The sequence below is a fragment of the Mercenaria mercenaria genome, chromosome 3 (assembly GCF_021730395.1).
Source record: "Mercenaria mercenaria strain notata chromosome 3, MADL_Memer_1, whole genome shotgun sequence".
Lineage (NCBI taxonomy): Eukaryota > Metazoa > Mollusca > Bivalvia > Venerida > Veneridae > Mercenaria > Mercenaria mercenaria.
This window is the reverse complement of record NC_069363.1, coordinates 66885509-66946456: the sequence shown is the minus strand read 5'-3', so window position 1 is coordinate 66946456 and position 60948 is coordinate 66885509. Positions and strand designations below refer to the sequence as shown.

At 35.4% G+C, this 60948-nt stretch overlaps 1 protein-coding gene across 6 annotated transcripts; it reads right to left on the bottom strand.

Annotated features, from left to right (window-relative positions):
* Nucleotides 1–4764: 4764 nt before the first annotated feature.
* LOC123524489 (putative ferric-chelate reductase 1 homolog) lies at nt 4765–55898 on the bottom strand. 6 transcript variants are annotated; one of them, XM_045302732.2, is made up of 16 exons: nt 55746–55898; nt 37286–37569; nt 34042–34196; nt 29698–29795; nt 26728–26830; nt 20542–20751; nt 16884–16991; nt 16303–16456; nt 14354–14476; nt 11448–11563; nt 10826–10912; nt 10442–10510; nt 10124–10223; nt 9448–9594; nt 8984–9054; nt 4765–6283 (listed from the first exon to the last, which is right to left on the bottom strand). In XM_045302732.2, exons 2-16 carry the CDS (start codon nt 37497–37499, stop codon nt 6191–6193), a joined length of 1848 nt encoding a protein of 615 aa, XP_045158667.2. In that variant the 5' UTR covers nt 37500–37569; nt 55746–55898; the 3' UTR covers nt 4765–6190. The 6 variants fall into 6 exon arrangements, with proteins under 6 accessions (XP_045158667.2, XP_045158670.2, XP_045158669.2 ...); XM_045302735.2 differs by lacking the exon at nt 55746–55898 and adding an exon at nt 45263–45376; XM_045302734.2 differs by lacking the exon at nt 55746–55898 and adding an exon at nt 44910–45217.
* Nucleotides 55899–60948: the final 5050 nt, after the last annotated feature.

Below are 60948 nucleotides of genomic sequence, written 5' to 3'. Positions count from 1 at the left end.
CATAATTTGTATTAAATCAACCATGAGTTATCTTACTTGGTTATTTAAGTTGGTTTCAGAGATACACCTCTAGAAAGGATTTAAAGAGGAGATAACTGACAGTAGACATGGACATGTGTGACTACAGTATATATCTGTGTGTGTGTGCGTGTGGCGCTTGAGGGGGGGATTAATTTCACACTAACACAGTTATAGTCGTATGTCAGTTTTCTGCCTTTTCACAATGGATAAAAACCAAGCATTTTTTTTTCAGGCACAGCTGGGCACCTAGGTAGGACCACCTACCTTCTACAAGCTGGTTGGATAGCTGTCTCTAGTTAACAGCAACACATTACAACGACATGAAGTACATGACCACAATTTCTTTCTTGTTTTGTTTTATACAACATTGTTCACAAGTTTCTTAGCTTTCATTGGTACCCTTCTTCTACAGATCCAAGGTATGCCTACCTTAATACGTCAGAATAGGTTTCTAGCAAGTTTGAAATTGAAATGTAGTACGTTTGACTGCGGTAATAAAGATTGTTGACTTTACAATAATAGATATGTCAAAATAATAAGAACAAAGGAGTTGAATACCAAAATACATTTATTTCATGATATACAATTACATCATGATGTTAACCCATGTATAAAATACAAACACAGCTGATGAAACGACTAAAGTCATGATGGGTAAAATATAAGTTTTTAATTTACAGTGTAAGTGCAGAAATTATGTTTAATGTTTTTTACTACAAAAAAAAAAATTAAAAAAAGAACCATTTAACAATAAATATGATCAGAGTGAACGGTTTAAACAGGGAACTTTACAACCTACAAAGTCAAATGACATTTTGCAAAATGACTAAATTAGTGTAGCTTAGTTTTGTTTAAATGTGTCCAATTAAGCCTCTAGAGTTGGGAAATGTTAAGTAAAAAATATTTTTTTTATTCTGATATACATATAGAAAAAAGGCCCTTCAGCCAGTTTCAAGTTCATCAACTGTTTCTTTTTCTGTTTTTCATTAAATGTCTTTTTTAAATTCTTTACCTTGTCCTCTATGATATCAACTATCTGCAAAATTGAAAATGTAATTACGCTGTATTTACCTGTTGCTATTATTTTGTTAAGTCAGCCGTTTAGGACTACTATACAAAGAGGTACCAGCTTTTGTTCACACCACTTCTTTCTAAATTTCTTCAAGGTCAAACCTAAACCATTGTCTGTTTTGAAATTTTACATTTGATCAGCTACAATAAAATATTGGATGAAGAATGGATTAAGCGAGGGGTTACAACACTTTCAACAGTATAATAACTTGCAATAGTCAATGTATAAACAGCTCTATAATACAGTATAGATATAACAATCAGCTCTAGTAACAGTACAAAGTCTATAAATATCTAAACATATGAAAAATCTACACCAGTTTTTGATTTGTTTGCTAACAGTATTAATTTACAGCTTGAAAAGCAAAGCAAGTGATCTATAAAAGCAACTAAATAAGAAAACATTTACTGTATTTTCTCTAATTTTTACCCTTACTCCTCAACATTTCAAATCTCTTCATTTCACCAAGTTATGCCATATATCATATCAAAAGGATTCAAATAAACACTGCTAAAAATACAACTGCTGTAATCACTTAAGACGATTTATTAACCTAGAGAAGGATTCATCTCAAACTTTTCCTTCAGAATGATCGCAATAACTTCAAAGCAATATCACTTTGAGATAAATTTGTGACATTAAGAATTAGATTCTGGCCATTTGCTTTCAAATATACAAGACTAACATTGTTGTGAATGTTGGAAAAATATAGTAAATTTAAATACAAAACAAAAGAAAAAAAAATAATAACAAGTACAAGAGAAAATGCATAAAAAATGACTCTTTCATTCAAAAAAGTCAAAACAGAATTAAACACCTTTTAACATATGTGGGTAAATTATATAAAATCTAACATATCTACAGAAATACCTATAAAATACTTTGAAATATCTAAAGCTCAACACAGCAACTTCTATATACAAAGGTCATAATATACAAATGTAAACCTTTAAACCTTGAATGATCTACAGTTTTGCACATACATAGAAGAAAGTAAAACTGTTTATGAGCGATGATGAGGTGGAATCTCACAACTGTATATTCTTTACATTTTACAACTCCAGCATACAGACTGTTCCATTAATGACTTATATTGTTTTATGTCCACACATTTATATTGCTGAGAAATATAAAAGAAACACATGGTCTTCATTGTCATTGGACTACACATTTTTCTTCCTGAATTCTGAATTTAACAGCTATATCTACATGTGATTCTGTTTATCCAGCAAGCCTGAGATTTGTGTAAGATACAAAGTTTTAACTAACAAGAAGTGGGATACAAAATATATGTAAATTTCAGCTGAAGTATGATGGAGATTATCTAAAATTAATACAATATATAAAACAAAGCCACTTTTATACCAGTTGCATAAGCAATATTTAAAGGCACATAAATACACACTTCACAGACTTATTCTGTACAGACAAACAGTAGTATAAGCAAGTATACAATTTAAAATATATCATCAATGTATCAAAGGTTCCAAACCTGGTAATCAAATAAATATGTAACATTATGAACATTACTAATTAACATAAAAACCCTATTGACCGAGCTGTTTGCTGAGAGAAACTTGTCTCTATGTGCAACTAATACAAACTATAGCTACATGTCCACTCTATCCACGTTATCCACTTTTACTGGCTGGTTCTTGGTAAAATTCTTTCAGACAGTACTAGTTAACAGAAAAGATAACATCAAAATAGAAAAAACGCAAATTTAAATGTTATTATGTTTTTTATGCTATCAATTACTTTCATGTTGTCTAATCAAATTAAAAATGTATGAGTTTTACAAAGAATATTTCAATTTGGTCTGCCAGAGTTTATCACTTCACAAATATTTCTGCAGCCATATCTTTCCATACTGCAAAATAATTACAGGTGAACAAGATTGTATCCCTGGGAACACAGCTGTAAAACCTGGATTTAATCATTATAAATCAGGCATTTACGAGACATTTTTATTAAAACACCAATTAATGACATACAACAAGTGAAGCATAGGTCTGCAGTCAGAAATATCCTTGTTTAATGAAGAGAAATGCAAAATATAGTACTGAAATATATGTAATACATACCTTTAATCAACAATAGATTTATTTTAAGAGAAATTGCAGCAACACGGCCGTGAGTCATAGAACAAACATGATTTCATAGTTATTAACAGAACAATGCAACTTATTTCTGTTTTTCTTACACTAGTTTTCCCTTAACTTGAGTCAAAGAATCTTAAAACAGACAAGATAATAAAAAAAATTACAAAGGAAGAACAGATACCTAGATAAATAATAAACATTGACCATCTGGTTGGACTGTATATATGGAAGAGTTGACATATCTGCACTAATGTTGCATATTCTTACAGACAGTTCTCTACAGCACACTACCCTGATTTACCAATTAAAAACTCATTAGGTGCCTCATATTAAAGGTGGCCAAACACATTTAGGCAATATTTTAAGACAAATGTCATTTTTGGTTGCAGGTTTATCCCGCTACCAAAGTTAAAGTGTATTTCTGACAATCATAGCATCTTTATTTGATTCCAAATCACATCCAAAGGATGTTCATGTGCTACACAAAATAGTCCCATTCATGAACAATGTGGATGTATTATCAATGAACAAGCAGTTCTTATTCAACCTGTATCCACTCGCACTGACCATTTTTTTTAGATTATATAAGATCTATCAATGATAAGGTATTCCAGCCCATGGTTAAATCACAAGCTGGGTCAGGCAAAGTTCATCTTAGATATGAGGCACATTAAATTTGTATTTGTTTCTCATTCATGTATATTCATTTGGCATTTAAACAGAAATAAATCTACCAAAAACCCGCAACCATCAGCCATTTCAAGGCTTTGATTTTACATGTTATTTCTGAAACAAAGTATCGTGGTAAGGCATTCATGATAGGAAAAATCAAATTTTAAAAATTCCTCTAGTAAAAATATAACATGTACCTTGAATGCTCAGCATACGTAAATAAGTGTAAATGATTGAATGTTAATGTTTCAAACAACTCCATTACAAGACCAAAATCTGATTAACCACCTTCAAAGGCCAAACAAATCACTCTAAATATACACCCAAGAACATACGCAACATCTTAAATACATAACAATTAAAAACAATGTAAGAGATTCTTTGGAGAATGCACTTTTTCATACATGAATTTAAAAAAACAACAACTAAAAATGAACATTTTTTCACAAGTCGAGGCAAGGCTATAGTGAAATGTCTCTGAATGCAGTTTAACCAGTTTCAATTTTTCACTCTATTACATCGTCTTTGAATAGCATGTGTTCAGATAATTCTCATTTTCTAAAGTGTTAATTTCTACCCATTTTTTCGCACAGCTGAATAACTTAGCTTTGACACAAAATAGCAAATTTATCAAATTGACTCTGTTATGAGTATATGATGATGTTCAATGCAGAAGTAAGTGTATTCCTTTATCAAAAACAGTTGTCAAAATCAGGAACAATGTATACAATTTTTCCTTTTATAGTAATGTCTCTGTCAAAACTCATAATGAAAACTTGTTAAAATAGAAAACTCACTGAGAACAACCATTTGTTAAACAACTGCTAACAAGCCTTTTAAAAATATAAAGCAACAGGCTGATCAACACTTTCCACTGAAAAAACAACAACAGTACAATATATAGCACACTGTTTACATAACATAAATCCAGCATATCACATTAACAATTCAAAAAGATGGGGCTCGAGTAATTCTGGTGAAAATAAAACCACTTAATAGTAGAGATAATTTTTTCTAAGTTTTCTATCCACTGAAATATGTACCAGACTGTATAATCTAAAATCTTTGTATGATAATGGTCGGAGCTAACCTTCCCTTGAAATATGATTTCAGAAATGTCCTGACTTTGAGCCTAAGAACTAGAATGAATAATGACAGATATATTCTAGCACCATTTATAACATGCTATTTCAAAACAAAAAAAAAACATATCTATAGATTACTCTTAAAAACAAGATGGCCACGATGGCACGGTATTCACTCACCAGAGTACCCCAGATGACCCAGTTTCAATCCTGACAAAATTTCAAAAAGATGTTCTCACTTGGTTTCATGTAGAACAGTTAGAAAATGTAACCTTTAGAGTATTAACTTCTTTGACCCACTGACCTAGTTTCTGAACACAGATAACAAAGTATCTGTCTTGACCTAGATTTCATTAAGACAAATAAATGAATGAGAAGGAATACATGATATCAAGGGCATTAACACATCTTTCTGGTCTGACCTAGTTTTTGACCCAAGATGACACAATATTTAACTTATCAGAGACTCCATTGACACAAACATTCTGACCAAGTTCCATTAAGACTGACCTAAAAATGTAAAACTGTTGACAATGACACCAAACAAACACAAGGAGATCACAATAGCTCAACCTGAACACTCTGCACTCAGGCCAGCTAATAATTAACAAAATTTAAAATTTATGTAAACTGAAGCTGCATTTTACAGCCTCTGACATTTGGGAGAATACTCAGCACTTTGGCATGGCTAAAAAAAATATTTTCAACATTTTTTGTTCGAAATAAGACCAAACTTGAAACATGAAACCTTGTCTTTAAAAGGATATCCACTGTAGTCATTGAGGCAATAGAAAAAATAAACAATATTTAACATTATGAATTATCATAAATACATAATGACTGAAATAACCTCGACTGTTGTTTCAAGCATACAGCGTAGATGAATGAAGGTAATAAGCACCACTATTGCAAAGCATAATTCACATAAGCACTAACTGCGGTACATGCAAGTTTAGTCGCATTTTCTTGTATTCCATCAAAAACTGGTAAATATCTCTACGCAATATTTTTATCCATCTTTTTTTCTAAATCAAATATTTGCTTATATCCAAACTTTCATGAAATTCTTGTTAGAAATATACAATATTCCAATCACACTTTCTTTATTCCACATCAATTTGTGTATTTCGGTTAAAAAACAACTTTTGCAGCATTTATGGACTCTCAGTTGCTATGGCGATGTTGATAATCTCAGACTGGCACACAGGTTGCATACATTTCTAGACTGGCGTACCATCCTAGTATACAGCTACAACAATGACAGAAATGATGACCACTATCAGGCACACTATGAAGTGAGTTAAGAGTACATTGCGCTTGAAATTCCTTCCCTGAAAACAGAAAATATAAAGCAACATTAGATACAATGTAACAAAAACTTACTAGGTCAGTATAAAATTAGGTAATAGATTCAAGTACTTTCTGTATTTCAATTAAATGAAACACCTACATGAATGGTGTACCCCATAAATCAAACAAGAAACGCGGCAATGCCACGAAACCAGGTTTTCAACACTTTTCATAAGAATAAACAAGAGTGCCAGAATGTCACAATATACGCCCGTCACAGCAAATTTCTTTACTCTAGCACCTGTATTTGCAGATGTAATTTTAATTTTGTGGTTGTTTAGTAATCACTGTAATTCTTTTGTTTTTCTAAGTCCACAAAAAAACTCCTTACCAGGTAGAGATACCTTAAAATTCACCTAAAATTAGAAAGTAACAACTATGTTGTACCACAGAAAAGTGGTCTTGGTTTTTCCCTACGGTCAATTATAAAAAAAGTTACAATATAAGTTATTTATAGTAAGAACTAAGGGAAGTTAATCTTAAAAAAAAAAAAAAAAAAAAAAAAAAAAAATACAAAAAAAATAATTTTAAGTCCACACAGAAATCCTTACCAGGTAGAGATTGGTCAAAATACACCTCAAAATTGGATGTAACATGCATGTTGTACTACAGAAAAGTGGTCTCGATTTTTCCCTACGTCTAGTAATGAAAAAGTTACAATATAAGCTATTTATAGTAACAACAAAGGGAAGTAATTCTAAAGAATGGAACTGCGCAAGACACTTCGTCTCATGATGGTGTATAATTGTGCCAAGTTACATCAAAATCCCTCTATGCATGAAGAAAATATGCTCCGGACAAACTTTTCATTCTTGTATCCTTTGACCTCTAAGTGTGACCTTGACCTTAGACCTAGGGACCCGGTTCTTGCGCATGACACTCCGTCTCATGATGGTGAACAATTGTGCCAACTTTCATCAAAATCCCTCCATGCATGTAGAAGATATGCTAACCCTAACCCTAACCTAACCCTAACCCTATTTTTAGTAACAATGACCTTGACCTTGATCCCAGAAACCCCAAAATCAATCCCAAGCTACAACTTTATATAAGTTTGCTATACACCAAGTTTCATCACGATAGCTCATTCCTAAGTTAAGTTATTGACCGGCCACCCTTTTTCTATTTTAAGTAACAGTGACCTTGACCTTGACCCCAGAAACCCCAAAATCAATCCCAGCCTTTGTCTTGATATAAGCTACATACATACCAAGTTTTATTCAAATATCTTTACTGAAACAAAAGTTATTGACCGGAAACCTTTTTTCTATTTTAAGTAACAGTGACCTTGACCTTGACCCCAGAAACCCCAAAATCAATCCCAGCCTTTGTCTTGATATAAGCTACATACATACCAAGTTTTATTCAAATATCTTTACCGAAACAAAAGCTTTTGACCGGAAACCCTTTTTCTATTTTAAGTAACAGTGACCTTGACCTTGACCCCAGAAACCCCAAAATCAATCCCAGCCTTTGTCTTGATATAAGCTACATACATACCAAGTTTTATTCAAATATCTTTACTGAAACAAAAGTTATTGACCGGAAACCTTTTTTCTATTTTAAGTAACAGTGACCTTGACCTTGACCCCAGAAACCCCAAAATCAATCCCAGCCTTTGTCTTGATATAAGCTACATACATACCAAGTTTTATTCAAATATCTTTACTGAAACAAAAGTTATTGACCGGAAACCCTTTTTCTATTTTAAGTAACAGTGACCTTGACCTTGTCCCCAGAAACCCCAAAATCAATCCCAGCCTTTGTCTTGATATAAGCTACATATGTACCAAGTTTTATTCAAATATCTTTACCGAAACAAAAGTTATTGACCGGAAACCTTTTTTCTATTTTAAGTAACAGTGACCTTGACCTTGACCCCAGAAACCCCAAAATCAATCCCAGCCTTTGTCTTGATATAAGCTACATACATACCAAGTTTTATTCAAATATCTTTACCGAAACTAAAGTTATTGACCGGAAACACCAGTTTGACGCCGCCGCCGCCGCTGCCACCGCCGCCGCCGCCGCCGCCCGCCCGCCAGACCGACATCTACCCCAATCTAATAACTAAGGTTTTCGTTGAAAACCTGGTTAAATATAATACTGCAATGACACTGTTTGTTTGTAAGCTTATTCATAGTCATCATCAAAAACCCACCATGGGTGACTCCTCCAGAAGACTGGTAGTACGGTAATTTTAGTGTGAAAATTGTGCAAGATACAGATATGCCTCAATTACATAAGCTTCCCTGGTTCTGTTGTGTGCCAAGTGTAAAGCATCCATGCACGCAGGATTATCCCCATGCCAGTAATTTTAGTTGGCAGAGAGGGGACTCCAAGGCACAATGCACAATCCCTGGTCTCATGGACAGTGTTATTATTGGACCACTGCATTTGCTCTTTAATGGAACAGTCCTTTGTTAAAGGATTTAAAGTTTTTCCTTTTAACCATTGAAATGTCACCTTCTTCTTTAAACATTTATTTGGCTATATTATAGCAGTATTCAAGTACTCCACTATTTCTAACTACAACAATGAAAACATTCTTCCGCAGCAAATGTCTCATTTTGATTATATTATCAGCTCCTGTATCAACTATTACTCACTACTAGTCTGGAAGTTTTACAGAATAAGTAGGTATTTAATGTGAAGGCAAGTAAAGATATAACACTACATACAACAGGCCATGGCTCGGGAATGTGGGCATTTGGATTCTCTTTCTTTTGCAGCTCCCACTTTTTCCTTCGCTCTGAAAATATCAAACATTATCTTTTCTAATGATTTTTATATATTATAATACCATAAATAGACATGACAACAAAAAGTATGCTTCATTTTAGAAGAGATGTGTATTTCGTCATGTATTTCATGTATCCCTTACAGCAAAGATATGTTTTTCCTACAGCATTAATGTGTATTTCATGTATCCCTTACAGCAAAGATATGTTTTTCCTACAGCATTAATGTGTATTTCATGTATCCCTTACAGCAAAGGTGTGTATTTTGTGTATTCCTAGTCCAACCAATAAGAACTGGACCTTTTCCTATTTGTTTCTATTTGCCTCCATTCAGATTTAAGATTCATCAAGATATTAAAAACATTTTTCAATCATATATAGTTAACAATTAAAATGTATTATACCTTTGTTTCTCTTGTGAGTGCAGCACTGGTGTACTTCAAGGATCACCTCGCAGATGAAGTTAAACAGGAAGAATATACAGAGGATCCAGGTCAACCACCACGGTACCATGGCCTTACCAAACTCCATACCAATAAATATGTTTGGGACTGAAATCAAGTAAAAGAAAATATGTAGTGTATGTCAATCATATATATATATATATGAACATGGCCATAACCTGGCAAAATTTGAAAACCTTTGAGTGGTCATTGATAATCTGAAGATCTGTAAAAAATAAAAGGTAAGGGCAGATTTCCAAAAAGCATAGAGCACCCAAAACACAACCAGATAGCCATGCATTGTAAAGTAGGCAATTCAAATCTAGCCCGGATCTTATTTCATAATACGACAAAACAGGAGCATTATTCCTGTCAAAACTTCGAGATTTATGACCAGTTATGTTTTTGGATGCACATTAATTTTCATACTCGTTTTAAATTTGTAACTTGCAAAATAGAAGCAAGAAGAAATCCATCATGATAACTGCCCAATGCATATTTTAAAAATTAACAGATGTGTAAGAGAATTGTTTTGATGACAGTTTTTGACATACTAAAATAGTTCCAAGTGAAATGACTAATGTAACATAAAATATTTAGAAATGAATGTGCTGTTATATTGCTGGCTGGTACTTACTGGCAAGACAGAAAGCAATGGTCCAGAATAACCAGTAGAACCAGTTGCCTACAGGTCGGCAGGTGTGAGTCTCGGGACATCGTATTATAGCTATGATAGGCTGAAATATAATAATGACATAATAAATAGATAGATAGATAATAACATAATGTTGATCAACACAATTAACTGCATTACATCAATCAAAAACTTTGGTTATGCCTGTTAAATGAAATGTAGGGTAATAATAGGATTATTATTTTTTCTTTTCTTGTGTTATATGTGAGTTAAATCTGGTATATCTTGATAAAATTAGGTATGCAGAGTTATCTTACTTACAATAACAAGCACACTGATGAAGACGATGATTCCCAATATAGGATGTGCTTTCTGGGGCAGGTCTGGAAACTGTAATAAAAATATGTTCTTTAACAGTTGAAGAAACAAAGGGACATGTTATCTTGACAATTAAGTTCTCTGGCTTCGATTATTTGTATTTATGAAAGAATTCTCTCATAATGATTTGATAGATTCATTATTGTAAGATAAACTGCTGATAATTATATTTTAAGACTTCTGTTTGAAATGTATCTTCAGTTCTGGTTTGATATAACCTCTTGAAAATTCGTTATGTTAAGATTTCCTATCTTTCTGACACTAAGTCTGAGGACTCTGTTTGAATATATCACTACTGCATAGAAAATGTGTATACATGACTGGTACCTTGCTCCAACCACCTGCTTCTACAAAGATGAGTATTACACCAATAAGAACCAGCAATACTACCCAAAATGTACAGTTAGCATGTGCCTGAAACATAATATATACTGACTCATTATATTGTTACAATAAATCCACCTTATATTCATTTCATTATTTTAATAAATTCACTTGTGACTGGAACTCCCTGGTACCATGTGGTCCCCAGTCTATTTCAGTATATAACTTATATTACAATAGCTCAAAAACCTCGATAATTCAAGCAATTTGTTCATCCCCTTGTAAACTGGAGGGATCAGTATTTTACTTTTGTGATTTCAATAGATTTAAAACGTTCATTTGAAACATAAAATTATATTAAAAACTTACTGAATGGCCTACCAGTCAATAGTGTAAACAATTGTCCAAGGAATGAAAGACTGCAGGCCAATAGTTTCGAATATTTACTGGCAATCCATTCTATTTTCAACTTGTTGACTGTCTTCGTAAGCATGAGCAGAATATACACCGGTCATATAGCTCTAACTATAATGGACTTGCAGTTTATATAAGGCGTCATGTCATAACAAGTAATATCAGACTGTGATTATAACATCAGTTGAGGAGACAGAAGGCAGTAACTTACCACAAACCAGTATTTTTCTCCGAGGAACCTGCTGTTTGGCCACATTGTTGTGTAGTATTTCATCCAGATCAAACCAATTGGGGCAAAGAAAACCCAGGCCAGCAACATCAAACATGCTGTAACATGAACAATACGAGATAGATCAGAATAGTTCTCTTTTTTTTTTTCTTTTGAGGGTAAAAACATTTATTTTTTATCATTATTTCTGTTATATAATTATGTTAGTCTGTTAACATTACAAGTGCTCCTTCCTGCTATTTTCTTTATCTGTTTCAACTTCAACCCAATTATATATTATTAGCTGTATATTACAACATATGCACATACGCTGCAGATATATTGTGCAACTTTAGTAGCAAAGTTCCACAAAAAAATGAGGGAATATTTCTCTATGTAAACGTAATAAATCTTTTTTATCACATATGCAACTTACCTAATTATAGTAGTTATACAAAAACATCTCCTACTTTTGCCAAAGAAAATTATTTATCTTAGAACAGGCAAGTATACACTCATATTAAACGATGAGTTCTTCAATTGAAATATATCAGTATGTAAAAATTTAAAAATACTGGCATGTTTGACTACCATTTTCATTGCTGTGCAGTGGCTAACATATCCAATTCTGATTTGCTATTAAAAGTAATTGGGATTTTCCTTTGTTCTACTGTTCTACTTTTGGTTAAAAAGAATCAGTTCACTGTGAAATGTTTGTCTGGAGGACAGTTTTCTGTCTAGTTTGTGAATATGCTTGCACATGTAAGCATATTCACAAACTAGACTGGTGTGAAAATGCTCAATGGGAAATTTTGTACATGGTCACCTAATAGGTATATTTTGCAATTAATAATGATACCTGCTAGGGCTAGTTTTATATGGTCGCTGGTTGTGTAATAGAAAAGTCGTTTTATAGAATGCATTTATGTAGTAAAACCTTAGGGCGGGATATAAAGTGGTTATTTAATAAAGATGTCACTTAAAACAGGTGGTTGCATGTGCAATGTCTACTGTAATCCTGCTGACTATTTTTTTTTAAACAAATAAATAATTTGCGTAAGGTTTTTTCATGGAACATTTGAAAGTTCTAACACATGCACCTGTTGTAAATAACTTTTGACAATGTGTCAAATCATATTTCTAAAAATAGAAACTCTTGTTCTATTTTTAGAAACACTTGTTAAAAAAGTGTACCGTCTTTTTGTACACTTCAGTGATGATATTTTTGTTCTTGTTACAACTGATGAAGGTACTGTAAACCTAGAAATGTTTGCGGATACTATGTTTCGCGTTTTTCAGAACGTGGACATTTTCGCAGATACAAATATTCGCGGAATCATATCCATCGCGAATCCCACGAAAAAGAGAAGTAGCAAGTGAACGTATTTAGTATGCTAAGGCAATAGTTGCATTTATAGTATTCTCGAAAACGTTCAGTATTTTGTACCCTTTAATTATAAATGTACCCCAATCCTTTTCATCAATATCAACGGTTATTCACACACCCGATTATTGACAGTCAGTAAATTGCTGTTATTACACTATCATTTGTTTGCCATTTAAAGCTGTATCATTTGTTAGGGGATTAAACAACACTTAGCAGAAATAGACACAATATTTTACTTTATATTATTATTATACCAGATTTATATAGCGCCCTTTTCATGATCAATTTCACGTTCAAAGGCGCTTTACATAGTTCAAATGCAGCCACACAGGGCGCATAATTCATCCTCTACTAGTACAGACACAGAGCGATCTGACCAGAGGGACAGAGTGAGACAAAGCCCCCACGACAGAGAGATCAGAAATCAGATACAGGCTTGTCCGGCTAACTTAGCCTAGCTCGTTGCGAATAGACAGCCTGGTTCTTTAACGTGCCCAGTGTATAGCACTGATACACGCAAGGATACTTACAAATAATACATGTGTATTGGTATATCGCATTGGCTGCCAACTACAAACTGCATTATATGTCATTCGATAGATGCCTATTTTTTCTGTTTTTATCCCCTGTTTGCCTGACAGATCGATATTGAAAAGGCTGTTACATCATAGAGAAATAACTTGTCAGTCAATTGAGTTAATGTGGATTTGTGCACTCATTTTGTATTATGGTACTAGAAATTTAGCTATTAATATCCAGGTATGTGTAAGTACAGAACCATTTTATAGCTGCCGACTGTAAATTACATGATATGTCGTTCGACAGATGCATACTGCTTTTGTTTTTATCCCCTGTTTGCCTGAGGGATTGATATTGAAAATGCTGTTGCTTCATAAATAACTTGTCAATCAGTTGAAATAATATGGATTTGTGCACTCGTGTAATGCAATTATGGTACTAGAATATTAATTATTAATATCCAGATATGTGTAAGCACAGAACCATTTTATAGCCATCTATTTAAGCTGAAACTAAAATCTTTTGCGTTTTTGTTTTTCCTGGCTATTTAATTTCTCGGAAACATACTACCCCCGAAAGGCGCTAATTTAAAAAGAGCGAAAACATTTCTAGTTTTACAGTATTCTAAACACCGAAACTGGTAGTTATATTAAATATTAGTCTTAAACTTTTCTGGTGTTTGGATGTGTTGTTCTCCCCTCCCACCCTTTTACTATAGAGAGAGAAAACATGCATCATGACAGTAGATGTTGCAGCACAGAAAATATAACTGTCATTGTTCATAAATATATATAATATCACCATAATATTGAATCAAGTTTATCAAAATAGTACACGACTATAGTAACTGAACGAAAAATTTCATTTCAGTGACATACTCTAAGAGTCAGCATTTCTGAGACATATAGCACATATCCTACAATATGTACACAACTTCTGCATCCACTTAAACTGTATAGTCCAAGATGTGGAGCTTTTGAGAACGTAACTGGTGGAAACTGACCGTGAGCTTTGACAAGATGATATCTCGCTCTGCCAGATATATCACCATATACAAGTATATCTACTTCGTCCGGGGATGCAGCTGGTAGATGACCCACAGTCAAACCATGGCGCTTAAGGTGGCCTGCAATAAATCATTGACAACTGTAAAAATACCTGAACTTTGTAACTTGATATCAACAAATATATGTACCTTACTGAAATACCTGTTTTTGCTGAAAACATGAAAATCAATGCCAACAAATTAAGTAATTTCTCAGCATCTTTTGGTAAAAATGTAATTGTGTCTTCTGGTAAAAATATAACTATTTCTTGCCTACCTAGCGGGGAAAGTATATATTTATCCGAGCACGCGCCTGGGATAGATATTCCTGTCTTTCCCTAGGGAAAAACCTTGTCTAAAATAGCGTGCACTAAGGTGACGTCACATAGTACTGGTACCATTGTGACGTCATAAACTTTATAAATAATGTCAGGAAATACCCAAACCTATTTGTCTCCACGATCTATTTTGAACATGATAGGCAAGAGCTAGAAATGTGTCCATGGGACACAGATGCCCCCACTACATGACCAATGACATAAATTTTTTCCTAGGTCAGGGGCCATAACTCCTACAATACTGAATGAATCCAGACACAAAACCTCAGGTGCACAACCGCAAATGCTGACCAACATTCCTTTAAACTTTGGTGACTCTAGGTCAAATACTTTTGGAGCTATGCGCGACAAAACATTAAAATGACCAATTTTTAACTAAGTCAGGGGCCATAACTCCTACACGACTGAATGAATCCAGACGCGAAACCCCAGGTGCACAACCGCACATGCTGACCAACATTCCTGTAAACTTTGGTGACTCTAGGTCAAATACTTTTGGAGCTACGTGCGACACAACATTAAAATGATCAATTTTTAACTAAGTAAGGGGCCATAACTCCTACATGACTGAGTGAATCCGGACGCGAAACCCCAGGTGCACAACTGCACATGCTGACCAACATTCCTATAAACTTTAGTGACTCTAGGTCAAATACTTCTGGAGCTACGTGCGACACAACATTAAAATGACCAATTTTTTACTAAGTCAGGGGCCATAACTACTACACAACTGAATAAATCCGGACGCGAAACCCCAGGTGCACAACTACACTACACATGCTGACCAACATTCCTGTAAAGTTTTGTGACTCTATGTCAAATACTTTTGGAGCTAGGCGCAACACAACATTAGAATGACCAAATTTTACAAAGTCAGGGGCCATAACTCCTACACGACTGAATGAATCCGGACGCAAAACCCCAGGTGCACAACTACACATGCTGACCAACATTCCTGTAAAGTTTTGTGACTCTATGTCAAATACTTTTGGAGCTACGCGCGACACAACATTCTCGGAAGGAACTGACGGATGGAGGGCGGATAGACGGAAGAACGGACAAGGGCAGATCTATATGACCCGCCCCCAAAAGTGGGGGCATAAAAATGATCTAACATGTCTGCCTGTGTAAGACAGCTGTTTTCCCTACCCTCAGGACAGCATGGATAAAAAACCTCGCTAACGCTCGGTTTTTCTATTCCACACTGTCCCTCGGGTAGGGAAAACCCCGTCTTACACAGGCAGGCATGTAAGATCCTTATAGTCTATTCTATTTTCTTTTCCTGTATGTGTCTTACTTATAATTTTTAATATACATTCATGTTCAGTTTCAAGGAAGAAATTAAACTATGTAGTATCTAATCATAAACAAAAACATGCCTGGTGTCACTGTGCCACATTTAAAGGCTTCCTAAGCTTTTCCCAGGAGTTTGCCCCTGTTATGAATGAACAGTACTTGACCAGAAAAAACTTATGCTTATTTCTACAAATCACAAAATAATGTACTTGAAGATTTTTAAGGACAGACACATCCTGAAACAAATGTACTGGAAATTTTTCTTGATCTTACCATTAGAGGAGGGACCTCTAGCCATGAGCAAATGATAAGTCCCTTCAGTCAAATCAAAATCTTCTGCTTCAACCACCCTCTTTGTTTTGTGAAATCTACATCTCAGACGACCACTGTTGTAAGAACCCTCTTCAAATTTTATACCAGACTTCGGCTAGAAAATATAATATGGTCAATGTTAATTATTAGTGACTATTTTTACCAGTATTTTAGATAGAGAATAACAGGCTACTGTCTTTTGATATTAATGTTATCAAGCAAAGCTGATATGGAATTGAACGGGTGAGATTTACTGAACCCCTTCTGCTCATGTCAAGCCTGATATTACTGATATCAAAAGACAGTAGGCTGTTATTCTATTTATATTAAAACTCATATAACCTGCCTAGAACAACTTATTTTCTTATCTTATTTCGTAAAAGCTGATTACTAAAGTCTTGGACTATTTCCTTTGAATTGCTTGAAAACCCATGATAACTCAAGCATTTATCTCATCCCCTTATAACTTTGGTTGACAGGTGATTTTCTGAAGAATTTAAAAATAATGCCATAAACAAGATTCTATAATTCTGTACCCTTACTTTGGTAAGTCGAATATTTTTGTTGTCATTTTCCTGGTTGTATGATTGGAAAACCTCAACTTTTTCACTTGTGCTATTGTGAACACACTCAAACACCATATCTTTGCCCTGAAATGTATTTACCACAAACCAGTTATAGTGTGAAGCAAACTTAAAGTAGTCAAATCTGAGTAAAATTAGCTAGTCACTTTCTAGGGTTTTTTTTCTTCATTTTTTTCACCTACCTGTGCTATATTTGTGGATTTCAAAACTGCACATTTCTTCTTTACCTACGACCAGACACGATGGATATGCAAGAATTTTGGTTGGTTTCCAACTTGGTTTAATTATTTTTGTAACAATAAGCTTATCTATGTGTTACCTATCAAAGAGTGCATATTCATGTTTGTTTGACATATCTCACGACTGCTACCGATATGCATAATAATTTGTTGTGCAAACAGAAGTGCTTTCTCTTAACATTTTCTAGTAGAAGGTGAACAAAGCTGACTGTTTCAAAAATTTAGTTACAGTCTCTTGTTTCAATACTCAACTTAACAAGAGGACCATGATGGTCCTGAATCGCTCACCTCTTCCCACATGATCCAGTTTTGAGTATGACGTCGTTTTTTCTATTATTTGACATAGTGACCTAGTTTTTGAGCTCATGTGACCCAGTTTTGAACTTGACCTAGATATTATCAAGATAAAAATTCTGACCAATTTTCAAGAAGATCCATTGAAAAATATGGTCTCTAGAGAGGTCACAAGGTTTTTCTATTATTTGACCTATTGACCCAGTTTTCGAAGGTACGTGACCCTGTTTTGAATTTTACCTAGATATCGACCAATTTTTATGGAGATCCATTCACAAGTATGGCCTCTAGAGAGGTCACAAGGTTTTTCTATTTTTAGACCTACTGACCTAGTTTTTGACCGCACATAACCCTGTTTCGAACATGACCTAGATATCATCAAGGTGAACATTCAGACCAACTTTCATACAGATCCGATGAAAACTATGGCCTTTAGAGAGGTCACAAGGTTTTTCTATTATTTGACCTACTGACCTAGTTTTTGATGGCACGTGACCCACTTTCGAACATGACCTAGATATCATCAAGATGAACATTCAGACCAACTTTCATACAGATCCCATGAAAAATATGGCCTCTAGAGAGGTCACAAGTTTTTCTATTATTTGACCTACTGTCCTAGTTATTGAAGGCACGTGACCCAGTTTCGAACTTGATCTAGATATCATCAAGGTGAACATTCTGACCAACTTTCATGAAGATCTCATGAAATATATGGCCTCTAGAGAGGTCACAAGGTTTTTCTATTTTTATACCTACTGACCTAGTTTTTGACCGCACGTGACCAAGTTTCGAACTTGACTAGATATCATCAAGATGAACGTTCTGACCAATTTTCATGAAGATCTTGTGAAATATATGGCCTCTGGAGATGTCACAAGGTTTTTCTATTTTTAGAACTACTGACCTAATTTTTGACGGCACGTGACCCTGTTTCGAACTTGACCTAGATATCATCAAGGTGAACATTCTGACCAATTTTCATGAAGATCTTTGAAATATATGGCCTCTAGAGAGGTCACAAGGTTTTTCTATTTTTAGATCTACTGACCTAGTTTTTGAAGGCACGTGACCCAGTTTCGAACTTGACCTAGATATCATCAAGATGAACATTCTGACCAACTTTCATAAAGATCCCATGAAAAATGTGACCTCTAGAGTGGTCACAAGCAAAAGTTTATGGACGGACGGACGGACGGACGGAGGACACCGCGTGATCACAAAAGCTCACCTTGTCACTTTGTGACAGGTGAGCTAAAAATCGTTTCCAGTCATTGTGTGTGGCCATCTTTGATACTTGACATCTGAGATCAAAGTTAATTTCAAACAACCCTAAGGTCTACATATCAAAAGGATTATACTTTGTCTGAATCATGATAATAAAGAGGTACATTTGTAAACCCCTGTATCATAAGCAATTCAAATCAAGTTTTAACATGGAATGTTTATACTTACCTGTGCAAAAGACAGTTACACAATCAAGTGCATTAGCTGGCAGATGAACTTCAAGAACAAAAAAATAAGTGACACAGAAATACTTCAAGTGATACAGGAAAATGTAATCTGACATTGTTATTGTATATCAAGACAGCTGCAAAAAGATAAACTGACATTGTATTTTTGTACTGTTGGCAGGTATCTACACGAATATCATCAGGTGCTGGCTTTCTTATTCAGTTTAAAGTTTTTTGACTTATATGGCTATTCTCTATAGATTTTAAAAGAGCCTTTTTCAGGATAAAAATTCAGTTTTTATGATAAAAAAGTTAATACGTATCATACATTTAAGAAATAATTTATAGCAAATCAGTGCTTTATCACTATTTATACACGATGGGCGGTTATACGTCTGGCGTAATAATTTCATGAGGGCGCAGCCCGAGTGAAATTATTTCGGACGACGTATAACCGCCCGAGTGTATAAATAGTGATAAAGCACTGTTTTGCTATAAATTATTTCGATTCTAATATGTTCTTTATTGTAAAATTTATATCAAATATGATGGAACTGTTTCTTCGCGCAAGCATGGCATCAATAATAGGTATTTGTTAAAACATGCCAGGACCGGAAACAGTAATACGTCTTGCGGCAGAATTCAGTTCGAGTGAAAATTACTACGAATTATTCAGCAAATCGAATAACTAATTCAGTATGTGTATAAATTAATCAAAACATTTGTGCAATGTGACATTTCATTTAAAACATGTTATCAAGTAAAATATTTTAAGAAATTTGAAAGCGCTATTTCTTGATGCTTACATGGCGCTAAATATCACGTTGACGTGACGTCAACATAACATCATTGTGATGATTAAAGCATTGTTAGCCATATTCTAATATCAATTTCTTATGAATCTGAATAAACTACATAAGCAATTTTTAATTTTGAAGGCCTTATGTCAGAGGGCTTTTACTGACAAAAATGCCTTTTACCTGTAATTTACTATATTTATGTATGAAAGCTATGTATTATATAACAAAGTACCAGAAAGATATGACCTTCTGGAGGTATGAACATGGTAAATTAGTGGGAGTACCAACTTTACTCTTTTACTTATAACTTCATTAATTTGAAAACAGGATTTAGGTGTAAAACATACCTGGAAAGGTAATTTTCTTTCCTAAGTATGCTGCCACTTTGTTAGAGGTCAGTTGCAGACTATTAATGATCATGACAAGAAGCATGATAATAAATAGCCCAGATTCTCCAAATAAAGATCATACACCATTAACAACTCAACTTACTATGACCTTGACCTCTGACCTCCAAATCAACAGGGGTCATCTCCGATAACAGGTAACTGTCTTATGAAATTTCACAAATGCAGGCCAAAGTGTTTTCTAATTAATGAATCCAAGTAATGTACCAAGCACGAGTAAATAATATCCCTTCATTCAGCAAAGGTAGGGTGGGGGTGGGGATGGTGGGAATGTGGAGTCATTCATATCCAGCAGATAACACTACCATGTAAAATTCTTCAAAGCAACTGATAGAGAAGCATTTACTATTAAATTTCAAACAGCATGGTATCTTCCCCAGTAATTATGTATACACAATTTCAACACAGGACACTTAACTTACCATATAAATATCATCAGAAAAGCCGACAGCAAAGTATCTATCATTAAATCCATCAGTAAGTGCGCTCATCTCAAACACCATATACGACCCCTTATCTTGCCAGGTGAAGATATATTCACATTCAATCTCGAGACAATCCTCGGGGACCCTGTAACAGCCCTTAGTAGATCCACAGCCAGTGATATCTATGCCAGCAATAGGGGGGAGGATCTGAAAACAACAATTTGTGATAAATTCAGGGTGTTACACAACATTCTAATATGACACAATCTGTTATCCTATTAAAGACTGAAAGGGTGACATAATCATGCAATAAATCACTTGTTTGTTGGCAAACATTTGGCATATGTTATCAAGGAAATATTATCTTTGATACAGTGTTAGAATCACAACATTATATCTAAAATAATGATTTTCTTTCTGATAGAATCATTTTCATTCAGATGAATATTAAAATATCTGTGCACTCATGAACAAATTTTCAAATCTGACCTCCAGACAGTGATTTTATTCGATGATAAAATCACTGTCTGAGATACTAGTATAATATTTCTCACATATGATCTAACCTTTGTCATAACTAGAGTTGTTACAGGAGTGACGAATTATACCCCAACAATATGGCCTTGTCACAGAACTAAGCCAATGTCAAAGCCGAACTTGCTTGACCTTTGACCTACTGACCTCAAAATCAATAGAGGTCATCTGCTGATCAACCTCCCTAAGAAGTTTCAAGATCCTAGGCCCAAGCGTTCTCAAGTTATTGTCCGGACAAGGTTTAAATATTCCAGGTCACTCTGACCTTTGGAACTCCAAATCAATAGGTGTCATCTGCTAGTCATGACCAACCTCCCTATTAAGTTTCATGATCCTAGTCCCAAGTGTTCTGAAGTTATTGTCCGAAAACTGTTTAAATGTTCCAGGTCACTGTGACCTTGACCTGTGACCTACTGACCTCAAAATCATTACGGGTCATCTGCATCATAACCAACCTCCATTTCAATTTTCATTATCCTAGGCCCAAGCGTTCTCAAGTTATCATCCAGAAACCGTTTAACTGTTTCGTGTTATTGTGACCTTGACCTTTGACTTACTAACCTCAAAGTTGAACTTGACCTGTATGTTACCATGTTACACTTGTGTACAAAAATTTATGATCTTAGACCCAATCGTTCTCAAGTTATCATCCGGAAACTGTTAAACTGTTCCGAGTCACTGTGACCTTGACCTATGACCTCAGTCAACTTGACCTGTATTTTATGATGTTACACATGTGTACCAAAATTTATGATCCTTGGCCCAAGTGTTCTCAAGTTATCATCCAGAAACCGTTTAACAGTTCAGTGTCACTGTGAACTTGACCCCAAAGTCAAACTTGACCTGTATTTTCTAATGTTACACCTGTGCACCAAAAATCATTTAAATCAGTAAAGCCTTTCATGAGTTATCATCCGGAAACCATGAAAACCAATGGACCGACAAGACCAACTGACTGATCGACAAGCTAACTCCTATATACCCCCCAAAAACTTCGTTTTGTGGTGGTATAATTAAATAAATCTTTTATTAACCAATGAAACATATGCCTCAATAAACAGTTTAACATCAAAAGAAACAACAAGAGCTGTCTGTAAGACAGCACGCTCGACTTTTCTCAGTGCTTGACTCTGAATTAGAGCTTTGCCAGTAAAAAAAAATCCAAGTAAAAAAGGGACATAACTCTGTCAAAATTCAAATCAGAGTAATGGGGATTGTTTCTCCTGGTGTAGACTTTGATAGTAAATAACTATTTTAAGTTCAGGTCAAAAGCTTTAGGCCATACCAAACTGATTAATAGTTCTTCAGAAAATTTTCAAAAAAAATTGGAGCGGGCGAGCGAAATTTTTATTTTATTTTTTTTCTTCTCAATTTTGATTTTTTCAGAGGCGGGTATATTTTACATGGAGCGAGCGGGCTTTTTAGCTCACCTGTCACATAGTGACAAGGTGAGCTTTTGTGATCACGCAGCGTCCATCGTCCGTGCGTCCGTCCGTGCGTCCATCCGTAAACTTTTGCTTGTGACCACTCTAGAGGTCACATTTTTCGTGGGATCTTTATGAAAGTTGGTCAGAATGTTCATCTTGATGATATCTAGGTCAAGTTCGAAACTGGGTCACGTGCCATCAAAAACTAGGTCAGTAGGTCTAAAAATAGAAAAACCTTGTGACCTCTCTAGAGGCCATATATTTCATAAGATCTTCATGAAAATTGGTCAGAGTGTTCACCTTGATGATATCTAGGTCAAGTTCGAAACTGGGTCACGTGCCATCGAAAACTAGGTCAGTAGGTCTAAAAATAGAAAAACCTTGTGACCTCTCTAGAGGCCATATATTTGACAAGATCTTCATGAAAATTGGTCAGAACGTTCATCTTGATGATATCTAGGTCAAGTTCGAAACTGGGTCACGTGCCATCAAAATCTAGGTCAGTAGTTCAAATAATAGAAAAACCTTGTGACCTCTCTAAAGGCCATATTTTTGATGGGATCTGTATGAAAGTTGGTCTGAATGTTCATCTTGATGATATCTAGGTCAAGTTCGAAACTGGGTCACATGCGTTCAAAAAATAGGTCAGTAGGTCTAAAAATAGAAAAACCTTGTGACCTCTCTAGAGGCCATATATTTCATGAGATCTTCATGAAAATTGGTCAGAATGTTCACCTTGATGATATCTAGGTCAAGTTCGAAACTGGGTCACGTGCCTTAAAAAACTAGGTCAGTAGGTCAAATAACAGAAAAACCTTGTGACCTCTCTAGAGGCCATATTTTTCATCGGATCTGTATGAAAGTTGGTCTGAATGTTCATCTTGATGATATTTAGGTCAAGTTCGAAAGTGGGTCATGTGCCATCAAAAAGTAGGTCAGTAGGTCAAATAATGAAAAAACGTTGTGACCTCTCTAGAGGCCATATTTTTCATGGGATCTGTATGAAAGTTGGTCTGAATGTTTATCTTGATGATATATAGGTCAACTTTGAAACTGGGTCAACTGCGATCAAAAACTAGGTCAGTAGGTCTTGAAATAGAAAAACCTTGTGAGCTCTCTAGAGGCCATACCCTTGAATGGATCTTCATGAAAATTGGTCAGAATGTTCACCTTGATGATATCTAGGTCAAGTTTGAAACTGGGTCACGTGCCTTAAAAAACTAGGTCAGTAGGTCAAATAATAAAAAAACATTGTGACCTCTCTAGAGGCCATACTTTTCATGGGATCTGTATGAAAGTTGGTCTGAATGTTCATCTTGATGATATCTAGGTCAGGTTTGAAACTGGGTCAACTGCGGTCAAAAACTAGGTCAGTAGGTCTAAAATTAGAAAAAGTCTTTTGACCTCTCTAGAGGCCATATTTTTCAATGGATCTTCATGAAAATTGATCTGATTGTTCACCTTGATGATATCTAGGTCAATTTCGAAACTGGGTCACGTACGGTCAAAAACTAGGCCAGTAGGTATAAAAATAGAAAAACCTTGTGACCTCTCTAGAGGCCATATTTTTCATGAGATCTTCATGAAAATTAGTGAGAATGTTCACTTTGAGGATATCTAGTAAACAGGGTCACGTACCTTCGAAAACTAGGTCAATAGGTCAAATAATAGAAAAACCTTGTGACCTCTCTAGAGACCATATTTTTCAATGGATCTTCATGAAAATTGGTTAGAATTTTTATCTTGATAATATCTAGGTCAAGTTCAAAACTGGGTCACATGAGCTCAAAAACTAGGTCACTATGTCAGATAATAGAAAAAATGACGTCATACTCAAAACTTGGTCATGTGGGAAGAGGTGAGCGATTCAGGACCATCATGGTCCTCTTGTTTTATTTTTTTCCCCAGCTTGGACCCTTGAGGAGGCGGTTATGATTATACATGAAGTTAACATTTCTTTAGAAATAACACAGAAATCAAACATTTACAGTGTGGGTAACACAGTATATAGCTTTTCTATTATGTTTTAAAGACTACATGAATGATTTTGCAAATAAATTCTTGCCAAACCTCACTGAATCACTTTGGTTTTTTTTAGTAATAATTTCTAAGGGATGAGTGTCTTATCTTTAATTTTGATTTTTCTACATTAATCTGAAGGCCTGCCTATTTAAGACAAAACAGGCACATGTGTGGAATAACATTTCTTCTGAAGCACAGTTAGATGGCTTCGGCACATGAACAACTTTGTGCCCCTAGTGGAACTCCAACCCATAGAGGTGAAGGGAAGTAACAAACCACTTGACCAGTGAGACCAAACAGAGTTGGTCATACACATGCTTCGACATTGCTCGAATCCCTTTGGAATAATTTCTTAACAGATCAGGCTAGCTTATGTTTTTGTGGTGGAGATTCATTTCAGGCAAAAATGATAACAAGACTGACAAAGAATGATCCCAATATGGTCACCCTTAAAGTGTTATATGGCCACCCTTAAAGTGTTGTTTGTTTTGCTTTGACTGAACTAGAAATTTAGAGTTGGGGAGGTCTGTTTTTTCCAGTTTTTTTTTCGTTCTATCAATTCACAGCCAAGTAAGAATCTTGTCCTCGGCAGATTTAACCAGACTCGACGAGCTGGCTTTTTCCTCAACCTTTTTAGGCGCTTTCGCCGGCGCTTTGCCTTTATTCACTTTTTCTTTAACTTTTTCACCTGATTCCACAACTTTCTTCGAAGTTGTATCTCTCGACTCTTTACTAGCATCCGCCATTACGACGGAAGTGAGAAAATCACACCACGTGCGACCTAAAATTCGCCTCGTTTCACTAAATTAAATTTACTAGATATGCACTATGTGCATACAAATTTGTGTCAATAACTAATCAAACAAACTAGAATGAAATTTTCAATAAATTCTTCGATAAAATCGATCTACGACCGATTAAAAAATCTTAAACTACAAGGCGTGTTTCTTGCAGAATTGCAACCGGAAAAGTGATCTGCGCATGCGCAACGGAATCTCAGGTAAGCCTGAACAAAATTCTTAAACGAAAAAGAATTGGGGTTACAAAAGGACATATTTTATATCTACACTACTTATTTGAAAAGCTAAACAATTTTTAAATTGACTAAATGCGTTTCGATAGAATATCTGACTGCTGTACTAAAGAAGTTACGTTCAAAAAGATTTGGCCTAGACAATGTGATAGGTCGGTCAGGATCTGTGAACAAACATTTTTTTAAGATAGTAGTCGGCCTCAGCTTTGGGCTCTAGATATAACATACTGAACTAAACAACTGATAACAAATGGTTTGAAAACTATATCTGAACAATATTTCCAAATATTTTTAACTGCATCCCCGTGCACGTCTTACAAGTCGTGATTCGTTTCTTTCACTGTATTGAACAAAAGTAGAACGTGCCTACTTCATTACCTACCGACACATCGAAGGCCATGTGTGGCACTAGCACAGACACTTCAGATTTAAAACAAATGATGAACAACACCATAATTCCTGACTTTTTGAGTTTTGGTCATCAGTAACATGTATTACGGATGCATGAAGTCCGATCAATATCACTTTGACGCATTAAAACAGCGATAAAACCTGCTTTGCCGTTATTATTCCAGACCGCGTAATCGGGAAAAAAATTTTTTTTCGGAGATTTTTATGTACGTGCGGGCGGGTGATTTTTATTTTTTTTTCTCGGGAATGAAATTATTGATGCGGTAGTTCCAACAAACGACATATCAATTTGGTATGGCCTTAATATAACAGAGATATATGATTTTATCAAAAATTTTAACAAAAAATTCTAAGTTAAAAAGGGGCATAAGTGACGACAAAATTCAAATCAGAGTTAAAGGGATTGTTTTTCCTGGTGTAGACTTTGATAGTAAATAAGTATTTTAAGTTTCAAGTCAATAGCTTTGATAGTAACAGAGATATCGGACTTTATCAAAAACTTTAACCAAAAAATTCTAAGTTAAAAGGGGCATAATTCTGTGAAAATTCAAAGCGCAGTTGTGGGGATTGTTTCTCCTGGTGTAGACTTTGATAGTAAATAACTATTTTAAGTTTCAAGTCAATAGCTTTGATAGTAACAGAGATATTTGACTTTATGAAAAACTTTAAACCAACAGCGACACCGATGCCGGGGTGAGTGCAATAGCTCTACTTTTTCTTTGAAAGGTCGAGCTAAAAAGTAGTCAATCAACATACGTATTTTGGTGGAAGCTCAGGTGGCAATGGGGCATTGGGATCATACAGAGGTTCAGACTTCTCTTTCACCCAAAACAAATTCTCATCTTCTACAAATGTTGCCCTGAAAAAAATATCACAAAGATTTTAACTCAAATATAATGCTATATCCCAAATACTTTCTTACTGGCTAAAAATAGTATGTGATAATCTGCTTCCTTTTTTCGTGGCTGCTGCCACCAGTGTCAAAAGTGTAGCAACTTTAATAAATCTACCAGTTCTTAAAAACATCCTAACAGTATGTCTGAAAATAGCTCCTGGCTTTCCAATAAAAAAAAAAAAATCCCCAACATGCAGATATGCTACCAGGTATGCATTAAAAAACATTTTATTGTAAATTCAACAACAAACAAGAGCTGTCGCTATAAGTCACAAATGCCCTGGAAACATACCCAAAAATGCCATAGTTGTCTGTGCAAAATATGCCTGAATAGTTTAGGTAAGAATCATTTTTGACCTTGACCTTGACCTGAGAGACCTGGGTCAAAAGCGCGACACCTAAATATGGTTAACATTTATGTCAAATTATTTTCAAATCCCCTGATAAATGGAGTTATGGACCAGACAAGAAACGGAGCATGTTAACCATTAACATCTAAGTGTGACCTTGACCTTTGAGGTAGTTGTCTGGGTCTTGCGCATGACACACCGTCTCATTATGGAGAACATTTATGCAAAGTAATTTCAAAATCCCTTGATGAATGGCAGAGTAATGGACAGGACACGAAACAGTCCCTGTTAACATTTGACTTCTAAGTGTGACCTTGACCTTTGCGGTAGTTGTCTGGGTCTTGCGCACGACACACCGTCTCATTATGGAGAACATTTATGCAAAGTAATTTCAAAATCCCTTGATGAATGGCAATGGACAGGACATGAAACAGTCCCTGTTAACCTTTGACCTCTAAGTGTGACCTTGACCTTGGAGCTAGGAGTCTGGGTCTTGCACATGACAAATCGTTTCATTATGGTAAACATTTATGCCAAGTTATTTCAAAACCCCTTCATAGATGGCAGAGTTAGTACACATGGACGGACAGTGCGATTTTAATATGCCCATCCTTGAGGGCATAAAAACAACATAAAATATACTTTATTGAGACAACAAAATAATTAACACACATAATATTATGTAAATTTATGGTCACATGAACAAAACAAGAGCTCACTGTCTTGAGCAATGCGCGGGCTTAGCGCAAAACGGTTGTAACTCCTTCTTTATTTCATATAAGTAACAACCGTTTTGCGCTAAGCCCGCGAATGGTATTTAGCATGTGATTACCAAACTGCTGACCCTGAGGTTAAGAAGCTAGTAAGTGGAAACCCCAAGCCGGCCAACATGACACAAACGAAAATGTTGCAAAGCCAGTTCACTGATGGTAGTGGAAATGTAAGCTATCTTTTGAATTTGTGAGTTCATGACAAACTAGACAGAAAAAGCGCAGTATAAGCAGAAATAAGATGAACATGCATCAATAATATCAATAACAGTTACTGCCTTTCTGAAATGTCAATCAGTAGCAAGTCAAAGGGTAACAGAGTTTATCTACTTTTTAGAAATTTATCAACTATATCCTGAAATTTATTCTTCTGTGGAAAATTATTATTTTATCGGCGATTTTAGTGTCACTGATATACAAGTACCTGTTTCATCCTTAAACTAGAGCTGCTTTTGAGAAAAGCGAATGTCTCTCACAGATGCCTAATCATCTAAATAGCAAGTCAGTCTTTATATAATGTTTACTCACTACAATTCAAGGGCCAGAACTCCAAAATGCCTGGACTGATTTGGCTAGTTATCGAACTTGGTCGAGGTCTCATGGTCAAACACATTTTGTTCAAGTTTGGTGAAGATCAGATGGGAAATGTTCGACTTAGAGTGCGGACAAGAGTAAAAAGGCTGATTTTTCAGTAATTCAAGGGCCGTAACTCCAAAATGCCTGGACCGATTTGGCTAGTTATCGAACTTGGCCCAGGTCTTATGGTCAAACACATTTTGTATAAGTTTGGTGAAAATCGGATAAGAAATGTTCGACTTAAGAGTGCAGACAAGCTTTGTGACAGACAGACACACACAAACAGACAGACAGACACACAGACTGGAGTAAATCAATATGTCTCCCACACCACTGTGTGGTGGGAGACATAATTATTTCCAAATAACTGATTTATGTTTAATAGGTAAATACTTGTACATTTGTGTTTACATAAATGATGCCAACAATGATTGCTAATTGTGAACTAAACTCACAGTGCTTAAATCGACAAAAATATTTAACATGAAATAATTCAGAAAAAAATATTTGTAACCAAATTGCCAATTAATGCTCAGACTTTTTGTACAAATGTTTTACATATCTAAATTTCTTGCCAACGGTATTAGATGTTGAACCTCTACATTTAAACCTGTTTCATTTTTACTTTCAACAGTTCCGAACTATATTCTCAAATTATGAAAATTTCAATTTCCTTCAGCCTAAACCTTAATTCATATTGAAAATTCCTACCACCAATTATATTTATATCAATAGAAATATTTAAACAATCAAATTCTTTTTAAAAATATTTTCTGCTCTTCCTATTCAGCTTAAAACTATATCAGCAATAAAACTGTTATATTTCATCAGTTACCCATTTCTTGGTCAGATAAAAGATGCAAGCCTGTCTGTCCAGCACTTTCTGAAGCCTGCTTTTATATACAGTGGACTTAGGGTGTAACAGACAGGGTTATAATTTTTGCATTTCCACTTGTAAACCATGTTTTCAAAAAAACTGGTTGTTGGACTGGCGGCTTGTGGGCATGAAGCATCAACTTTTAGTCTGTGCTCAATAACTTGAGATGGGAGTGACTGAGAATGCAACTTGGTACAACTATATCCTTAGTTCACTGACCATGTACTAGTAAATAGTACATGAAAACAAGTATTCTACCTGAATTCGACATGTCCCTGAAAGCTACTGTAAGGATTCCATACCAGACGTACATTTGATTTGGGCTTGATATTCGATACTGCACTCACTAATGCTGACTGAAATAAACAACAAAAAGTGAGAGAAATAAATCAATCATGAGTGGCGGTCAGTTGTCAAAATATATGATGTGGAAACAAGTTGATTATTAAAATCTTGACATGATAAAGCACATGCTTCTATCCCCTTAAAGGGACTAACCTGCATAAAGCACATGCTCCTATCCCCTTAAAGGGACTAACCTGCATAAAGCACATGCTTTTAACACCTTAAAGGGACTAACCCGCATAAGGAATTTGCATAAAGCACATTCTTCTAACCCCTTAAAGGGACTAACCTGCATAAAGCACATGCTTCTATCCCCTTAAAGGGACTAACCTGCATAAAGCACATGCTTCTAACACCTTAAAGGGACTAACCCGCATAAAGCACATGCTTCTATCCCCTTAAAGGGACTAACCTGCATAAAGCAAATGCTTTTAACACCTTAAAGGGACTAACCCGCATAAAGAATTTGCATAAAGCACATTCTTCTAACCCCTTAAAGGGACTAACCTGCATAAAGCACATGCTTCTATCCCCTTAAAGGGACTAACCCGCATAAAGCACATGCTTCTAACACCTTAAAGGGACTAACCCGCATAAAGCACATGCTTCTAACACCTTAAAGGGACTAACCCGCATAAAGCACATGCTTCTAACACCTTAAAGGGACTAACCCGCATAAAGCACATGCTTCTAACACCTTAAAGGGACTAACCCGCATAAAGCACATGCTTCTAACACCTTAAAGGGACTAACCCGCATAAAGCACATGCTTCTATCCCCTTAAAGGGACTAACCTGCATAAAGCACATGCTTCTATCCCCTTAAAGGGACTAATCCGCATAAAGCACATGCTTCTAACACCTTAAAGGGACTAACCTGCATAAAGCACATGCTCCTAACCCCTTAAAGGGCCTAACCCGCATAAAGCACATGCTTCTATCCCCTTAAAAGGACTCCCTTAAAGGGACTAACCCGCATAGAGCACATGCTTCTATCCCCTTAAAGGGACTAACCCGCATAAAGCACATGCTTCTATCCCCTTAAAGGGACTAATCCGCATAAAGCACATGCTTCTAACACCTTAAAGGGACTGACCCGCATAAAGCACATGCTTCTATCCCCTTAAAGGGACTAACCCACATATTTTAGGCAAAAAATAATTTCTCTCAAAAATCCATAAAAAGTGTGCACTCTGAAACTGAATAGTGGTACAAACTTATTAAAACCAGATTTTTCCAAAATATTCTTATAAATAACCAAAAATATTGTGCAGAAGGTAGTCAACCATTGCGACACATTTGAAATAATACAGAAAATTTACATTCTGCTTGCATCTGTACCAGTATCTGACTTTTTATTTTCACCCACTTGATCATTTTTCAGTGTCATATATACATTGTATGTCAAGCTTTGTGAAGATGAACATGATGAAAAAATTACCAAAACTTTGGGCGGGTACCTGTGGTTACAAACTCTTCTATAATCATTTATAAACAGTTGGTTCTCTAATCTGATCAATCCACATAAATTTATCTTCCCCAAAATTAAATTCTAAACACAGATTTATCCTAAAAACAAGAGGGCCATGAAGGCACTATATCGCACATCTGATCTACTGATCATCAAGATTAACATTCTGACCAAGTTTTATTAAGAAATGGTCATAAATGTGGCCTCTAAAGTGATAACTAGCTTTTCCTTTGATTTGACCCGGTGACCTAGTTTTTGATTCTACATGACCAAGATTCAAACTTGACCTAAAGATCCTAAAGATTAACATTCTGACTAAGTTTCATGAAGATGTAGTCACAAATGTGGCCTCCAGAGTGTTAACAAGTTTTTCTTTTGATTTGACCTAGTGACCTAGTTTTTGACCCTACCTGACCCAGGTTTGAATGTTACCTATAGATCATCAAGATTAACATTCTAACCAAGTTTCATTAAGAAATGGAAATAAATGTGGCCTCTACAGTGTTAACTAGCTTTTCCTTTGATTTGACCTGGTGACCTAGTTTTTGAGCCTACATGACCCAAATTCAAATCAAACCTTGAGATCACCAAGATTAACATTCTGACCAAGTTTCATGAAGATAGTCATAAATGTGGCCTCTACAGTGTTAAGAAGCTTTTCTTTGATTTGACCTGGTGACCTAGTTTTTGACCCCAGATGACCCAATATCAAATCTGCCCAAGATTTTATTGAGGGTAACATTCTGACCAAGTTTCATTAAGATTAGGCAAAAATTGTGACCTTTACATTGTTAACAAGCTTTTCCTTTGATTTGACCTGGTGACCTAGTTTTTGACCCCAGATGACCCAATATTGAACTCGTCCAAGATTTTATTGAGGGTAATGATGACAAATGCCCCCGCAGCGCCTTGACCTTTTACCTGGTGACCCCAAAGTCAATACGGGTCATGTACTCAATAAGTACTATCAGCATGTGAAGTTTGAAGGTCCTGGGTGCAGTGGTTCGCGAGTAAAGAGCCTTCATGCAAAGAGTTAATATTGGCCCCTGTGACCTTGACCTGGTGACCCCAAAGTCAGTAGGGGTCGTGTACTCAATAAGTACTATTAGCATGTGAAGTTTGGAGGTCCTGGGTGCAGTGGTTCGCGAGTAGTGCCTTCATGCAAAAAGTTAACATTGGTGTGATGAACTAAAGGACATTGGTGTGACGAACGGACGGACAGTTGAAAACAAATTGCTTCCCTTTGGGGGCATAAAAATTGAAATACATATAAATTCAAGTCCTTGTGAAATCATTCTGGTCAAAACCATCGACTTAATATGAAGTAATTAATTCTATCTTGTGACAGTATGTGATTAGCATTAAGCATCAGCTCAATGGGCAAAAAAAGTCAAGCTGCAATTTCCCATCTTTAAGGCTTGCTATATCCCACTTCTTTTTATTTCTTTTGCCTTTAATATTCAATCCTCAAATGCCGGTTGAAAATCTTAATTTGATATTCTGATAAAATCTTTGGCAAGCTCTCTTAATATGCAATTGAAGATATACTTTTTTTAATTATGCAATTCCAGGAATGTTTTCAGGTTGTATATACCTGTGGCAATCCTTCTAGAGAATATTCTATGATAAAACTGTAATTACATGTATCTCCAAGAACTATGTACATGTTTTATTACCACAAAAATAGAGGTAGCTAATTTTGTGAACCTTTACTTTTTTCTCAGACATGGTTAACATATTGCTTAACACTGATAGGCCAAACTTAAAAGTAACAAAAGGGCCATGATGGCCAGTATATCGCTCGTCCGAGTTGATCTGGCCTACTGACCTAGTTTTTGACCCCACTTGACCTAGTTTCAAACCTGACCTAGAGATCATCAAGTCAAACATTCTGACCAAGTTTCATAAAGATTGGGTACAACTGTGCCCTCTACAGTGTTAACAAGATTTTCTTTTCATTTGACCATTTGACCTAGTCTTTGACCCCACTTGACCCAGATTCAAACTTGACCTGGAGGTCATCAAGACAAACATGCTGACCAATTCTCATGAGTTTCAAACTTAAACCATGGACTCTAGAGTGTTAACAAGATTTTCCTTTGATCTGGCCTACTGACCTAGTTTTTGATCCCACATGACCAAGTTTCGAACCTGACCTAGAGATCATCTATACAAACATTCTGACCAAGTTTCATAAAGATTAGATTACAACTGCCACTCTACAGTGTTAACAAGCTTTTCTTTTGATTTGACCGTGTGACCTAGTTTTTGACCCCACATGACCCAGATTCAAACTCGACCCAGAGGTCATCAAGACAAACATACTGACCAATTCCCATGAGTTTAAAACTTAAACTGTGGACTCTATAGAGTGTAAACAAGATTTTCCTTTGATCTGGCCTACTGACCTAGTTTTTGAACCTACAAGACCAAGTTTCGAACTTGACCTAAAGATCATCTATACAAACATTCTGACCAAGTTTCATAAAGATTGGATCACAAATGTGGCTGCTAGAGTGTTAAGAAGGCAAATGTTGACGGACAACGTCAGATGCGAGACAATGACCAGTCACAATAACTCAGATTCCGGTGAGCTAAAAATGACTGTTTCCTTATACAAATACACATCTGTCTGATATAATCAATCATCATTGTATCAATATATTGTAGTGCTGTGCCAGGAAAAAAAGTCAACCATAGACCTCAACACCTACCAATCATATGAATATATTTCTCATACTATACTTTACTGTAATAATTAGAACTGCTATGTGCATGAAGACTTACCCCGTATGTACTGCCGCAGTTCTGAATGGCATCAATGGGATCTAGAGATGTGAAAGATCCAATTGGCTCATCATTGTTTCGAGATGGGTCCGTTCTACGAGCTTGTATCATAAATGAACGAAATTCTCGATTCTCGTCTATAGATGTTAAATTTACTGAAATAAACAAACAAAATAGTACTGTTACACTATAGTGATAATATGTTCAGATTTACAATACTTGTCACTTAGTGTGTATGTTCTAGAGCTAATATGTTAGGATGATACAAACTTGTCACTTGCTTTGTAAGTTTTCAGGGTTTCCCCCCATAAAGCTACCTCCAGTACCAGTTAAAGGATGTATTCCCAAAGCAAAAAAGTTTTGTTTTTTTCCAAAGTCTGAACTAAAAATTTCCAAATGATTATAAGCTTTGTTTAGGAATTTTGTTGTACAATAATTGCTTTGCTGCTGTGAATTTAGAGTTAATTAAACAACAGTACATGTAATTACAAGAGGGCCATGATGGCCTAAGATCACAAGACTTACCCTGCTTTGGCAGATGGTTATGCAAGGAAAATGTCTGAGAAATTATTTTGAAGAGCCAGTGTCTTCCGTCAAGACAAGAGTGCCAGACTGTCACAAAATACGCCTGTCATCAACTTGGCCTAATTCAAGGGGCATAATTCAAGAGTGCCTGAGGAGATTTGGGTGGTTATTGTACTTGGCCGAGATATTATGCCCACAAACATTGTCAGCAAGTTTGGTAGGTGGGGTAAGACGTTGGGGAAATGATGACAAGGGATACTAAGAGACAATATCAAAGAGTTTCCACTACATAAATATAAGAAAAAGTGACCACACACCCTTAGCAACCATGTTTCTTGACAATCCTTTTAAAGGGTCACCAAAGAAACATTTGTGTTATTTATTTTAAAACTGGACCTACTGTTTCATACAAGAAGATTTTTAAAGATTCCACTATATACATATATGGAAAAGTGACCATGCCCAGTGGCAGGAATCAGAATAATTAGATCAATCTTGGTAGAGGGTTACATTAAGGACCATTTGTGTGAAATTATTTCAAAATCGGACTAGCAGTTTTTGAAAAAAAATTCTATTTTTAGCTATGGTGACCTCTATGTGCAACCAAGCAGAACTGTCTGAACAATTTTGGAAGAAGGCCACCTAAGAAGGAAAATCTAGGCCAAGTTTCATCAACTTCCATCACACAGTTTCATGCGAGATGTTGTTTGAAGAAGTCTGGACAGACAGGTAATGAACATATGGGCAGACAGATGAGCTAAAAATGTCATTCTACAAATATCCAGAAACTATATTCATAAAGAGTATTTAATGACATTTTTTTTCAATTCAACCAGAGTTGATGACCTTCCCAAACAGACCGAAAACAGGCCTGGTTTTAGTGGTAATATATTTGTTAGGATTATACAATACTGTGTATGTTACAGTGCTAATATGTTAGGATTATACAATACTGTGTATGTTACAGTGCTAATATGTTAGGATTATACAACACCTGTCACATGGTGTGAATGTTACAGTGCTAATATGTTAGGATGACACAATACTTGTCACATGGTGTGGATGTTACAGTGTTAGGATGATACAACACTTGTCACATGGTATGTATGTTACAGTGCTAATATGTTAGGATGATACAACACTTGTCACATGATGTGTATGTTGCAGTGCTAATATGTTAGGATGATACAACACTTGTCACATGGTGTGTATGTTGCAGTGCTAATATGTTAGGATGATACAATACTTGTCACATGGTGTGGATGTTACAGTGTTAGGATGATACAACACTTGTCACATGGTGTGTATGTTACAGTGCTAATATAACACTTGTCACATGGTGTGTATGTTGCAGTGCTAATACCGGTATGTTAGGATGATACAACACTTGTCACATGGTGTGTATGTTGCAGTGCTAATATGTTAGGATGATACAATACTTGTCACATGGTGTGGATGTTACAGTGTTAGGATGATACAACACTTGTCACATGGTGTGTATGTTACAGTGCTAATATAACACTTGTCACATGGTGTGTATGTTGCAGTGCTAATACCGGTATGTTAGGATGATACAACACTTGTCACATGGTGTGTATGTTGCAGTGCTAATATGTTAGGATGATACAACACTTGTCACATGGTGTGTATGTTGCAGTGCTCATATGTAAGGATGATACAACACTTGTCACATGGTGTGTATGTTGCAGTGCTAATATGTTAGGATGATACAACACTTGTCACATGGTGTGTAATTGTTGCAGTGCTAATATGTTAGGACGATACAACACTTACCACTGATGTCTGTATTTTCAGTATAAATAGGATGATAATACATGGGCGTAGGAGCGAGTTTAACTTTGCGGGGGGCCAAACCTTTTTGACCGGCGGTTTGTGGGGGGGGGGGAAGGGGGGTTAGCAGCAAGGTATCCTCGGTGCATTATTCGTGACAAAGACTCAAAGCCTTGTACAGGGATTAAACCTTTATGTTTTAGCAATCATTGAGTTATTCTGATGATACACATACTACTAGGCACTGAACTGTCTTAATCAGTCATATTATGTATTGTTCTAATTAAGTGTGCCATTTTTTTTACATTCTTCTGTTGAAACCCTGGACATACAATCAGTTAGCACTGCATTTGTCTAACTGTGGTATAAAGTTGTGAAAATATCATTTCCCTTGAATGGACAATGAAAAACAAAAAAATACATAACGTTTACATGCGTAAACAGGCTTAATAGTTAGCCCTACATTGATTTTGCAGACGCTCAAACCGGAACTGTAGTGACTGTGCTCAATGATATATTATTTTTATAAAATGTAAACAATTCTTGGCGTGGCGCGTACAGATTTCAGTACTCACACTAAGGAAAGAGACATTTTTAGTCAGAATACAAGAGAAGGCCAAATGCAAATCAGAAATCAGGTTGAAAAGAATTATATGATGCTAAGTAAATGTTATATTAGACTGCAATTTATATCTCTTTTCCAAAATATTCGGGGGGCCAAACTATACTTTGGCCCCTCCTCTCCTAGCTTTGGGTGGGCCTGGCCCCCCCTGGCCCCCCCTGCTCCTACGCCTATGTAATATTATGATACTTACCACTGATATCTAGATTTGGGCCTGTATGTTCTTGTGAAATAGGGTAATGAAATATTTATCAATAATAACTAGACTTTGTGTATATTAATAAGTAAGGAAGATGTAACACTTACCATTGATATCTAGACCCGGAGTATATGTCCTAGTATTTGGTGCTACTTTTATAATAAATGGTGAAGGAAGAATTTGCGGGTCAACATCTTTCGATATTATTGGCATCATAGTTTTACACTCGCAACATTTGATATTATCCGGATCGAATACATTTACACAATTCACCACCATTGCCATGGCTATGACAGTCACTAAAATCATAGGTCTCCACATTTTAAAGTCTATTTACACTGATAATATATAATCCTATCACAGATATCTTGTCCAAGCCGTTTCTTCGTATCTGTAAATATCAAGAAAAATAACAAAGTTCAATTTTATAGTTGCGTCTGAAATAAAGACAACTTTTAAATTTCTGTTAAAAATTTTCCTGTATAAAAATTTCTATTGTGTCCATTAAGTCTACTAGATACAGTCACCTAAATACTGAATCACTAAATACTGAATATGAAAACTGTTGCTCACTTTAATAATGTTTTCTTTTTGAGCTTGCATATAGCACTGCAGGTGTGCATACAGCATGTTTTAAAATAAAGCAGCATTCCGTATATTTTCTAACCTCATACAATTTGTATATTGGATATATTCTGCATTTCAACCTAATTTTACTACATTGTAGGCCAGTACATCAATATATTTCTAATCCAAAGTACTTTTACAAAATTGATCAGGTTGACAAAATAGCTTATTTCTGGGTTGTGCAATGGACTTCTTATGATTAGTAACATACAGGCAGTGTAACAAAATACAGTCAAGTCCTGTATTTATCCCCACTGTATACTTGCTGCACTCAAAATAAAAAAAAAAACGTTCTTCACATCTTCAAAAGTATTCATTTTGATAACTTAATTTTTTATGAATTTCACAGTATTTAGTTATGGCCAGAAGTCCAACAATCTGCATGTATCCTCCACCTAGAATATATCTGCAAAAGCTCCATGACTGGAGAACTTGTAGACAAACATCAAACCATTTCCTACCTATGACATCAAAAACTTTGTAAAATTAAACATTCTATATTTACATAACCACTGGTCGTACATCATTTTAGAATTTTCGATAAATACATATTTGTAAATAAATGTTTCCTTGTAGATATAAAAACTGAAAATCTGAATAAAGGGAATTATACTATTTCATTTTACTTGTCTGGAAGCTGGTCCTGTCCGGAATCTAGTTCCCATGCAACCAGTAAGTTTCAAGATTGATTGAAAAGTGACATTTACACCATGAGAAAAATGGAAACAAAAAATCTCAAGAATTGATAGTAGAAGGGTAGAAGCACTGCTGGCAGTAACTTGTCTGCTAACACCACCTGTTCCTGTTTAATATCAGTTACCATGACAACATAATTAAACAGTAGAATCAGAAGTGATCAGGATGTTACAGGTACTTTAATTCATTCAGTGCAGTTGTAATGAGTCAGAAAACAACATTATTTTCCTGTCATCACAGAGAATAAGCAACCAGAAGTATACATTATCTGAGCAACAACAGGTTTATTGTGTTTTCTGGCAAGAAGGGCGTCTGACTGGAAATTTACTGCACAAGTATAGATATAAAAACCTATTTAGTTATTTCATCTTTCATAGTAGTAGCATCCCAGAAAAAAACTCTTTAAAATTCTTAGCTCTAGGATATTCCTTGTCTAGTTTAAGATAAAAACACCTCTATGTTGTTTTTTTCTTAGTCTATTAACATTTTATGATTAAACAGTTCATTTAAAACTGCAAACTATTGACAACTTCGAGACAATAGCCTCAATATTGTAGATTATTTCATTAATAAACAATGTATTTCAATTTAAATTATCAATAGAAAACACAAAATCGTAAATAAATAAAACCAAGCATAAAATATTCCACTAAAACATCCTTTGTGATCAGGTTTCAGTAATACACAGAAAAAATAAATCCAAACTATCCTGTTTTTTTTGTTCTTACATTTTAAGGAATAACTTGAATCACGTAACTCTAAACAAACAAGTTGCACCTCCTCTGTGTAACTTTGTATTACATTATCAGTCTCCAATGTAGGAGAGTTTGTAAGATGCTCTTACATTCCTATGTAATGATAATCATCAACAGCTACTTGGATGTATGCCACTGGTATTTCCTTTCCTTACACTTACTGGAGATATTTATAGCTACAGTACAATCCAGCCTCTGTGTCTACCTAATATTTGTATAATATTAATGTAAATATTAGCTGGATAAATATTGGCCCTGATGCTGCAATATGGCTGATAATCATGATAAGACAATCTGATAAGGAAATCATAGACACATTGCAAACATACATATAATCATGAGTCACTCTAAAAACTCTTTAAAATGGTAAGAAAATTTTTTAGTTTCTATATTCAAGTTTTAGGTAAAATTGATAAATCTTGTTTGATATTTCACTTCATTTCCAACATTCTAAACAATAAAAAGTAAATACAATATCTGGAAATAGAAGGTCTTTACTCCTAGTAGGCTTGTCTACAGGAACTGATCTTTACCCCTAGACACTTCCTTTACATAAAGAAGCCCTGTTAAGAGTTGTAGATTCTGTCTTAATGCAAAATCAATACGGAATTTGAGTTTAACTTGGATATTGATGTGCATCTCTAAGCAACACAAAATAATACCAATAAAATCATAGGTTACACCCGGAAATTCAAGAAAACATTTAGTGCCGCTTGAAAACGTCATTTTTGGGGGAAATGCCGTTTTCAAGGGCAGATAACTCTTTTTTGATACCGGTGACCTATGATTTTTATTGCATTTTTTTGTTTCTTAGATGATTGTCCTTCAATATCCAAAGTTTAAAGAAATTCTGTTATTGGGAAAATTTTCGCATCAAATTCTAGCATACGTCCTTAAAGTTGTTGTGCATTCATGTCTTAAACAAAACAGAAGGTCGGAGGTTGTGAGAGTTTCGCTTGATGATGATGTGACTCTGTGGTCTCTGGCATCATCCATGACATTAATAACCAAGTAATTGAAAAGGTTGAAACCCTGGAAAACTTCAACGAGAAACCATTCTAGTGCCAGCTTGAAAGCACCATATTTGTTTCTCTTGCAATCTCTTGGACATATAGCGAATCACCATAATCTGATATATCAGAGATATTCGCATGATATAAAAAGAGTGACGTTTTTTTCCTTTTAAAGTTTCCTTACTCTTCACCTTTTACCTTATAAATTTTTACTTCAGTTGATGTTGGATGAATCAGCCTTTTAGTATTCTTTCTCACCTTAATGCACCTCAAGTCTATAAGACTCAAGGTAGTGACAGTCATCAGAAGGTAAAATACAGCCAGCTTTCCTTATAGATGATGAGACAATGACACAATGTAACAAAGCTCCCGAGCATCGAGCATTGGTGCTCCAGTAAAAGGAGTCTTTTACCACATATTTTCTACTACTGGAAACCAAAGATAACCGCAGCATTTTGGTCCTTCGTGTATGACTTCAAGTGATTGGTATTTTACAGCACAGCAAACAACCTCCACAGACACAGATATCTCATATGATATCCACCTCCACAGATACAGATATCTCTCCACACATACAGATATCTCTCCACCGGTACAGATATCTCTCCACAGATACAGATATCTCTCCACAGATAAAGATATCTCTCCACAGATACAGGTATCTCATATGATATTCACCTAAACAAATATAGATATCTCTTCATAACTACAGATATCTCTCCACAGATACAGATCTCTCCACAAATTCAGGTAATTCTCCCCACAAATACAGATATCTCTCCACAGATACAGATATCTCACCACGGATACAGATATCTCTCCACAGATATAGATAACTTTCCACTAATACAGATATCTCTCCACAGATATAAATATCTCTCCACCAATACAGATATCTCTCCACAGATATAAATATTTCGCCACCAATACAGATATCTCTGAACAGATATAGATATCTCTCAACCAACACAGATATCACTAAACAAATATAGATATCTCTTCACTGATACAGATATCTCTCCACAGATACAGATAGCTCTCCACCGATACAGATATCTCTCCACCAATACAAATATCTCTCAACAGATATAGATATCTCTCAACCAATACAGATATCACTCCACAAATATAGATATCTCTCCAAAGATACAGATATCTCTCCACCGATACAGATAGCTCTCCACCGATACAGATATCTCTCAACATATATAGATATCTCTCAACCAATACAGATATCACACCACAAATATAGATAGCTCTCCAAAGATACAGATAGCTCTCCACAGATAAAGATATCTCACGACAGATATAGATATTTCTTCACAGATACAGATATCACTTCACTGATACAGACAGCTCTTCACCACTACAGATAGCTCTCCACTGATATAAATATCTCTCCACAGATACAGATATCTCTCCACCGATACAGTTATCTCCCCACCGATACAAATAGCTCTCCCCCAATACAGATATCTCTCCACTGATATAGGTATCTCTCAACCAAAACAGATATCACTCCACAAATATAGATATCTCTCCACAGATACAGATATCTCTCTACAGATACAGATAGCTCTCCACCGATACAAATATCTCTCCACAGATATAGATATCTCTCAACCGATACAGCTATCACTCTACAAATATAGATACTCTACACAGATACAGCTATCTCTCCACAGATAAAGATATCTCACCACAGATATAGATATCTCTCCACCAATACAGATATCTCTCCACCGATATAAATATCTCTCCATCAATACAGATATCTCTTTACAAATACAGATATTTCTTCAAAAATTCAGATATCTCTCCACAGATACAAATATCTCTCCACAGATACAGGTATCTCTCCACCAATACAGTTATCTCTCCACCAATACAGATATCTCTCCACCGATACAGATATCTCTCCACAAATATAGATATCTCTTCACAGATACAGATATCTCTCCACACATACAAATATCTCTCCACTGATAGTTATCTCCCCACCGATACAGATATCTCTCCACCAATACAGATAGCTCTCCACCAATACAGATAGCTCTCCACCAATATAAATATCTCTCCACAGACACAGATATTTCTCCACCGATACAGTTATCTCCCAACCAATACAGATAGCTCTGTACCAATATAGATATCTCTCAACCAATACAGATATTACTCCACCAATATAGATATCTCTCCTCAGATACAGATATCTCTCCACAGATACAGATAGCTCTCTACCGATACAGATACCTCTCAACAGATATAGATATTTCTCAACCGATACAGATATCACTCTACAACTAGAAATTGCTTTTGTAAAAAAGCATATGTCTCCCCCAATGCAAAGTCCTATAAGCAAGAAGTCAATAGGGGTCAGGAGCAAAAGTCAAAGAGACACTGATGGTTGGCTGCAATAGGGATCATCTACTTGGCATGTCCAGTCATCCCGCTAAATTTCAACACTCTTGGCCTAGTGGTTCTCCAGTCACTGTTCAGGCTCCTGTGACCTTGACCTTTGATCAAGTGACTTCAAAATAAATAGGGGTCATCTACTCTGCATGTCCAATCATCCTATTAAGTTTCAACATTCTGGGTCAAGTGGTTCTCAAGTTACTGACCGGAAATGGTTTTCAATGTTCAGGCCCCTGTGACCTTGACCTTTAATAGACTGACCCCAAAATCAATAGGGGTCATCTACTCTGCATGTTCAATCATCCTATGAAGTTTCAACATTCTGGGTCAAGTGGTCCTCAAGTTATTGATCGGAAATTGTTTTCCATGTTCAGGCTCCTGAGACCTTGACCTTTAACAGAGTGACCCCAAAATCGATAGGGGTCATCTAATCTGCATGTTCAATCATCCTATGAAGTTTCAACATTCTGGATCAAGTGGTTCTCAAGTTATTGATCGGAAATGGTTATCAATGTTCAGGCCCCTGTGACCTTGACCTTTAACGGAGTGACCCCAAAAACATTTACTCTGCATGAACAATCATCCTATGAAGTTTCAACATTCTGGGTCGAGAGGTTTTCAAGTTATTGATTGGAAACGGTTTTCAATGCCCCTGTAACCTTGACCTTTAACAGAGTGACCCAAAAACATTCTGGGTCAAGTGGTTCTCAAGTTACTGACCGGAAATGGTTTTCAATGTTCAGGCCCCTGTGACCTTGACATTTAACGGAATGACCCCAAAATCGATAGGGGTCATCTACTTTGCATGTACAATCATCCTATGAAGTTTCAACACTCTGGGTCAAGTGGTTCTCCAGTTATTGATAGGAGATGGTTTTCAATGTTCAGGCCCCTGTGACCTTGACCTTTGACGGAGTGGCCCCAAAAACAATAGGGGTGGTCTACTCCAGCAGCCCTACAACTCTATGAAGTTTGAAGGTTCTAGGTCAAATGGTTCTCCAGTTATTGCTCGGAAATTAAGTGTGACCTACGGACGGGCGGGCGGGCGGACGGACGGACAGGGAAAAAACAATATGTCTCCCCCAGAGGGGAGAGGAGACATAAATATAGATACTCTCCACAGATACAGATATCTCTCGACAGATAAAGATATCTCACCACAGATATAGATATCTCTCCACCAATATAGATACCTCTCCACCGATATAAATAACTCTCCACCAATACAGATGTCTCTCCACCGATACAGGTATCTCTCCACCAATACAGATATCTCTCCACAGATACAGGTATCTCTCCACCAATACAGTTATCTCTCCACCAATACAGATATCTCTCCACAGATATAGATAACCCTCCACAGATATAGATATCCCTCCATAAATACAGATATCTCTCCACAGATAGAGACATCTCTCCACAGACAGAGATACAGGGCTTTTCATCCTTATATAACAGAGGCCTATAAAAGGCCTCTTCCCAATTCAAAAATATATTATTTTTTCCCAACTGTGGCAGAGATATTTCCCAAAATGCAAGGCAAGATTTCCAAAACTCATGCAACAGATGGTTAAGATTTTGTTTAAATTGTAGTATAAATTTCCAGAGGAAGCGTTTGTCTGGTATCAATTTTTTGTTGCACTACTACCTAACAGTGCACGATCCAGGTGTGACGCATTACCAGTCTTATCCGTTGGCCTGGATTTTAGTCTGTGTTTCAGGGGAGATAAATTTTATTGGTCTTTTGGTGTTTACTTCCACTGGATTATTTTTCCCAAAATGGACAATCATCGCGCATAAATTTCCCAAATTGAATGGCCTAGGCGTCTTCCCAATTTTCTGATGTAAAGCCCTGAGATATCTCTCCACAGATATAGATATCTCTTCGCAAATAAAGATATCTCTCCACAGATAGATATCTTTCCACAGAGATAGGTATCTCTCCACATATACAGATATCTCTCCACAGATTTCTCATAATTCATATGATATCCACCTCCACAGATACAGATATTTCATATGCCACCTCCACAAATACAGATATCCCTCCACAAATACAGATATCTCACCACAAACAGAGATATCTCTCTACAAATACAGATATCTCATACAATATCAACATTAATAATATCAAATTCTGTACATGCAAAACACAATCAGATTAATACCTTATCTGACAGTTGTCGAATATATTAAAATCTGGATAAAATATCAAGCTGACATACCTTAGAACAATAATGTTCATTAAACAAGACAAGATCCTTTCACCAGAGATAAAAACAGTTCTATTAGATAAGTATAAAGTACCATATATCCATAACACAAACAAATACCGGTATGCACCTTGCCAAAATATCCCACCCACTCTTCTTACAGCTACAATGGGTTAAACCGATCCTCTAACTTAGCTAATCATCCACTGTGAAGTCACTCCATTTCTGCAAGTAAATAACTTCCACAACGTTTAAATTTAATCCAGCTAAACAACTTTGTACTTTTTGTCTTAACCAAATCTTAAAGATATAAACAAAATAAAATCCAAAAAAAAAAGTCTATTAATATGCACAGTTTAACTTACAACATTATTTATCAACAAAGAAGTAAGAATTATCCAGAGGGCATACAGTAGATGTCGACTATGTATGGGGGCACACCTGTAGTGAAAACCTACCTAGGTTAAAGTACAGGTAAAACAGTCTTGTATATAAATGTTTTATATCATATATGGAAATGCAAGCAGCCATGCATTGCCTCCGCTACAATCTGGTTTAACTAATCAATATACTGTACTGTACTGCCCCGTTAAAAACTGCATAAAATAAACAGAAAGGTTAGTTTTGATTTAATCAAAACAGTAAATACTTGGAAAAGCTAACTGGTCTACATTATTTAATTGTGAAACATAATACCTTACAAAAGTAGTTATGTAAATATTTTGGCTGCATGTCAGACTAATAATAACTTACATTATAGGAGGGAAATGAACTAGAAATAATCTGAAAGTAAACACTCCAGTAAATTATTCAAATGTATGGGTAAAAGAGCCATCTTATACTAAAAGCACACTACATATTCTCCTGGCATTTTGACATCAGAAAATACAGTTTGGCACTATCTATGATAGTAATAATCAAAGAAACTATTTCCCACAACAAACAACAATTTTGTAGAGATGTGGTCAACTACTCATGGGGCTAGTTTCTATTTTGCTGGTAATTCATTTTTCAACTATATTTCAGATACATAAAGATGAGATACTGGTGTTCCTAGATCTGGTACTGTTGCAAAGTTGTTCCCTGCATCTAAAATGCAACTTCCCCACTTAAGCAAACAAGTCAACCTCAATTTGACAGTAAATTGACAGTAAAATCAGAAACAAACATTTTTACTGTACAATTTTTCCAAACCTAATGTCTTATAATAAAACAACCTGAAGAGTACAAGCACACATGGTAAAAATGATTACAATAAGAATACAATATTACAGAAACAAACAGGATGTGAAAGACATCCAACAATCATACAGGTAGGCTGCAAGGTAACATTCCTTAATCTATTTCTCAGTTTGCATCTGACTTATCTCTGGAAGATTTCAAAATCAGAAAAGTAAATCTTGAATGGTAAATAGAAAATTCTGAAGTTTTTGGAAAATAAATTACGGCTCTAATTTTCTAGTGTTGTATTAGTTCTTACAACAAAATTTCTAATACTTTACCTTTATTTCATTGCTTTTGAGGTTTTGGGCTGTTTTCAATAATTATTCCGTTATGTAACTGCAGGCAGTTAGCCTTATCAATGGTCCAGTATTCCGTACCAGAAATAACCTGTTCGTCACAAGTAACTGCCATCTTCTCCTATGAATCAGATGTGGACGACCAATAACTATTACAGAGCACATACAGCTTGCAAGGCAACTGAACTCGGGACACCACAGTCTGAAGATCTGCACTCTCCGAAACAAACTATGCTGCTGGGCTTTTTTTTATTCACAATCACTTTAAGTTTTATGGTAATCATACAAAATTGATATGACAAGTGCACTGCTTAAAAAATAAGCACTAGTACAGATACCCAGTATATAAAGTAATACTTTCAGAAATAACTTGCACTTAAGATTTTTTGCTTTCAATATAACAGATAAAAATAACTTTATTACCTCCTGTTTAATCAGCACACCTCCCTATGTTCTGTCATGCTTAAGCAAAATGTTAATTTATATTATCATGGACCTACAAGTAAATGTGTGTCTTTTAATTAAACATTCGTTAATTTTGTTTTGCAGAATTATTCCCAGGTGCAGATTGAGCCTTTAAAAAATACTGTTGATTTTCATGTCTCCAGAATTATGTAAAATGCTCTGAAAAATTTCATTCTGGTGTTTTTGCCCATGCTGGCAAAACCCATCTGGAACCCCCATGCCAGATGACTCACATACGTATATTGATTATATACTGTTTATGTAAAATGCGATAAAAATAAAATACCTTGATAATTGCTCTTCGTTCCTTATAGCATATTTCTCGATTCAAAATTAGTTATTTTAAGAAAAAAACATATTTTAATGTTACACTACAAATGATAAAACTAAACCAAAACTTTGTTGTTGTGCGTCACTGAAACATCATAATTATTGTCATTTTTGTTTGCCTACACAAAATTCCTGCACTTTGTTTAAATATGCCACTATAAAGAATAGTACTATAAAGGATTTCTTTTGTTTTGCATTTTTTTGTTCAATAAGTTGTAAAAAACGGTATGCAAACAGAATAATCTACCACTGGTTCAGGTTGTAGATGCTTATGGGAATATCCGGCTCTCAGGTAACTGTTTCCTCGGTACTGCCAAAACAGTTACCCTCAAACCGGACATTCCCATCTGCATCTACATCTAGTGACAGATTATTATGATACATGTATAGCTAAATCCCCTCTACTAGTTTACATCATTTGTGGTCAAAGGTTTAAAAGAGAATATCACCTAAATGGAGACACCAGGGACCTAACCATCTTTGTGTAGCTTGACACCTAAATGGAGACACCAGGGACCTAACTGTCATTGTGTAGCCTGACACCTAAATGGAGACACCAGGGACCTAACCGTCATTATGTAGCCTGACACCTAAATGGAGACACCAGGGACCTAACCGTCTTTGTGCAGCCTGACACCTAAATGGAGACACCAGGGACCTAACCGTCATTGTGTAGCCTGACACCTAAATGGAGACACCAGAGACCTAACCGTCATTGTGTAACCTGACACCTAAATGGAGACACCAGGAACCGAACCGTCATTGTGTAGCCTGACACCTAAATGGAGACACCAGGAACCTAACCATCATTGTGTAGCCTGGCACTTAAATGGAGACACCAGTGACCTAACCATCAGTGTAGCCTGACACCTAAATGGAGACACCAGGAACCTAATAATTATGCAAGTGGCCTGACAATTAGCGAGAGACAATAGGAACCCAGTAACCATTTGTGTAGCCTAAAAGATAGGGAGACATCAGCAGCCCAACCATTTCTTGTGTGGCCTGACTATCTAGACAGATAATGATCATCACAGAAGATGAAGAAAGAATACAGGTGAGTCATAATACCTGTGAGAAATATCTTCACCTTGTTTTCTAATTTGCCATGACACATTAATTACAAATCAACTGATATTCCATAACACACCAGCAGACCTCTGTAGAATATAAAAGGCTCAAACACAACAAAATAAACTTTTAAACAGATCTTGGCATTCCATTACTACATCAATATACTTTTTCAGCAGTCAAATGCTGTTTTTCCAGATATTATTTTTTGTACCTACATTGTGAGTTTGACATAATTATCTACTATATTTTATGAATAAAAAATTTACAGGGGAGAAAAACAGCATTACACATTAACTTAAACATGCACATAAAATATTGTGTTGCTGTATTATAAACAAAAACATGCACTTTAAGATGTAACACACAAAGAAAACCACAATGACAATATGTAACAGTGATGGATATGAAGGATTGCCAGATTGACTCAGAAGCTTTTTGCACCACATCTTATTATAAATCTTTGATATAATCTCAGCTACCAAGTCAGGTTTTATCTACCTATTATTCATGTGAGAACATCTTCATTTTTCAGGGGTAAGTTAACATTACACACTTGTCACAATTAGACTTGAACGACACCCTGAGGGGGAGGTAAAACCTGTAATCAATTATACAAAACAGATATTTATCTACCTTAAAGGCTTTGCAAAGGTATTCAGCTGGTAATAGCAGATTTTTGTAATAAAATTTTGTGGAGGCCAGTGTACCTTTATCACATTAAATGAAATCTAATCCTAAGTTTTCTTATTAATATTATGCAATGTGACAAGAATGGGTGTTAAGGTAACTTGACAGGGAAAACCAAGATGGCGTCGCAAAATTAGGGTTGGTCACATTATTTACTCTTATAAACGATATGCTGCTACAGAGGTTTAAAGATGCATTTTGATCATTTAACACACACATAAACACTTGTAAAAGTGCATTTAATTTATAAAAATATAAAATCAAATGTTATGAAACTCGCCATGAAATCTAGCCAATTTTTGTGCGTATTTTGCGGAAAAGTTATGTATCCAAACTGAAAATAATTTATATCCTCATATGTTTGAATGTGTCCTTCAGGTGCTCCACCTATGAACAAAAGAACTTATCCACTGAGTTTTATGCTATTTGCTCTGGAATTTCATCAGTAAATTATAAATTTCTATATTTTACACACTAAAAAGTTGAAACCGGCTTGCAGTATGAGGGTCATTAAAAAAATTCAAAGTAAATGTAAGTTTACTTTGTCCTTATTTCTGAGACTTTACATCCTCATATATTAAGAGTTTTGAGTGATGTGTTCATTTCTTAGTAATTCTACATTGTTTGTATTTAAATTTTATAAAACATTTACAATCTTTTCAGTCTGTGTCCCACTTCAAATGTGTTTGCTACTGTTTGAATAACCCTCAATGTCAAAACTTTACTGACTTGCATGGAAATCTCATGGAAAGTGTGGATCTTAGGCCATACTAAATTAATATAAGTTTAATGTTATTGATAAAGTACATTTTCTTGATTTTCTGTTGCCTCCCAAAAAATATAGAGACAGTTTAGATAAGGATTTCTTCATTTGAACATGAAGGGTCATAAAAAATAATGTAATATACCCAAAATCAACTATGTTCTGGTTCATTTTCCATTCATAGGACTGGGTGAGTTTTACAATAAACATATTTTTGGAATTGTATAGCCCCTTGTTACTGAATTTATTTGCAACAAAATATTGAAATTTATAATTTACTGATGAAATTCCAGTGCAAATAGCATAAAACTCAGAGGATAAGTTCTTTTGCTCATAGGTGGAGCACCTGAAGGACACATTCAAACATATGATGATATAAATTATTTTCAGTTTGGATACATAACTTTTCCGCAAAATTCGCACAAAAATTGGCTAGATTTCATGGTGAGTTTCATAACATTTGATTTTATAATTTTATAAATTAAATGTATTTTTACAATTGTTTATGTGTATGTTAAATGATTAAAGTGCATCTTTAGACCTCTGTAGCAGCATATTGTCTATAGGGGTAAATAATGTGACCAACCCTAATTTTGTGACGCCATCTTGGTTGTTCATGTCAAGTTACCTTAACAGGCTGGTAACATCGCCCGATCGGGCTTATGACACAAAAAGTAATATTTCTTGACAAATAATGAAGATATTTCTTTCAAACTTGGTCCATTTATTAAGCGTTACATATAATGATTATCAAGATAGAAATAACTTTGTTGCCTTCAGTTTAGTTAGAATTACTTCCCTTTTTCAGATTTTTATGATGCATAATTTTTGAAGTCCAAAAGTATTATGTTTTAATGCAATGTTTAAAACAGAAAAGGGTTCAATGGCTTTCCAGTGCTCCAAACTTGTGCGCCAATACCTTTACTCTATATATTTAGGGTAAATACTTTGTTTCTAGTGCAGATGTATGAGCAATTTTTTTAGGACTAACATTTCTCTATAATGTTGTAGGTGAAAGCAGAGTAAAATGCTTACATTCATGTACTAGCGCAATAATTTAGAGCATTAGAAAGCCATTTAACCCTTTTTTGTTTTAAACTTAGCATTAGAACATTGTTTTCTTGGACTTCAAAAATTATGCGTCTTAAAAATCTGAAAAGGGGAAATAATTCTACCAAAACTGAAGGCAACCAAGTTATTTTTATTCTAATTTGTATCATTTGTTATGCTTAACAAATGGACCAAGTTTGAAAGAAATATCTTCATTATTTTTCAAGAAATATTACTTTTTGTGTCATAAGCCCGATCGGGCAATGTTACCAGCCTGCTTAAGTTTTATCCCACAAGCAGTTGAAATGTTTAATAGTAATCAGCTGAAACATTTTATAACTTATCATTTTCATTTAAATCAGTGAGTCAACAAATGTTTTGAATGTTGACCAAGGACATCTGAACATAGGTCAAAAAATGCAACTGAATGCTTTAATTTAAAAAGTCAATTTATAAACATGGAGCAAGAGTTTCTGTTTAGATCATACACAGTAAGTTATGCGAGAGTCCTTCATTTCAATGCTGTACATTCGTTATTGCAACATTAACACTTTATATATTTTCAGACAATGAACAGATTTTCAATTAGAGATTATTATTTTCAAAGGTTGTCTGAGAAACCATAGCATTCAAAACAATGCATTTCAGCAGTCTTCACGCCATGTACCCGGATAATCTTAACTCTGTTCAGCGACCCTAACTCAGTGCCAACATGGCAGATGTAAAGCCGATACAACTTTGTTTTCTGTGTAATTACGATGTATAAAGGAATTTTCTGTTGTTATATCTATCTCCATTGATCAAGTATATATTTATTTCAAAATGTATCATGTTAAATATATCAATCCTTGTGTTTTCAGGCGGAAAAACGACGAACAAGGCAACCTTTTCAATGAAAACTTTTACAAAAAATCTTTAAAAATACTTCTATGCTTTTGATGCCTCGACTATTTTGTTGTTTGAAAGCAAAGATATACTGCTTTATAGGCCCGTTTACACTATGTTGTTAACCCACTACATGTTGACACAATACATGTTCAAATGTACTGACAGCGAGAAAAGGGATAAAAACCTAACTTTGATTTGATAAAAACCGAACTCAGTTTACATGAGGAATGGATAAAAAACTAACTTGCACGAAATTGCGTGACGGATAAACACCTAACTGACTAGTATTCTATAGAAATGAATGAGTTGACATGTACATGGTCTGATTATTGTAAACATTACTTTATAAGCGGTATTGTCTTCAAACTTTGTCATTAATTTCACAAGATGTTATATGTATGCCCACTACAGTCAAATATTTTTTCATAATTTTAATATTATGCAAATAGCAATGTTTGGAAAAATCTGCATAAACCCTCAAAAATAACTCGGTATAAAAGTCAAAATTGTTATATTTATATAAGAAATTATTTAATACCACCGATGTTCGAAGTTCTGTAGTCCCCAGCCCTCTCTCCCTCCATCTCTCTCTCTCTCTCTCTCACACACACACGCACGCACGCACGCACACACACACACTGATTCAGAAGAATTGTGTTTGTTTCAAATCTTGTATATCGTATAGTGTAAGAGATTTTTATAGAGGTGCTAATGGAATATTTTTGATATTGTTTAAATTGGATTAGATTTATGATTAATTATTAAATATGATATTTTCCAGACGGTAAATAGGGACGAAAAGTGTGTGTGGTGTGGTAGGGGGAGTAATGCATGGACTGACGGGACAGGGGTGTGGGTATCCTTACATTTTTCACTTGTCCACGGACACTTTAAAACCCACTTGTCCATAGTCAAATTTCACTTGCTCTGATTTGTAATATTAAACCTTCATGAAAACGCAAATAGACTGGAGATCGAGTTCTTTATTTAGGACATTAAAGTAGAAAAGCATATCACAGTTACTGTGGTAAAAAATAAGCAGTTGAAATATTTGCCTTTTAACGTTTATAAAAGTCTGAAATCGCGTAAGCAGTGTTTGGGATCTTTTGGGGTCATGCCCTGAACACTGCCCATGCAATGGTGCAAAGCCAGTTGAATTCAGAGAAAGACTCTTAAAACTTTCCGACTTATTTAATTCATACTTGCGATCTCTGTGTGCTTTTGATTTTAATTTGGCTGACTACTGGCTCAAATATTTCCTTTGACAGGGAGAGCGTTGGTCTACGGGTCACGGGGTTGCTAGTTCGATCCCCGGGTGGGGCGTATGTTCTCCATGACGATTTGATAAAAGACATTGTGTCTGAAATCGTTCGTCCTCCATCTCTGATAATTCATGTGGGGAAGTTGGCCGTACTTGCGGAGAACAGGTTTGTACTGGTACAGATTCCAGGAACACTGGTTTGGTTAACTGCCTGCCGTTACATGACTGAAATACTGTTGAAAAACGGCGTTAAACCCAAAACAAACACTGTAACACTGAAAGCTACATGTTAAAGGTTAAGCAAATGGTCGTGCTGCATGTCCACGTCTGGTTAACTTACATATTTGTCTCAATATTTAATGCAACAACCTATTTTAGTACTTACAAGATAAATAATTGACATTCCTTGCAAATCCTGAATATATTTAGATATTAGCGGTACTTTACTATGACTTTTAACAACATTACATCTGTTTCGGATTTGTATTTTAATTGTTGTTGAATTGAAAAATTCACATGAAAGTTGTCATTTTGATAAACGTTAATAAAACAGTAAAAGCTACAGTTTTTAAAATAGATTATTAAGTAAAATAGAATCAAAGCAGTACTTAACGAGAATTTATAGTCGGTTAAAAATCTCATCAGAGCTTATGTTACTTGTTATTGTCTTTCCGACTCAATTAATAAATCTTATCTTAGAATATCAAATGTGGGTGTTTGCCTGATGTGAAGTTTCTCGATGTTAGCCTACATATGTGTCCCCGATAAATGAAACTGTTTGATTTCATTTAAGCAAAATTGAATCAAAGCATAGCAATGGAGCATTTGCGTCTATTCCCGACGATTTTCAGGTGTATAGTTCTTTTTCTTATCTCAAAACTGCATGGAAGTCGAAACAGCAGGATCTTGGGGTAGATACAGGTCTAGTTTCTAGCTTGGTGGACGCCACTGACTTCTACTGTTGTTTTAGCAGGGTCGGTCGTTTGTACAAACATTTTTAACAAGGTAGCTGAGTTTAAAGACAACAACCCATGAATTAAAGAAGTAGGGTTGCAACATTTTTAATGTTTTGGTGTCATGATTACTTAAGTCGTGACATCAATACATTTTATTTCTAGAGTCGGCTAAACAAGAAGTTTATTTCGAAAAAATGTGAAGAATTATAGAACCGTTGCTCCAAGAATTGTGAAATGTGGTGTATTATGTGATATCGTGTTAAATTTTGAAAAATAATTAGATTTTTCTATTCTACTCGATACTTTGAACCTAGCTACATAGAAATACTTTTTAAAGTATGTCTTCTAGCTTATAGACTAAGTTAAGAATAAGATTCTTATTTGTCAAAACATTATTCTATATATCTGAAAATTGTGTTTTTGATTTGTGGAAGTCGACAAAATGGCTCTTCTTGATAAGTAGCCTTATTTTTTAATACATAACGATTTGTCAAGAAAACATTCACTCAAACATTATATGTACAATAGACTGGTGAAGATAGAAAGTAGTATTGATTAGGTCAAGAATGTGTATTATTTGTTGTTGCCTGCTGCCAACTGCAGATTTGTTCTTTAGTTTTTGAAACGCTATAACATACTATAATCCAAAGACCGACACGCAGAGGTACATCCAAGAGGGTATTTTGTTTGTTTGTTTTGGGTTTAACGCCGTTTTTCAACAGTATTTCAGTCATGTAACGGCGGGCAGTTAACCTAACCAGTGTTCTGGATTCTGTACCAGTACAAACCTGTTCTCGCAAGTAACTGCCAACTTCCCCCATGAACCAAGGTTGTGAGGACTAATGATTTCAGACCTAATGTCGTTTATCAAATAGTCACGGAGAACATACGCCCCGCCCGGGGATCGAACTCACGACCCCGCGATCTAGACCAACGCTCTTACCTACTGAGCTAAGCGGGCGGGCCAAGAGGGTATACATGTGTAGCTTTTGAATTCTGAACTTTCATGTACCAACACTGCCAGCAACAGTACCCCCCGAAAATCGACAATTTTCTGAAAATTCCGGATTTTGGGTGGTTCTGAACACCCGGATATTTTGCTTGCAATGGATGCTAGGATGGTCCCTGAACACCGAGCAGCGACCTACTTTGAAACATTTGTACCAACACGGCCAGCAACGGTACCCCCCGAAAATCGACAATTTTCTGAAAATTCCGGATTTTGGCCGCAGATTCTTTTTACTGGTGCGTTGTATTGTTCATGATATTTAATTAAATTACGCAAGAATAGTCTGTGCTGTGTCAGGGAAGTAATTCCTGGCGCAGTTTAAATTACAGTAAACCAATATATCACATGTTTGAGAGTTTTCCTACATTACACTTCGTTAAAATAAGGTTGAAATTTTTGCTATGTAAATGGCTGTCATTCAATTAAACTTGACACAGGGACATGTTGAACGTCCAAATATTAAAAGGCGCCCTGTGCAAATTTAATGTTATTGAACTAACTTCTAACCAGAACCATATGTTTTTCTAAAGGTTTCAACCTTTCTGTGCTTTCAGCGCTTTGATTTGAGCATGTTACCGGTAACAAAGAATTATTTTTTTTAGCAGATCTATGTGATTGTCCTTTTCTTAGCAATTTACTGGTTTAGATCTTCTAAACAAAATTATTAAAACATTAGTCCCAGTCTTACTTTATTCTAAAAATTGGTTCTACATCCCTTTGATCCAACGCGGTATTTAATTTAAAGTTCTTACCCCGCTACGCCACTGTCCTGCATATTAAGTTTCTAATACTAGAAATTCAGAATAGAGTAAAATATTTACACATGTAGCCTATCACATTCTCACCTGTATGATTTAAATCCGCTTTAGATGTATAATCACATATATCTCGCACAATATTGAAACAACTGATTCATTCAGCCATTTTGTGCAGCATCAGGATTTTGTTACACTTTCCAAATTTGGACCATTTGACCCCCACGACCCTACGAAGTAGGATATGTTCGCAAGTATTCGATAATTTACGTTATTTTCCGTGTGTATGATCGGCATTTGTTGCCAGGATACGAATGAGGCTGTCAAATTTCGGGCATCGTAGGCGCGCCAAAATTAAATTGCAATTATTAGTTTATCACACTGCTGTCTTAATGACTGTAAGATTATGATGTACGGCATGAATTGTGTGAAGTTAAATCAGTGGAAATTATGCTAATTAATGTAGACCTACTTCGAGATAAACCTAGATTATTTCTAGATGTACTCGTTTGTGACTTCGAGATAAACCTAGATTATTTCTACTCGTTTGTGACTCCGAAATTTTAATATTAAACGAGCAATTTTTTTTTTCAGTTTTCATTTTTAGAGGGGAAGGTATGGCGCACCGTTCGGATCGAAAATGCCGATTTAGCTTTAAGACAATTCGATTTAGTATGACCCAGGGTCGGACATATTCCAATTACTATGACCCTGGTTGAGAATTAGCTTAAAGCTATTTCATTTAGTACGACCCAGGGTCGGACATACCATATTTAGTATGACCCAGGTTCTTGAGGGTCATACTATTTCGGAATTAGCTTAAAGCTAATTGGAATATGTCCGACCCAGGGTCGTACTAATTCGAATTGTCTTAAAGCTAAATAAATTTATCTTAATTCAGGGTCATACTAATTCCGAATTGTCTTAAAGCTAATTGGAATATGTCTGACCCAGGGTCATACTAATTGGAATATGTCTGACCCAGGGTCGTACTAATTCGAATTGTCTTAAAGCTAAATAGATTTATCTTAATTCAGTGTCATACTGTAACGTTTTAGTGCTATGTACTGGCATCAACACGGACAGACACACACAGATCCCGTTGGTGAAAAGCTAGCTCATCACCAAAGTATATCTATCTATCTATCTATCTATCTATCTATCTATTTTTTAAGTTTAATAAGGGTCCATCCGCCCTTTCAGGCACAGGATAGCTTTCGCTATGTAGAGTATAGACCCCCAGCATGTCACCAGGCATGCCGTTAAAGATGTTTTTTGAAGCCAAAGTGGTGAGAATTTACCTCTACGCAATTTACTCTAGTATAATGCCAAAGATAAGTAATTTTGATGCCGAAAGTGGGTCACTGTCGCGGCCAATGAGACCTAAATGACAGTTTCCCCATGGTAGCCAATAGACAATACGAGAAGGTGTGGCAAGGGTCGCCGTTAAAAGGGCGGTTGAGGCCTCTGGTGCAAGGTGTCTCCCGTGGTGTTGATGCCCCTCCCCACTCGCCCCTCACGTTGAGCGTGAAGTTTGAATGGCTCGGGGGTCTTCTCTGCATGCCGTCGAAGTACTGGCAGGTCTTCTCTCTGGTCTACACATCTGTGTCACTCAGAAGTGTCCCGCGAAGAACTGCCGCAGTGTTCTGTTGTTGTCTTGCCATCATTACCACCCGAGTTGAATGGAGCCTTTATCCAGTACAGCGATTGTCTTTTCCAAGTACTCGTGCAATTAAACCTGTCAGTTTGGTAGAATATCGCAGAATTCACTAAATCACTTATTTACATCAATTTTGTAACCGTTAATTAAATGCGTTATTTCTAAAAGAGAAAAAATGACTCCTGGTATCAAGCGACAGTTAGACTCAGTACTGCCTGTTTATATATCTTTTCAAGACATATTGTAGATGTTTGAGTAAAAAAAAAAACTGCTGAAGCATTCGGTGAAGTTTATGTATCTTTTTACCTATTTCTAAAAAAAAAACCCAAAAAACAATCAAAACAAAAAAGAAAATTATAGAAAAATTTCATTTGTAATGTCATATTGATTATCGATTGATCTAACTTTTGATCTGTGTTTTACATTTTGCTTTAACATACTCGTGAGGACAAAACCTGTTTTGTTGAAAATAAAAAAAAACAACAACGAAATTTGTTTAGTGATTTCATTTTGGTGGATAAATTGACCCTTTGGGACATAGGTGATTAAACATTTATACCGTGTCTGTTAGGTGTGATTCCTAATGGACAGTTTGTCGTAGTTCCAAATGGCCAATTTTATCAAATTAGATTGCTAAACGTTTATACAAGACAAAGTTTAATGGATTCTTAACAATTTCATACTTGGATGGCATTAAAGTTTTCGGGTTTCCAAGACCAGGATTAAGTCGGATTTTTTAGTTTAAATAATATTTTATTGCAACTATTACAGACATGAATTAAAACAATACATATGTATACATATATAGTGCAAATGGGTCGGGCTACAAGTTTTAACAACATTAGCTACAGCCCTCCCCAAAACGTCACAATTTCACATATATATCTGTTTCGATACTTGTCTTGAAATTATTGTACAGCGTAGAAAATGTATAACGTAATGACAAGATAAATTAATTTTGAAAATGAGAGTAGGAAAAGAAAAGAAAAGAGGATTAGATTGTCTGATTTTTATTTCAGTTTTTATTCGTTTCTTGTTGCAACATCCATTCGATATAACTTAATTTAACTTCTACATAAAATAAATATAAATATAAATGCGTTTCTTGTTGCAACATCCATTCGATATAACTTAATTTAACTTCTACATAAAATAAATATAAATATAAATACGTTTTTAATAATTTTTATTGTTAATGTTTCAAAGTAAATATTAATTACAATGGAAATAATTTAGTAACATTTGCCAGTAGATCTGGCCACGAGTTATATCAAAATTATCTAACGGTCCTCCCCACAAAATGACATTAAAACGGAATTGTAAACAAAGTCCATAAATATCATTTTAGTTTGGAAACTATACGTTGTACAGGCAATATTTTATTTATCGTAATGGCGTAGATCTGTATGCCAATTACGAAAATTATTTTGCGAAAACAACAGTAAACAATTGGATGTACATTAAATAAAAGGATTCGAACTTTACGTCGCTAGACATGTGACTGGAAATTTGAGTGGTCTGAGAGTTTTGTCCTTCCACTAATTGCTTTTTTCACTGGCTACGAAAGTTCTAAGTTACGAGATACCTATGTAGTGAGAGAGATCGTTAAGTTATATACACAGAATCTGCCTTACTCTATTACTCTAATATCGAATGCATCCGTGCAAACATTGGTTGCAGTTAGATCACCAAATAGCGTGCAGCATTATCATTTACAAAAAGGAAATTACAATTGGTGCTTTTCAAAATCCAAATTCATTAAAACGCTAGGGGTTTAAGTTGCATACCTGTAGTACTTTGCGTATCATGCGCAACCCCTAAATATTTGGCTACATGATTGCTATTTCTGTGTTGCGTTTGCTTCAGGAAATGGTTGAAATGCACGTGTCTGATATGCGCGTGTCTGTATAAAGTAGTGGTCGAAATGCACTTTTCTGTATGCAGTAGTGATCGAAACGCACGTGTCCGTATGCAGTAGAGGTTAAAATGCAAGTGTCCGTTTGCAGGAGTGGTTGAAATGGACGTGTCCGTTGGCATATTGGTTGAAATGCACGTGTTGTATGCAGTAGTGGTTGAAATGCACCTGTTCGTGTGCAGTTTTTTTCTGAAACCGTTGATATTGTGTTGCGATTTGCTAGTGCTTTGGAGTACCGTACAGTGGCTAACAAAATATAGTGCTGAATGTTTACATAACGATGTCGTAAATATTGTATAGCACCAGTATTAGGCAGGTACTTCTATTCAAAGCAGGCAGGTTCGAACTTTCAGACTTGTAGAATTTTCAAATCGGTTCAACTGTAGCAACAGTTGGTAACTTAGTGCACCATATAGCGGCTATATAATACGGAAAACCTTTCATTATATCTGCCATACCTATCATACGAAACATTTCTTTACTATTTTAAAACAATTGAGTTTTTAAAAAAAGACCTTACATTTAAGAATAGTCGTAGAAATGTAGCGGTATGCGTCACCATGGCAACGGCTGATGAAACTGGTCAAATGCTGCTTTTAAAAACTGATTTTAAACTAAAACGACTGAATACTTTTCAGTAAAACTTGACACATGATAGGCCTATATGTACATCAGTTCCCATCGCATTGATTTATCAGTGATAATGAAGATTACTGTCTAAATGACCTAAATTTGGAGCGAACATGCAGAATCACATAGTTGACACGTCCGTACTTATTATTTTGTTTTTTAATGATTTCTTCATAAAGTAGACATTAATTTTGTAGTGCCATTTGGTGTTACGCCAAAATCTCAGTTGAAACAGATAAAAAGAAATGTAATTTGTTAGAATTGTTTCCCAGTCCAATTGTCTTTTCTTTAACATTTGATGACAGCACACTTAAATATAAAATCGAAAATATTTATTTCAGGGGACGCACGCTTCAGGTGAATGGATTAGTCGTATTCTTGTCGACGGAATGACGAGAAAGTTGGTTACTTATTCCTTGTTCCTTTTTCGAATAAAGAATAAGTAACTAGGTACTTTTTGTTACTTACTAGTATTCCTTATTCAACTGCGAATAAGTAACAGACACATTAACACTACATTAACACTAGATGAAGTTTCATCTCATTCACCATTTTTTCAACATGATTTAGAAACCTACTTTTTAACCTACAAAACGTGTTTCGAACATATGGTATCTTACTTTCACCAGAAAATGGCAGAAATCGAATAATTAGAACTCGAATAAGTGAAGGATGAATGAACAGCAGATAACACCATATCTCGTTCACCATTTCTTCAACTAGATTTTGTTGCTCACTACAAAACCTACAAAACGTGTTCTGAACACATCTCATATCTATTTCACCGAAAGATCATATAAGTCAAATAAGGAATAAGTAACTGGTTTCATTTTGTTACTTATTCCTTATTCAAACGCGAATAAGTAACAGATAATTTAACACAAGATAAGTTATCTCGTCACCATTTCTTCAACATGATTTAATTATCACTATAAGACCTACAAATTTTGAATACATGTCTATCTTTTTCGCCGAGAAATGATATAAGTAAAGTAGCTAGTAACATTTGTTACTTATTCCTTAGCAAACGCGAGAAATAACGTTACTTTGAGACAAATTAACACAGAATAAAGTCTTCACCTGTTTCC

Excerpts from the sequence above, each read along its gene's own strand:
- LOC123524489 (XM_045302732.2), bottom strand. The coding sequence starts at position 37,499 with ATGTGGAGACCTATGATTTTAGTGACTGTCATAGCCATGGCAATGGTG. Across the intron at positions 29,796-34,041 it reads ACTGCGGCAGTACATACGGG|TCAGCATTAGTGAGTGCAGT; the intron begins GTAAGTCTTCAT and ends TGTTTATTTCAG. Across the intron at positions 26,831-29,697 it reads CAGGGACATGTCGAATTCAG|GGCAACATTTGTAGAAGATG; the intron begins GTAGAATACTTG and ends TATTTTTTTCAG.